Source organism: Schistocerca nitens, chromosome 5, assembly GCF_023898315.1.
Source record: "Schistocerca nitens isolate TAMUIC-IGC-003100 chromosome 5, iqSchNite1.1, whole genome shotgun sequence".
Lineage (NCBI taxonomy): Eukaryota > Metazoa > Arthropoda > Insecta > Orthoptera > Acrididae > Schistocerca > Schistocerca nitens.
In genome coordinates, this window is record NC_064618.1 from 380,853,814 (window position 1) to 380,925,902 (window position 72,089).

At 42.5% G+C, this 72,089-nt stretch overlaps 1 protein-coding gene across 1 annotated transcript; it reads right to left on the bottom strand.

Annotated features, from left to right (window-relative positions):
• Positions 1-20,024: 20,024 nt before the first annotated feature.
• On the bottom strand, positions 20,025-36,428 carry LOC126260474 (protein hook homolog). Its single transcript, XM_049957802.1, has 3 exons — positions 35,603-36,428; positions 34,102-34,421; positions 20,025-20,720 (listed from the first exon to the last, which is right to left on the bottom strand). The coding sequence occupies exons 1-3, from the start codon at positions 36,426-36,428 to the stop codon at positions 20,025-20,027; spliced, it is 1,842 nt and encodes a 613-aa protein (XP_049813759.1).
• Between the last annotated feature and the right edge of the window lie 35,661 nt (positions 36,429-72,089).

Consider the following 72,089-nt stretch of genomic DNA (forward strand, 5'->3'; position numbering starts at 1 on the left):
TTCAGGATACACTTAAAGGACTTTGGAATATTGTAAAGACAGGCACAACAGTTTTGAGAATGGAGATCATAATGACATTCTCACCCATTTGTATCGAAAGGGCGACATTTGCTAATATGAATGCTTCAGAAAATTTGCTCTTAGCTGGAAAATATCTCTAAGAGATCTGAGGAATCATCAGTAGAATGGAATCCCTGTCAGGAATTTATAAACAATAGCAACAAGCACTACTATGCACTACTACAAGTACACATATTTCTAAAGGCGAGATAATGTGAGATCTAGTAGATACAGATATGGAGACGGAAATCTGATAATACTGTTTCAAAGGAATTAGGCTGGGACAAGACTTAAACGATTTAGGAAATGCACAGATTACTTAAATCTGGATAACTAACTGGTAGTTAGAAACTGCGTCCTCTCCAATGCAAACCCATTATCTCAACAAATGCACTTCTCATTAAATTATTATGCGCTGTCTCATGCGCAGATAGTATCTGTATGCAGAATTTTGAGAGGCACGAAGCTTCTATTATAGTACTACTTTCGAGGAAGTGAGTGGCTACTTGCTACACTAATCGTACATCGGTAATAATCATCCAGCAAACTAGGTGCGGTGACAGAATAGGTAAATAATTTTCTGCAAGGTGGTTTTTACAGCTGTCAGTTACTTAAAGAACCGTATTTATAAACATCAGCTGTAGAAATAGACCTTTATCCTCTACTGGTTTCGGTGCCTCAGAACGTCATCGCGGTAAGACTATCAACAGAGAAACGAAAAAAAATGATTGTTCACATAGTGTCTAGCAAATAATGTAGACATAAATCTTGACAAGTAAAAGGTACATACAAAGGCAAAAAACCAAATGTAAATGCATTGCATCTTCCTCCTAGACAATTCGAAACAGTACAGCGTTACAATAAGTAACGTGACGTTAATCAACGTAAATCAAAAGAACTAGATCGTAATTATCTGATATATACCTTTGGAAGCAATAACTTTGAATTATGCATATCGATTAACCAACGCCTCTGTTACTGCCTGACATAGATCGTTAGTACTATACTTCATAAGAAGAGTGATACACAACATCTGTTGTATGTATTGTGACTGCATACACTATGTTCTTATATCCCTACATCCGAGGCACTACCTCAGTAACTGTGGGTTTGGTGTATGGATGACATACAAAGTGGTATCATGTCATCAGTATGCAAAGATGTTGAAATGTCAATGTAACCGTCTTACAGGCAACACAACTTGCATTCTACAAATGGGAAACATCCATATCTCAACAATTATCTAAAAAATAAACCTCAGGGACTTACCCATCTGACTCATTATAGCTCTACATACAGTTGACTTGAATGTATACACAGTAAGTAACATATAATACAAAGAAGATGAAACTGTATACTACGATACAATGAAAAAGTAGTCATCATACAACAACCACAAACTGTATCGTTAAATACCTTATATCTCAAAGGCTCATCAATGGCCATGTAATTTCAGACACAAAATACATTTAACCAAAACTTCGGTATACAAATAATTAAGCATTGGGTAGAATGCCACGTGGATAGTACTATTGCTGAAATGTATATGTGACATCCAGGTACATAGTTGTGCGTAATACTGGTGTATCCACTCACAGTAGTATCAGAAATATCTGAGGGAAATAGTATTCATAAATGGTACCAATGAAGAGAAAATAATGTTGACAAATATTGACACTATTGATGATGCTATATCATGTGACATAGAAGAAGACTAGAAAATATCCAACCTTGGCAACTAACCTAATAGACCACAAGTTTTAATGTAACCTAGATCTTGGGATACAGAAGATTTAAGCACTGAAGAATATCAAACGCAATAAATAACTAAACTACACAACATTACAATAATACAAGTTATACGGTTATAAGGCTGAAGTCTGTCGAACTGCGTCAAAGATGGCGAGTACTGAAATGGCTGTATTCATGCTAGCACAGCCTCAATCGTTTTTCTGCTCTCCTATCTCTTATTGCAGTAACAGACTGTAAATTTCCTTATATCAACCTGTTGTTTTAGAAGTGTTTTTTCACACCTACGGATCATCCTTTAAGTTACAGCTTGTGTGAAGAATGACACTGCACCAAGGCTAGGTACCTGATTGCTGTACTGAAGCCAAGTAGGATCTTACAGCTGGGAAATATTAGATGATGAAAGGTAGTAAGCAGTGTCGAGGAGCAACTTAGCTGCAAAAAGATAGCAGGATTAATAATTAAAGTGGGCAGTGCTAATTAATTAAAGTGGGAAGAACCATTTCGTGAATCCAGCTTACGTAAAGTTAGTTGGATTTAAATGTTTGACAGAATGTATTGTACATCTACCACATAATTGTGAATAAGCCATAAAGAGTGCTGAAATATTCTTATGATAGGCGTAACTAAATCCTTTGTAGAGTTCCGTGACGTCGTTTCCATTTGGGGATGAAAATCATAGCGGTATATGTCCTTCTGTACTAAAAGGTTGACATTTGTAGGTATGAATGCAGGCGACAATGACGGCTTTTTGTGCGCTCAGTAAATTTATTCTTATCCAGGAAACGTCTATAACTAATGTCAGGAGTCATCAATCGAATCGAGTCACCGTCAGAAATAAATACTCTATAGTTATGTCTATTACTATACAGTAAAAGAGGTGAACGTACTACAAAAGTTGAGGTAATTTCAGAATTAATACAAGTATGGATGGCAAACGAAATATGGTGATCTCCTTTTGAAGCAACCATCCTGGGACTGGCTTTAAGTGATTTATTGCAACTACGACTTACCTAAACCCGGAGAGCTCACCAGTAGCCACCACCAATGTAATGCACATAGAGGTTAATAACGACAGACAGTTATTAGTCATGCTGCAGATAACTAACAAATACGGATCATAATAAAACAGTGTTGTCTGGTGCACCTAAGGAAAATATATCTTAAGTGAATGGCATATACAGAAACTCCACTACAAAAAATGTTGAAAGTCAACTATGAGCAATTCTCACCGAGATATACCTCAAATTTCACAGAAAAATTGAATATGTATAAATATTAACATTTTCTGAAGCTTACATGAAATATTCATAAATTCTAATGTGACGTTACCTCACTTACTTTTAAGTATACCTTAAAGTTATACATACTAAAAGGAACGGCATAACTAACATAAACCAGCAAGAGTAATTACATTATTTCATACAAACCTTCCTTCTAGTATGGTGGAGAACGACGATAGTTCACGCAAAGTCTGACTATTAAAATTCACCTTCATCCTTCTTAAAGTATGTACTGATGAGTCAAAACATTGTGACCACCTGCTTAACAGCTTGTGTGTCCGTCTTTGGAACGAAATACGTGACTAACTCTGCGTATCTGGGATCCGACAGTTTCTTGGTAGGTTTGTGGAGTTACGTGGCATTAGATGTCTACGTACAAGTTACTTAATTCGCGTAAACAACGGGCCGCTGATTTGTGTCTTCGGTGATGGCACCCGATAGCGACCCAGATGAGTTTCATGGGATTCACATCAGGTAAATCTGGTGAATTTGGTAGCCGAGTCTTCAATGTCAGTTCGCCATAATGCTCCTCAAGCCACTGTAGCACGTTTTGGCTCCGACATACGGACAGTTATACTGCTGAAAGATGACAGCGCCATAGGGGAAGACATCAAGTATGAAGAGATGCACACGGTTCGTAGCTGTCAGCATGTCTTCGATCACTACCACCTGTCCCGGGCAAGGGCAGGACAATGTTGGATCCCACCAACCTGAGTGCGTGGCGCGCTGCAGGTTTCGAAGCATCGTTCACTTCGATTTCGGCGGTTATGGAGACGACCATAGACCTAGTGTAGTAAAAAAGTGATTCGCCCGAAGCCTGGCACGTTTCCATTGACCTACGGTCGAATTTCGATAGTACCGTGTCCACTGCAGTCGTAAGTGACGTTGTCGTTGGGTAAACATGTGAACACGTACGGGTGACTCAAATGGGTCAAATGGCTCTGAGCACTAGGGGACTTAACTTCTGAGGTCATCAGTCCCCTAGAACTTAGAACTACTTAAACCTAACTAACCTAAGGACATCAAAAACATCCATGCCCGAGGCAGGATTCGAACCTGTGACCGTAGCGGTTCCGCGGTTCCAGACTGTAGCGCCTAGAACCGGTCGGCCACTAAGGCCGGCGTACCGTTGGTCTGCGGCGGAACTCCTTATTGAAGAATGTAAGATGAACCGTGTGCTTCGAAACACTTGTGCGTGTACAGCGTTGTGCTCTTCCAACAGAGATGCCATAGACAAGTTTCCGAACCCCACGTTCTGGAAGAGTTATAAGCGTCCAACCATTTAGCGTCTAGTGCTACCTTCACTGTCCGTCTACCTCTTTCCGTAATACACAGCCCTTTGTCAAAGACGCTCATCTCAATGGATTACCCCATTTGCAATCCATAACTTTGCTAAGGTGATATCGCTTCCGTGTCTCCATCGTTTACATACTTTTGTTGCCGTGTCACGTGCCAACAACGCTACCACGCGGGATGTCACGATGGGCAGTTTGATAATGATTTGGCTTGTGCGTTTAAATGGCAAATAAAGTCAGAGGAATCTGTAGATAATTTTGATAATCAGGGCACATCAATTCATAGAAAATAATACTTAGGAGTGAGCTACTTATTCAAAATTAAATTTCGTTAAGACAAACAGAAATATAATTTTAATACACTCCATGAATGAAACAAGAAGAAATCACTTGAGCACTATGAACTAATTTAGCTAGAAATCTTAGATACAGATACCCTGAATTTAGAGAGGCTCCTAATATTTTGTGGGGCAATTAATATTGTAACATACTACAACTTTCATAGACAAGGTTTAATTCAGTCAAGTTTTGAATGTAAAGTAAATTTACAGCGTTTCAAATGAGCACATTTACAGAAAAAGTGGCCGCGAAGTTTGAGGAGCCATGTCACAGATTACGTGGCCCCTACCACAGGAGGTTCGAGTCCTCCCTCAGGCATGGGTGTGTTGTTCTTAGCGTACGTTAGTTTAAGTAGTGAGAAAGTCTAGGGACCGATGACCTCAGCAGTTTGGTCCCTTGGGAATTAACACACATTTGACCAAAATAATTATAGTAGCAATCACAAAATGAGACAATCCTCTTACGTTACCTGAACTCTGCATAAGAAGCGGTAGAAAGAATCAGAACAATGAAGGAGAGTAACGAAAGTTGTATGTTATTAAGTCTACTAGAACGAAATTCTTCAACTGCCTTTTCCCCATTTTATTTTAGCAGCTACGAAATTAGGAATTTCACTTTGTTTACGAATGTATATATTATAAGATGCTTTATGAAGTCATTAACTTTTTTCATCATGTATTTCTAATTTGTTATTTTGTAATTTTCAGACACTGTGCTGACAAAAATCATGGGCTAGCGATATCCACTTATACAGATGGCGGCAGCATCGCTTGCACAAGGTATGAAAGGGCAGTGCATTGGCGGAGTTGTCATTTGTAATAAGATGATTCATGTGAAAAGGTTTCCGACGTGATTACGGTGTATGGGAATTAACAGACTTTGAAAGCGGAGTGGTAGTTGGAGCTATAAGCATGGGACATTCCATTTTGGAAATTATTAGGGACTCCATTTTTTCGTGATTTTAAGTTTCAAGAGTGTGCCGAGAATACCAAATTTCAGGCATAACCTCACATCAAGAACCACGCAGTGGTCGATGGCGTTCTCTCAGTGGTCAAGAGCAGCGGCTTTTGCATAGAACTGTCTGCGCTAATAGACAAGCGACACCGCGTGAATAACCGCAGAAATCAATGTGGACCATACGTCGTACGTATCCGTTAGGAAAGTGCGGCGAAATTTGGCCTTTGCTAACAGCACGACATCGCCCGCAGTGCCTCCCCTAGCCTCTTCACAACATCGGTTGGACCCTAAGGACTGTAAAACCTTGGCCTGGTCAGATTGTGAGCGTGTCGGTACTATTCTGTCATTCTGCGCAATGGATTAATCTGAGATGTACCCTTTACCCTGTGACTCCTGCAGGATGCAATTTCCACCCCACATTACTACAGAAGTCAGACGGACGATCCTAACGTTATAAAGAGAAATGCCTGAAAAGCTTTCAGCACTAAATATCTTCTGGAGTCGTCCGCTGTAAGGAAATGACACGAAAATTCACAACTTTTTTTGCATAACTAGTGGGGTACTTGGGTATTCGAGCAGAGCTAGTTAGTGTAAGAAAAACATGAAACTAACGAAAATTATTAATTATTTTGCAAAAATTCTGAGAAATCACAATGGCACCTTTAGTTATGAACTGAACAACTTATTTCCAGGTTCTTTTCGGAATGTGAAGTTACCTCTTAAGAATAGGATTTGCTAATGAAATTTCTATACAAAGTTTAAGATTGTTATTAAGTTGGCAGAATGGCTGAGAGCTGCGCCTACTCAACTTGAATTATTATCCGTTAGAATGTTGCTAGGTATGGTCGAGGCTGTCGCGTTTGAAATGCAGTGAAGTGTACTGTTGTGGATGAAATATGGGGCTCGCAAGAGCTGTAGCGCACAATACCGTAAGCTGCAATGACTGCTGTCTGCGCCAATCGCTGCTGACAAATAAGATAACTGTCGTTCTATCTGGATTGACCTTCGCCAATCACACTCTCCCCACGCCTTGATGAAGTCAAGGACTCCTATTCGACCCTAGTCTAACTATTGGCATGGTACACCAGTCAGATATCCAGTCCACCGCGATGCCACTCAAAAATTCGCTCGCAGGCGTTTAACTATAACTCTGTCCGTTCACACCACACAATAAGTGTGATGGCCAACACAGTGAACAACGCTTAATCGCAAGGACTAAATATACAGTCGCACTCCGATTCGCTCTCGACAGAGGTGCTCTCCCAGAGAAGTACTGAGGAGAGACTTGTTCCTCGTTCTTTGAGTACACGTACGAGCGCGCACGCTCTCGTTACGTGTTCTCGCTGCAAGAGCGACAACGGAATGGCCCCTCTCCACGGCAGATGTGAAGGGGTATATCTTACGGTCTCTTCCATTACTCCTTCAGCTGAAGGCGTCAGGAATATCGTCTGCCAATCAGCATTGCTCTCCTAAACTGGGAGAATGACGTTTCTTTTAAGGCGACCAATCTGGAAATCTGTAGCATTGGCGTTTGGCGTTTGCTGTCTCCCTGTGAAAATCTCTGAAACTGCGTGCTATATTTGTATACAATGGGTAGGCTGGGTGGTCCCACACAATGTAGCGGAATTTGCGTTTAAGCCGAACACGGGGTCGTCCTTTCACTCGGGCAAACACTGTCTGCTCTACGGGTGGTCACCGGCCAACGTAGATAGGTTGGGACCGGCCTTCTGGCGTGCGGTTGCTATCCTGAACTAAAAGCTCCTGTGACTGTCGTGTCTGGAATGTGTGTGTGTGTACGCCACCCTCTAGTATTTCAACCACGGTTCGCTTACTTGTTATTTGCATATCGTTTACATGAATTCATACAACATTTACTCTATCTTATCGAGTTTGGGTTCGAACGAAGCGTCTTGATGTGCGGAATATGATTGTGAGGGCGGAATATGTAAGCAATGAAGGTCAGAAGACCACGACGTCTTACAAGATGAGTCCCGATTTCTGTTGGTAAGAGGTGACAGTAGGGTTCGAGTGTGCTCCACATCCCACGAAGCCATAGACCCAAGTTTCAACAAAGCACTGTGCAAGTTGGTAATGGCCCCATAATGATGTGGCTGTACATGTAAATTGAAGGTGGCTGTGTTTACTAGAAATTTACTCGATCCTCTGGTTCAATTGAACCGATCATTGACTGGAAATGGTTGTGTTCAGCTACTTGGAGACCATTTGAGGCCATTCATGGACTTCATGTTTCCATCAACGACGGAATTTTATGGCTGTCAATGCGCCACGTCACTTGTCCACACGTGTTAGCAATTGGTATAGAACATTCTGGTAGGCTGGAAGAAATGAAGCTGCCAGCTAGTTTGCCTGATATAAATCCCACTGAACTTCTTTGCGACATAATCGAAGAGTCGAATCGGGCACGAATTCTTTCACTGGCTACACGTTCACAATTATTGAAGCTTATAGAGGCAGCATGGCTCAAAATTTCTGCAGGGGACTTCCAACGATATGTTGAGTCCGTGCCACGTGTAACTGCAGCACTAGGGCGAGCAAAAGGAGGTGCGACACGATATGAGGAGGTGTGCCGTGATTTTTGTCATTTCCGTGTGAAATCAAATGTTGTTCAGCATATATAAAATACTTGTGCCAGTTATGGTCACACATCCAACAGTATTTCGCCGAGTAACTTAACTGAATTCTTCAGAAAACACCATAGATGTGTTCTTGTATTTTTAAGAACCAAATTGATAAATTGTATAGTTTTTAATTGAATGAAGCGAATTAACATCATTTCGTGCCTCAGAAGAGCCACATCTGAAAGGGTGCAGATATCGATCTTGTATCTGACAAATAGAATCTGCCCTTACTGACAACTTCTCTGTGGAGTACCATCGATGATATCCCATTCTATACAGTAGGGCTCTGTTTCGTCCCCGCCTATAATTTTCGTGCGTTGAGTCCAGCCTGAGCCACCATATTGCACGGGTTGCGGGTGTGCATGACATGTGCACCCGCTTGTAAAATTATAAACTGAAGATCGGGTTTAATGTCGGGTAGGCCGTTCGACGGGTGCAAGTCTTTCGATTTGACGCCACTTCAGCGACTTGCGCGTCGATGGGGATGAAATGATGATGATCAGAACATCACAACACCCACTCCCTGAGCGGCGAAAATCTCCGACCCAGCCAGGAATCGAACCCGGGCCCTTAGGATTAACATTCTGTCGCGCTGACCACTCAGCTGCCGGAGGCGGACAATGTCGTAATTACGTCGTTCATAAAGGACCGTGCCGAAGAGCAGTGTAAATCTCAATCAAAACGGAGGTAAGCGAGTGTGAATAGGCCCATAGGGACATATTTCATGTGCTTAAAGAATAATAAATAGAGTGATCATGAAGACGGTGTTTACATCCGACAACCTGGACCGCTGCTAGACATGCAGGAAGAGAGTCAGTGAAGTTCTGGAAGGTGTCGAAAGGGTTGTGTACCCAGGCCGACTCAAGGGCCATGGCCAGCTGCGCTAGATTATACGATTGATGGTACATGGCGCGAAGAAACCGATCGAGATGGAGCCATAGATACTCCATGGCGCTTACCTCCGAGAACTCTGTTGGCCAGGGGGATAAGTAAACTGAGACTGGTGCTGCTCGAACCATGCACGTACACTTCGAGTTGTTTGGCACTTTGAAATTTTTTGCTGGTAGATGCCATCGCGCAGGGGAAAAACAAATTATATATAGGGGTAGACATGGTCCCCAGTGACCGATGCATACTTCTGTTGATCCATTGTGCTTTCCAGAATGGCGATATCACCCAGGGAATGCCACGAAAACATTCCCCAGACCATTACGCTCCCTCTTCCAGTCTGGACCCTTTACTTTCAGACGTTTCATGCTGTACACGCCAGCGGCCACCTCTCAGATGCAGCATAAAACGTAATTCATCTAAAATGTTCACCTGTCCCCACTCAGTTGCGGTGTTGGAGTGCAAATTCCAGCGTTCGTCGCCGATGAACGGCAGTCAGCATGAGTGGCTCAAAAAATGGTTCAAATGGCTCTGTGCACTACGAGACTTCAGTCCCCTTGATTTAGAACTATTTAAAACACATCCATGCCCGAGACAGTATTCGAACCTGCGACCATAGCAGCAGCGCGGTTCAGGGCTGAAGCGCCACGAACCGCTCGTCCACAGCGGCCGGCTCGTGAGTGTGTCAACCAGGTGCCTGCTGCAGAGGCTCACATGCAACAACGTTCATTGTACCATCGTTCATACATTGTTGATAGCCCCCTGGTTCATATGCGCGGTCAGTTGGTCAACATTTGCACATTTGGTTCGCCCGTACACATCTCCGCCCCGTCTTCTGTCGCCCATAGAGCAACATTGTTGCCTTGACGCTGGGTTTGGATAGCGCCATTTGGCCAAGCACGGTGTACTTTAATCGCGTCAAGCGAACCGTTTACAAACTTTGCCGTTTCGGAAATTTTTCCACCCTTGCCCCAAAAGCCAATGATCAAGTGATTTTGGACGTCAGATAAATTGCTCTGATTCTGCATTACGACAACGATTGCACTGATTGTTTGCATGTCGCCCCCCTATCCCCGCCCCCCGACAGGCTTTATGTAGCCTGCACTGCTAGTGACACCACCTGCCGTCTGTGAGTGGTTATTCCACGTTACATTAATGTGAGTGGACCATGTATTATTTCATCCAACATTAAGATAAACTACATTTTATTACGATTGTACACTTCAGCCTGATTAAACTCACTATTCGTAAGGAACTTGACACACACAATATACGGCCATTGAAATTCTATCCAGTTGTATACATTCGTATTTCACCACAGAACACGCAAGAGTCAATGATTTTTATCCCCCCTAAAGATCCTCGTTTGCTTCATATTTAACGGCGTAAACTACAATTAAACAGTTCCTTACAATATTTTGAGTTAAGGGCCTAGGACATGAATTTTACAACGGATGGTTGAGCGGTGGACAGGGAGAGAGCAGAAAGCCGGTTGAGGGCTATGTAGACTGCATCGGTCAAGTACAATAGAGTGCGACCACCAGCTGACATTATGGAACGAGGTGGCGCAGTGATTAGCACATTGGACTCTCATTTAGGAGAAAGAGGGTTCAAACTTGCGTCTGGCCTTCCGGATTTAGGTTCTTCGTAATTTACCTAAAATCGTTTCACTGAAATGCCGGGATGGCTCCTTCGAAAGGGCACGGCCGACTTTCTTTCCGTTCCTTGGCACAATCCGAGCTTGTGTTCCGTCTTTAACGACCTCTATGTCGAAGGGACGCTAAATGCAATCAACTTCCCTTTTCTTTCCAATTGACTTAACCGAGTGTCAACAGTGGTGTGTTACAATGTAGTGCAACTCCTACAGATTACGTGTGAAAAATGTGGAGCGTTTCGCAGTTATCTGTGTAGCTATTCAATTTGGACAAGGCACTTCTCAAAAGTCCAATGAGCATAATGATTGAGCTTGCCACTGATTGAAGTGCAGGTTGTTATCGAAGAACAATTCCACCGAGGCGGAACGTCACATGCATCTTAACTAACAGCACAGCTGGCCGCATATTAATACTGTACAATAATATTACCTTTAGACGGTGGGAGAACGATGCACTACTTCTTCAGTACTCGTATATGTTCAATGGCAACCATCCGTGCACTTCGATTTTCAATCTCTGTCTGCATGGCAACTGATGAAAATACGTTTGTAATGCGAGGAGCGTGTGAAATATCCTCTCTAGTCCAAATACAATAGAAGAACGATACCATCTTCATGGTCTGGAAGTAACTTTAGTATTTGGACAATACATTAATTAAGTGCTTCATATTTTCTTATCGGTATCTTGTTATAAGCAGTGATTTACAGTACAATCATTATTTTCTACGAAAATGATAGATTAATTGGCAGCCTGAAACCCACACAAAAGTGGCGTATCAAAGCTAGTAAACGTAAAAGTAAGTCATTTTCGTTAGATTCTACAGAAGAAAGTTTTTCGTACTTGTGCATCGGAACACTGAGATGATGTGTATAAGAATTTTGAGAGCTGGACTGCATATTTGTATATAAGTCAACAGGTAGCTAACGTGATTGAGAAGTTCTGGAAAACTACAGTTATCCAGAAGAAAGGCTATATTTGTAGCGAACTACAAACTGTAAGATCTTCTAGGCATTTACTCAAAAATTCTACTGTTTTCATCCAAAGTGATTGAGATGAGAAAATGTACAGTGTGAGGAAACACTAAAATACCACAGAAAATTAATTTCTGTGACTCCTTTGACAGGCGAACTTTTAAATTTACAGCAAATGTAAATATATTGACTGGGAAAATTTCCGCTTTTACAATTATACAATGCATCGATCGCCTTCCGTAACGGGTGTTCCTCGATTTAATTTGAGCCCTGAAGAGGACAAACATTGTGGACGCTTGTTTCGTAGATAGCATTATGCTGAAATATCATCAGTAGTGGTGAAGTATGTACACTCAATCAATTTAATTCCTCTAATTCGCAATGAAATTCAGTGCGTCTGGCGCCTAACAGGAACACACAATACAGGATATGAATTATTTAGTGGAACACTCCCACAAATTGCATTGTAGCTGTTCGAAGCAATTTTTTTCCAGAGCGTTTATTATCACAACAGTTATTTGTACCACATAAAATAGCAGACACTTTGAACCTCTGAGGCACTGCCATGAACTCTGAGTCTGTCAAAGGCAAATGTTTTAAATTTTATGTACACTGTTTACAGATCAGATGATGGTAGGAATGTTTACCGAAACCAGTCATCGCAAATAAAGGTTTTACAAATGGGACCTTTAATGAAAATTGGTTTTTTATCAAGTGGAATGATAAAATTCTACTATAGTTTTCTTTTCTTTATTTTTTTTCTGTTTTGGTTTTGCTGATAGGTTACATCAGACACGTCTTCGCTGATCATTGAGACTCATTCGAAGTTGTACTTATAACTCAAGACAATTTTGCTGCACTGAATGAGGTTGTAGGCCATCAATTTATATGTATGAGTGAGGACAGTTCTGGATAGTTTCAGTACAGATTCACCACGCCTTCTGAACACTTCTGGGGCTTATCAAATGCTATGAGCAGTGAGGCTAATGGATTTGTCAACTACTACCCCCATTGCTCTGGATCCAAGTAGTTTCCGATCTATCGCTGCACCTGTTTGAAAACTCTGACTGTGTGTTGTACAGACGATGCTTCAATGGGAGATACGAAAGCCGTGTTTTCTGACGGCTTGTAGCCTCATATCACATATAGCTTGTACATGTTGGGTGTAGTGGTTGAGCCGTGTGCGGCTCGCGTTGGTGCTGTTGATAGGTTGGCAACGTGAAATAGGGGTAGTGGCGTCTCGTTTTCTTCTTCTGTTTATTGGCGCCACTACATTTGCTAGCACTGTCAGTCTGCGAGTGGCAGCAGAAGCCTTTGTCAATATCTAGTACCCACACCATCTTTGGAAGGACGTAAAGGGTTGTCTGGATCAGGTATGTCTGTAGTTTGGTTGGGACGGAGCAGCAGAGAGGTTCTGCCGCGCAGAGACATGCCGGGGCAGCTGGTGGCACTCAGGCATTGCCGGATCGAGGGGCTGTAGTTGCAAGGGCCACAACCACGTTGTCACCCCACACCCAGCACGTTTAGTTGAGTGAACATTAATCCACTAGTGAAACTTCCATTTTGGTGATTACACCATTTGTTCGTGCATTACTGCTCGAGGGTCGCTGTGAGACAATCAGCAACAAGTGGAGTGTGTCCAGTTGGAGAAATCTATTAGCTGCCTTCTATTGCTTGTTATTAGTTTTTGAATTTTGTGTTATTATTTAGTGAAGTCCAACCAGCGGTATTTTACTGCCTAGTGGACGCTAACGCGTCAGTTACCTACCCTGGAGTTTAGCGTGTTTTTGCGGCAGTGTACTTTTCCTCGTCTTGCCGATGCTGTCCGGCATGACATATAGTTCAACAGACTCCTTGATTGGAGTGTGGATTGTGGTTTCTTTTCTCTACCTTGGTTGTAGTGGTTCCTTCTGCCTTTCAATGTTTTAAACACCGGATTCTGAAGATGCAGTGTTGTCTGTCACTTCGCTCTCGCATGAATTTTTCCATCGTTGTTCTGGTTATCACACATTAGGTGGATTTGGTAAGAGGATTAATCGGCGTTTAAACTGTCCCTAGTTTGAGTTGCCATCCTGTTAGATGAGCATAACTCTCGGCTGCCTGTCTCACCGCTTATGCAGCTGTAGGGACTTCCCTCAGGCCGATCCTTGGAGCACTCTCTGTGGGTCACTCCCCTTTTTTATTTGGTCTGATTGTGTCAATTGTTTAAAAATAATTTTTTCTTTAAGTTACTCCTATTTCCTGTGGCCTTCAGCTGTCAAATAATTTGAATTCATCTTAATAAGGCCTTTAGCCGTCAGTGTAGCTTGCATTACTGTCAGTTTTGTAATCATTGTTTTAAAAATTATTTTGGTATTTTCAATGTGTAGTTGTCTTCCTCACTTGTAATTCAGGCCTTCAGTCACTAATTCGTCTACAATATTGCTTGTCGCCTTCAGCCCACAAATAATTTTGAATTCTCTCTTAATAAGGTCTTCATCTATCAGTGTAGCTTGTGTTCCAGTCATTTTTTTTTTAAAAAAAACATTATTTAAAAAAGTTATTTTGGTATTTTTAACGTGTAATTGTCTTCCTTATTTGTGATTCAGGTCTTCAGCCGTTAATTGGTTCAAATTGCTCTCAGCACTATGAGACTTAACATCTGAGGTCATCAGTCCCCTAGAACTTAGAACTACTTAAACCTAACTAACCTAAGAACAGCACACACATCTATGCCCGAGGCAGGATTCGAACCTGCGACCGTAGCGGCCGCGCGGTTCCAGACTGAAGCGCCTAGAACCGATCGGTCACACCGGCCGGCTTCAGCCATTAATTGTTCTGAAGTATTGCTTATGGTCTTCAGCTGACAAATAATTTTTAATTCTCTCTTAATGAGGCCTTCAGCCGTCAGTGTAGCTTGTGTTGCAGTCATTTTTTTAAATGATTGTTTTTAAAAAACTATTTCCTTAAATAAAGTGTATTTGTTTACTGTGCAACCAATGGTAACTGATTAGGCGCCGTCCACACTTTTTCCTGCTTTCCCTAAGTCCGACATCCCAATGCTGGCAGAGCGTGGTTACGATTTTAATACTGCCATTACAGTTACCGTTGGTTCAAGCTGTAACTCTGTCAGTGTTACACGATATTTATCTTTGCTACTTGGTTGTTTCAGGTGACCAATTCTAATGTCGGTCAGGCAGCGCCCCGGGATCGGCCTGCTGAGGAAGGACCACCCCATTTATGAGCTGGCGATAAGGCGCCAGCCTATTGACGGTACTGTCCCGGACGTAGCCGCCCATTTGCGTGCTACCGTTCTTTAGCCGGTTGACGTCACACCGGATGTTGTGGGTGAGCTATTGAGTTTTTGTGTAAGGCTGTTAGGTGCCTCCAGGACACCATTAGCTTTCTGGAAGGCACTCGACCTAGTGGCAGTCAGTTAGACAGGGTGCGGGCACAATTAGTACATTTAACCAACCGGATAGCGGATTTAAGGACATTAAAGTTTGAGAATCGTTATAATGAATCAACCGCTGAATTGGGGTCCTTTATTAATGAATTTCAGTTTAAGATACATGTTTAGAGCTTCATGGGAAGAGAACTGGAGAGCAGCACTTGCTTTCTTTAGGAGGGCGTGCGAGCCAGCCCGGGAATGGTGCACTTATGTCTCCCGAAAGATTTGATGCAGCGTTTGCTAAATTGCCTAATCCTCTGGTGCATCTCTTTCGGGACATCACAGAAGTAGTGAGAGACCGACTCGAGCAAATTGAAAGGTTATTATGGTTGTTGGTTCGCCTTGAGCACCACGCTGATGCCCTTGGCGTTTCGCATCAAGTAGTTTTGTCGCTATTGTATCCGTTAGCTAGAGGCGAATTGAGGTCCCTCGTATCCAGAGCCATGGCAGAGGGATTTTCCTTGCGGCGGCTGAGGGAGCTTGTAACTAACGAAAGACCATGGGAGTTCGCAAACAGCTCGAGTGTCACTATATTTCTCAGATGCAGCAAGATAAGGAGGAGTTACATCAATATGTGGATACAGTCAAGACGGCCTGCTTTGCCTTGTTAGTCGACTTGCCAAAACGAGACTTAGTTTCTATTGTCCTGAGGGGAATGCAAGACGGCGGATAAGTCGCACTTTGTTTTTCGTGGTCGTCCCTCCACTTGGGAAGGACTTCGTGGCGCCGTTGTGGCGATATCTGCGTTACCGCTCGCGGATGACCCACGCCGTGAAGTTAAGTTTCAGCCAGCGGGCGTTATCAAGGACAACTCCGGATTATCTACACCGGCTGAATTTGTTAAGAGGGAACCACGGCGCTGCTTCAGGTGCGGTCGGACGGGTCATTTAGTTCGTTCTTGCGTTCAACCGCGCGCACCCAGAGACAATAAATGACGCCAGGGTGGGCTGCGATTTCGGTTCGAGCCTTTAAACGTTGGTGTGCTCGTGTCGCTGCTCGATCATCACCTCCCCTGCCTTATATTTGTTCTCGAGTAGGTGACGAACCTATTTGTGCCCTTTTGGATTCTGGTAGCTCCTTTTCCTTGTTGAGCTTGGAATGGTTTCTTGAATTTGGTCCTCTTGTGAGACTTAAGTCGGTCACTTCTTCGGTGCAGAGCTGTCGGGTTGCCATTGGGCAGGTGTTGCCTCTGCGTGGTTGGGTCCGAGGGAGTGTCTCGGTTGGAGATTTCTCCTGGCCCTTGTCTTTGGCCTTGGTTAAGAAGCTGTCGATTTGATTTTGGGATGTGATTTTATCAGTAAAACTGGCCTTGTCTTGGATTATTCCGGGTACACCTTCTTCTTTAAGTTCGCTTCTGCTCATAAGTTTGGGTTCTGTGAATGTGCTAAGCATTAGGTGCATCGATATGCCGGCATGCTGGCTATTGGTGCTAAGGTTAATGGGTTTGATCTTACTCATCTGTTTTCACAGCAGGCCTTTGAACTAGGGGATTTGTTGCAGAGGTTCCCCGAGCTTCTCTGTGATAGCCTGGGGGTTAATAATGTTCTTGAATACCATATTCGTCTGTCTGACAATATTTCCGTCAGGCAGTCCCCATATCGTCTCTCACCGTCCAAGATGAAGATACTAAGAGGAAAGATCTCTAAAATGCTCGAGCAAGGTGTTATTAGGCCTTCTACATCTGTTTCTGCTCCCTCCTAATTCCTTGTCGGATCGAGGGCCACAACCTCGTTGTCCGCCGGACCTAGCACGTTGAGTGAACATTAATCCACTAGTGAGACCTCCATTTTGATGATCACATCGTTTGTTCGTGCGTTGCTGCTTGAGGGTCATCGTGAGACGAACAGCAGCAAGTGGAGTGTGTGGAGTTGGTGGAATCTATGAACAGTCTTCAATTGCCCGTTATTAGTTTTTGAATCTTGTGCTATTATTTGGTGAAGTGCAACCAGCGGTATTTTACTGCCTAGTGGCCGCTAACGCTCCAGTTACCTGCCCTGCAGGTAGAGTACTTTTGCGGCAGTGTACTTTTCCTCGTCTTGCCGAAGCTGTCAGGCATGACGTGTAGTTCGACAGACTCCTTGTTGCGTTGTGGATTGTGGTTTCTTTTGTCTACCTTGGTTGTAGTGGTTCCTTGTGGCTTTCAATAATTCAAATGCCGGATTCTGAAGATGCTGTGCTGTCTGTCACTTCGCCCTCGCTTGCATTATTCCATCGTTGTACTGGTTATCACACGTTAGGTGGATTTGGTAAGAGGATTGATCGGAGTTTAAACTGTTCCTCGTTTGAGTTGTCATCCATAACTCTTTGCTGCCTCTCTCACTGTTTCCGCAGCTGTAGGGACTTTTCTCAGGCAGATCCTTGGAGCACTGTCTGTGGATCACTCCCATTTTTTATTTGGTTTGATTGTGTCAATTGTTTGAAAATAATATTTTGTTTAAATTACTCGTAGTGCTTGTGGCCTTCAGCAGACAAATAATTTGAATTCTTCTTAATAAGACCTTCAACTTTCAGTGTAGCTTGCGTTACAGTCAATTTTTTAATGATTGTTTAAAAAATTATTTTGGTGTTTTCAACGTGTAGTTGTCTTCCTCACTCGTAACTCAGGCCTTCAGCCGCTAATTGTTCTGAAGTATTGCTTGTGGTCTTCAGCCGACTAATAATTTTGGATTCTCTTTTAATGAGGCCTTCACCGTCAGCATTGCAGTCAACTTTTCTTTAAAAAAATATTTAAAAAAATTATTTCCTTAAATAAAGTGTATGTGTTTACTGTGCAACCAACGGTAACTGATTAGGCCCTGTCCACACCTTTTCCTGCTCACCCTTAGTCCCATATCTCAGTGGATTGTGAAACCCCCTGCTAAACTCGCAGGACAGGACAGGTATTTGGAATTGTGCAAAGGGGCCAAAATGAGCGGCTGTCAGTTACACTCCAACACATATAACTTAATTTATATGACCAAACATTACAGTAGAAATTCTTGAACTTAGTTATAGGCTGAATACGCCACACTATCTTATGACTTAAGGGTACAAACACTTAAATTTAAAAAAAGGCTAAAAGCCATTAACTCAAAATTCAGACGCCAAAGAGAATATTTAGAGGTCAGATGGACTGACGTTAAGTAAGTTCTACAATTTGGCTCAAGGCCCAAAATCTAACACTTGAAAAGCAACAACCTTAATTTAAAGGTGGCTGAAGGCCCACGATTTAAGACTCAATGTAAAATTAAATAAAAAACACAAGGGAGAGGGCCTTACCTTCAATTAGGCTGAAGGCGCCGAACAGTCTGATGCTCGATAGACAAAGATGCTTAATTTAAAAACGGCTGAAGGCCCCATGACTTAAAAATCAAGATAAAATAAATTTAAACAACAAAGCATTATCTTAAATTAGGCTGAAAGCCCCAAACAATCTAATACTTGACAAGGAAGGAACTTTAATCTTAAAACAGCTAGAGGCCCATGACTTAAAACACAACGAAAATAATTTTCAGTAGACAGAAGGCCCAAGGCTTTATCTTTAAACAATATATTAATCAGGCTGAAGGCCCAAACAATCTAACACCTGACAAGCGAGAAACTTTTAATTTTAGAATGGCTGATGGCCCATGACTCAGAACATAAGAAAACAATTTTTAGTAGACAGAACGCCCAAGGTTTCATCTTTAAATAATATAATAAACAGGCCTGAAAGCCCAAACATTATAACACTTGACAAGCAATGAATTTTAATTTTAAAGCGGCTGAAGGCCCTTAACTTGAAACACCACTAAAGCAATTCAACTTTAATTCAAAACCATTGGGAATGAGCCATACAAATACACACAACAGAAAATAAGAAAAGCCAGTGCCGCTAACGGCGCTCAGAAGTTTCACTGCCGGCCAGCACTTGAAATACTAACGATCACTTAAGTGAGACAGGTACTCGGCCCAACATTTCTCGATCCGAGAACAACCCAACCAACAGACAGACAACGGACCCACTGACAAGGTAACTTGCGCTCCACTCGACCAGCACACAACCGGAAGTTCAGTGCAAAACGTAAGAGGTATTGACGCCCACAACCAAGCATACATTAAGCTGTCAAACTACACACCTTGCTGGACAGCAACAACACGGTGAGGAAAGGACATTGCTTGAATTTACGTCAATGGCCAGGGGCAGGTAACCGGAACATTAATGGCCACAAGGCAGTGAATTCCGCTGGTGCACTTCAATTGCAAATAACCAAATACAGTTAGGCTCCACCGGACGGTGGCTAAACCTTCGCCAATTCGAACACACACATTGTTGCTCACGGGAATGTCCCAACAGCCAACAACGAGAACCAGACGGCACAATGTGAACAGTCTTGACTTGCTGATAACTGCACTGTTAGTGCCTCCCAACTCACTGGCAGATCCGAACTAACCCAAACACATGAGAACCGGGCAGTAATAGCAGTCAGAAAAGGTAATTCGCCAGGGCTTATATCGATAAGCGCCGCTGCTGCCGCTCACGGGCAGGCAAGGTGGCAACCCAGCGACACCAGTAATTGAAATTAACATAACGAGGTGGTAGTTCAGTAAAGACAGGATGTCAAATGAGATATGTCACGAGCACGAGCCACAAACAGCTCAGAAAGGTGACCACCACCATAAAGGGGACTCAGAAATTTCTCACTGGCAGATGTTGTTTCCTTTGGATGGGCTGGAGGATCAGTGAATTTAGTAATGTATGATTGGATATCCAGATTTTTTGAGAGGGCCTGAGAAATTTTACTTTGGCTTGGTTGAATAATACAGACGTAAGCTTTGCAACCAACCAATCATTGTGTGGAGGAAGAGCAAGTGGTTGTCAAGGCTCTTCTCCACTGCACTTCCACGATGGTAGAGGTAACGAGGTGTGGTATCTCTCCCTGACCTTAGGAAATATGCACTGCGGGGAAGTTTGCAGACCATCATTATGACCAGAAGTTCAAAATCGTCGCCCACAATTGCGACACTTGTGTGAGCAACAGGTACGGCTTCTGGCATTCGCTGTGTCAGTGTGTCTGCATCATCAACTGTCTGCTTGGAGACAATTTCATTTTCATTGCATTTTGTCATCGGTATGGTGATGAAACTGTCCTTGCTTTTCCCATTTGATAGAAAATTTACTTGCAAAACTGTTGGTGTGATGGAGCTGCTAAACTTCACCTCCATGGACTCCCTTTTGGACTGCCTCACAAAGCGCTCGATGGGCTTGGTAGTCTTCTGGACGACTGGGTACCCATCGAACATAATTGTTGCACCTTGACTGTGCTTACTTGGTACATAATAGAGATATGAGTTATAAATTTGGTTGAACATGTGCCCCATCCACCATACGAATCTGTGCAACAGAAAACCCCCATCAACCATGTAAACTCTGCTAATTGGTTCCAGAGCAGTGAGGGTGGGAATGGGAAAAAGAGCTTGGTTCCCATTAACACACTGAAATGTGAGTTCTTCTGCTTAAGTTTAGCAAATGAAAGACAGACTGACAAATATCGGTGTAGGTGTACGCAATCAGGACTGTACTGCACGAAACTGTGCCAACAATGTGAAGTTTCGTGCTCCATCATCGACGGAAATTTTGATACATAAGAGGAAGACAAGCCCTTTCAGTACACCTGACCGAAGGTGAGGCGACAGGAGTTATTAATTCATGTTACTTTTTGCCGCGTTATGTATCTTTAGTAAACAGTTTTTCTTTATATGTTGAAGAACAGCAACAACTCACTGTTAAACCTGGAACTTCCACAATCACTTGCGCTTTGGTTGGATCTTCCATTACACAAAACCCTTCGTCTAAACCTTATAGCGACGGCCGTGGTGGCCGAGCGGTTCTAGGCGCTTCAGTCTGGAACCGCGCGACCGCTACGGTCGCAGGTTCGAATCCTGCCTCGAGCATGGATGTGTGTGATTTCCTTAGGATAGCTAGGTTTAAGTAGTTCTAAGTTCTAGGGGACTGATGACCTCAGATGTTGAGTCCCATAGTGCTCAGAGCCATTTGAACCATTTTTTAACCTTATAGCGCCAAAGATAAATCTCCTGCACCAGACCAGACAACCATTTGCTACGACGTCCCAGAGTCTGAAGCAGTCCTAAAAAGCAGAGGCGATAATACAATAATAGAGTACTGAGCAGCTCTAATACCTTGTTACTGGATCACAACACTTACCTGTATGCCTTCTTACCTTGAAGAGAGACCGTATTGTTGAAGGGGTCATATTCATCTCCCAACAGCAGCGGTTTGTTTACAGTTAATCATACTGTACCGAATGGGTTTAAATGAAGGAAACGAAAGTGAGGAGAAAGAGTTCTGACAGAAAGAACTTCCTAACATTTTCCCTTAATCCTCTCGAATTTTACCTGAATTATACTGGATTAATTGTTAGTGTCAAATCAAACGAAACACATCAATTACCTAACACAGAAAATAACGAAAGTTCATAACCATAACCACCAATTTATGAAATGGAAACTGTCTGTATCTGGATCCGAATGTTTAATAGGGGTGCTTGGGTCTAGTGAATAGCAGGCCTACCTTTTGGTTCTGCCACTTCGAAGACCAACCGCACATTCTCCACCTGTCATACTCACCTATTCTTCCCTGCAGGACAGCTGACAGCACGTGTCACACTAGCACAAAAGATCTGTGAACGAATTTGCTACGGCAGTAACACTCACGGGTGTGAATTGGTACACCCATAAATAATTCACATACAATTCAGGTAAAAGATTACTATATTATCGAGGCCCAGTTTCTCCAGTTTAATAGGCGTATTTTCGGTACAGCAACGACACAAAGTTACTAATGCTTCGATTATAATTCATAGAGCTCATGCGAACGAGACCTCTTACTCGCACATCGACATTACTGATGCTAATACAAAGTTACTTCCACAGGAATGCACGACGCGATCCTACCAACCTCTACAATACTCTGTAGCATATAATTATTAATAATCTTGCCACGCGTGTCATGTCAGCACACTGCGAGGATAGTTTGGTGAATGCTGGCACTTTCTAAACAGCCAAAAATTACAGAATACTGTTCCTATCATAACCAAGTGGTCATCAACGACGATTAAGTCACAACACAGGTACAGTAATCATTAGAATAGTCAAAGCATCCAACTTACTCACATGAACAGCAGTAATGATGTCACGACTGGTATACACCTTGTTGTGCGTTGTCTGACATCGTCTACATCTGGAATCTGTAACAAATCACTACATACTTGTGATCACCAAACAAATTCCCTTGCTACGCGACTTGACTAACAAAGATGTTATTTATTTAGTACGTGCAGGTACAAAATGGATTTGGCCATAACTGTGGAGCTGCCTCGCATATCACGATCGTCCTCTCCAAGCACAACCTACGCTCTTCTGAACAAATGGCACGTCCACCCCATTGTTGCCCGTCCTGGACGACAACGACGTCATGCTCTCAGCCTTGGGAATTATTACAGTTTTTGACAGTAGAATAATTTCTAATTATTGTTCCACGGGACATACTTGCAGAATGACATATGACAGAATATTGTGCCAGCCGATTTTGCAACACTTGTTGAGTTCTGCACCCAGTTGCTACGCTGCTGCATCAATGAGCCCCTAGGACTTTCACGATGCTTTCTCTCCACGGATGAGTGCAAATTTAATGGGGATTGTGTTTTCAGTTCTCGAAACAGTCATGTCTGGGTAGACGAAAACCTGAATGCCACGGGTGTCCAGGGATGCCAACACAGATTTGGTGTCAATGTGTGGCAGGTATCCTGGATTGGCATCTAACTCGACCATACATGCTTCCACCCAGGCTCACAGTTTCCATCTACTTAACTTCCCTATAAGAATTACTGGATGTATTGTTGGATGCAGCGCCATTCAACGTTCATCAGGACACGTGGTTTTAGCACGACGGTGCATTCGCACACTTTTCATGTCATATTATCTTTTTAAATGTTTCTTTACAACAACTAAATGTCACTGAGATTACCTCTCGTGATGAAGTTTACTCGGTATGGTAAACTGGTCATTGAAACGTGAAATGCAGATGCCTGTTTGTGATATAACATGACTGCTTTTTCATCCAGCTTACTGAACATTAAATCTTCCTACTTGTTTAAGCTGCCATTAGTACTTCAGTAATCACTATTGCTACAACTACATCTTCGTCACAGCTGCCTGTTCAAATATGGAGATCCTCAAAAATGTCGGATCTATTTCTTGCTCTTCGTTCTATTATATTTCCATTATGAGTGGGCTTCTGAAATATATCCTCTAGATAGTAAAGTTTACTCACGAGTAAATAATTTCTCTAATGATTTTGGTTACATTCGTGGGAGTGTCTGGCGGTCGAAAAGAGAATCAAATTGCAAGTTAGTGCCCACCATTTACAGTGAGTCTTGCCAAAACACTCACGCAAACAGGCTTCAGTTTCTGTCACGGTAGATAGGAGTTTCATATCTCCAGTGACAAATTTACATCCCTCCATTCCCATTAGCCCATCTGATACGTGGCTTACTGCCAGTGGTTGCTTGGGGCGTGGAAGGATCGGACAATGGGAAATTGAATATCATCCATAAAAAGGACATAGTTCGTTAGGTCTCTTAGTGCTGCACCAATATATAAATAAAGTAACAGTTTGACTATGCAATAAGGAAAACCGGCTGCTTCAGTAGTAGGCCCACTTCCTAGTAACACATCAGGAAACAGGACTCAAGCCATGTCGCCGCCCACTACTCTGGACGCGCGGCAGCGCACACTGGTCGTGTAAAGCAAGTACCGGCTCTTTTGGCAGGAGGCTTGCCGGCGGTAGCTGGCTCGTGCAGACGTTGTGGCCATACTCTGGAGGCCGACGGTTCCCTCCTCCGTAAACTGCTCCCCACCCGACTGCCGCTCCGTGCCTCAGCTGACGGAGTGCTCCTGATCCGATGTACTTCGGAATTTTAGCCATTTTTGCTTATAATACGGTCTCTCTTGAAGGTAAGAAGGCATACAGGTAAGTGTTGTGATCCACTAACAAGGTATTAGAGCTGCTAAGTACTCACAATTGTAGTAATGATAGACTGAGATGACAAAAGGCCATGGGATACCGATAGGAACGTATACAAATGGCGGTAGTAACGCGTACACACAGTATAAAAGGGCAGTGCGTTGGTGGAGCAGTCATTTGTACTTAGATGATCCATGGGAACAAGTTTCCGAGGTGATTAAGGCGGCATGGCGGAAATGAACAAATTTTTTTAAACGCCGAATGGCAGCTGGAACTAGACGCATGGGCATTCCATTTCGGAAATTATTGTGGAGCTCAATATTCCGCGATCCACAATGTCAAGAGTGTATCGAGAATATGAAATACCAGGCATTACCTCTCAGCACAAACAACGCAGTGACAGACGGCCTTCACTAAACGAGCGAGAGCAGCTGCGTTTGCGTAGAGATGTCAGTGCTAATAGGCAAGCAACAATGCTTTAAATAATCGCAGAAATCAATGCGGGACGTGCGAAAAACGTGTCTGTCAGGACAGTGCGGCGAAATCTGGCGTTGTTTGCTATGTCAGTGCAATGCAATGTAAGGTATTGCTCTGTACTTGTTTTGACATTAAAATCAAGGTAATGAATGACTTAGATTAAGGTTAATATAGATGCTGACTTGCGACTTTAGCTCTTAATGGATGTCGTTGTTAATACATCTTTCACCTGTCATTTTTTTGAGATCATATGTTTAATATATGCTCATGATTCTCAAAATATTTCATCCAATTCTTCTTACGGCTGTATTTAGTATCCCTATTATGACTATATACATAACACTAAACATTTATCATAATAAAGTGATTAAATTTTATATTTGGACTGTTGTCTTGATGAAAGGGAAAATATTGTTTTTGTTCTTCGATATTTCAGTTTTTAGGCAAATAACTTTTGAATCTTTACAACTGCTTCAATTTTTATCATTTCAATTCCTCTAAACATACAAGTTCCTTGCAAACTGACCGACTTCATATTCTTTTATAAATGTATTATATATTCAGTATTTTGTATATGTCTTGAAATTCTGTTTTCTTTCCTCCGACAATTAATTCATTACTATCCTGAGTATCAGCTCATCCATTAGAATTCTCATAAATACCTTTGATGCATCCACATTTGTCCCATAGCCAGGTGTCAACCCAGTTCATTTTAGATCAGTTTGATTACTATGGATTTCTTGGACTGTTTCAAATTTTCTCCTTAAGATCTCTCATTTAATGTTGAAATTTATACTTCTTAGTGCAAATAATACAATGTCATCAATGAAATCGAGGTACTTTACGTATTGGTCTCTCGTTTAATGGTGAAGTTTATCTTGAATCTTGCCTGTTTAGTTGAACTTCCATTCTATTTTTCCTCTATAAAACAGCGAATTAACTTTGGAGTGTTTTTTAAGTTCCTACTGTGGTCAGCTTTGATTACTCGAACCAATCTCTTTGAGCTAACTCTTTGTTTCCGCACTGGAGCATGTTTACAAGTTTCGGGTGTGAAACCACGAAACGACGAAGTTTAAATGGGCTCACGCTGCTCGGTTTGATTTAGTTCTATCTATGCTCTGCTTTCTGGTTAATCTGCTGTCTTCTGGAATCGACGGATGCTGATTTGGTGTACTGTAATGTTGGAGATTCTGGGTAAAATGTTCAGAGTTACTTGTTGTGGGGAAACACAGGCAATGTATGGGATATTTCGGTCATGTAAATATTCTCACATTCCACATATAGATCTTCCAGTGATTTATGACATGAAATAGTGTCCATGCGTGAGGTTATATGAAGACGTGTACACTGCTTCCCGTGAAATGGAAGTTTATTGTAGGATCGAATAAAATCTTTTCAATCCTTAGTTTTGTAGGTTCAAATTTTTCATCCTCTCCTGCATTATGAACGTTTTATAGTTTTTCTGTGATCTTGTCTGGATCACAAGTAACTTTGTTAACTTTTTCAATAATCTAGCAGCCTAATATTGTCTACACTGAGGATCCATGTGATCCGTGTGATTTTTCTGCAATGTTTTGATATCAGTACATAAATTATTTGCAACATTACTCTGATTCGTTTCACTCTGACTCAGTCCTTTCTTTATTATCGTACACAAATTTCGTTGGTCCATGTTGCCGTTCTGCCATTTTGCTCACTCTTGCTGCTACAAGTTTCGTCATACTGCTCAACAATCAAGGTAGGAATTCCATCTTTAGTGTAGCCTCTTTTCAGTAATATGTGGGGGTTTCATTGTTAACTTTTAACCTATTGAGGCAATTGGCCAATTATTCTTCGAAGGTTCGAATTCAGTGATTACAAATACGAGGAAACAGCCTCATTGGACCTATTCAGTAAAAAACTGAAAGTGTACATTTTTTTTAAATTTGAACAGATTTCAAAAAAAGTGAAATCTTATGGGACTTAACTGCTAAGGTCATCAGTCCCTAAGCTTACACACCACTTAACCTAAATTATCCTCAGGACAAACACACACATTCATGCCCGAGGGAGGACTCGAATCTCCGCCGGGACCAGGAACAGATTTCGATGTGTGATAATTTAGTATTTGATTTTCCGATACACACATTGTTGAAAAAAAATAGTGCACAGGATAGACGACGTCGATTTTGACCCGATGACGGCAAATGCCATCTGGGGCATAGTATCTGCAATGATAATGATTCCAACGTCGTACGTCAACAGAAAGTGCTGTGGTACAATTACCACAGCACCAATCTGTATCTACCTTTTTTTAGGGAATGCCCACAGTTAGAAGGCTCAATGTTTGCGACGTCCACGCAGCACAGATGCCCGCCAGGTAGTTGTATAGTAAGGGCAGCAGTGGCAGATCGTACAGCTATCACAGCACATGTAACAGGGCTTGTGAGCCGAGATATGTCAAACCAACTCTGATGAACTGGTTATAAGCAGTACGTCTGCGAGCACGTAAACATCTAGCCTATCTTCTATTTACGCTATAGCGTCGACGTGCACGGCTAGACTGGTACCATCATAGCATCCATTTGAAGATAGAATGGCACGAAGTGGTCTTCAGCGAAGACTGCAGATTCTGCTTGCACATAAATGAGGTCTTTTGCCTGTAGGATGTAGACTTGTTGACTGCTATCTCGTAGAGTGCATTTGTCAAAGACATTTAAGCGCAACCCCAGGCTTTATGGTCTGAGGTGAGATAAGCTACAACTCTCATTCACCTTTGTTGTTTCTGGAGGGAACACTAATCAGGGATATGTGCAGAGAATTCTTAGACATGTTATTTTGCCTACTTCAGCTGCAGGTCTCTGGTTCTCCTTCAGGAAATGCAGCAGCTCGTCCATCATTGGCTGTGTGGGGAAACTTCTTGATACCAGTTTCTGCATTGTGCACAATCTGTTGTTCGAGCTTCCTCTTGGGCGCGCGGTCTCCAGCATGGTGAAACAGGATACAAGACGCACCCACAACGGCCATATTGGCACCAGACGTCAAAAACTGTTCGTGGTGTTTAGACGAAGCTTCAATTGGCATGTTGTGTTCGAAGTTTACGTCACGTGGAAGCTTTACATTTCACACAGTATTCGCCTGCAATTCTTGTTCAAAGTATGGGATACAAGCGCTGCGTTCCCTTTTGGCAAGGAAATTATGAATCCGTACAAAGCATGAAAGTACATATGTTTCGATTTCCCAAATGGGAGAAGTTGAGAAACGCTGGATTGCAAATATATCCAGAAAGGAATTGTTGCCTGCACCATATTTGTCAATTGTTTTCAAAAGCAGTACTGAATGAGGTAAGAATATCTTTCTTTTCATAATTCTGTATCGTTGTAGATTGACGTTATTACAAATCTGGCTGTAGAACCTTTGTCGTTAATGAAACTATGTAGACACAGAATAGTTGTACTAATTAGTGCTGAGGTGTTACAGACTTGTGACAAACATTTCCAAGTGAAACGTATTGTATGGACAGCAGGCTGCTTTGACGCGAAAACAGGACGGATTTCATCTATGAATCTCAAACGACCGACGTCTCTCATCAGTGTTTCCTGGTTGTCCATTCGACTTCTCATCGTAATTGGCTTTCCGGGAATCGCCTGATGGAAAGCGAATGCATCTGGAAGCAGCAAAACTTCAGAAAGCGATGAATGAATGTGTTACTTCTTCTTATCAATATGGAAGCTAAAACAAAATTTCAAGTATATCTCAGTTACCAGGGGGAAGGGGGGGAGGGGGTATAAGATCGGCTTTTCTTCGTTCTCGGGTGTCATCAGCAAGTTATTTGATAACATTGAAACAACAGGATCTGTACCTCATTTATGTTATTCTGCAGCTATTAATGACATGTAGGGTGTTTCAGTTTTTTATAAAGGAATATCAGGGAATAACCTCCAGAACAGAGACCGGTTTCATACGAAAATAAATTATTTTCATGATACTGAAAGTGTTGTGAGTTTTCACAGCCTGGTCTAGCGCTGCGTTCTGTACACTCTGTTTCATTTACACTTAGCACAATACGTACCTTCCGCTCGATACAAAAGAACAGAGCGTAACAAATCCACTACTGGCCATTAAAATTGCTACACCAAGAAGAAATGCAGATGATAAACTGGTATTCATTGGACAAATATATTATACTAGAACTGACATGTGATTACATTTCCACGCAATTTGGGTGCATAGATCCTGAGAAATCAATGCCTAGAAAAACCACCTCTGGCCGTAATAACGGCCTTGATACGCCTGGGCACTGAGTCAAACACAGCTTGGATGGCGTGTACAGGTACAGCTGCCCATGCAGCTTCAACACGATACCACAGTTCATCGAGAGTAGTGGCTGGCTTATTGTGACGAGTCAGTTGCTCGGCCACCATTGACCAGACGTTTTCAATTAGTGAGAGATCTGGAGAATGTGCTGGCCAGGGCAGCAGTCGAACATTTTCCGTATCCAGAAAGGCCCTTCCAGGACCTGCAACATGCGATTGTGCATTATCCTGCTGAAATGTAGAGTTTCGCAGGGATCGAATGAAGGGTAGAGCCACGGGTCATGACACATCTGAAATGTAACGTCCAATGTACAAAGTGCCGTCAATGCGAACAAGAGGTGACCGACACGTGTACCCAATGGCACCCCGTACCATCATGCCGGGTGATACGCCAGTTTGGCGATGACGAATACCCGTTACAATGTGCGTTAACGCGATGTCGCCAAACACGGATGCGACCATCATGATGCTGTAAACAGAACCTTGATTCATCCGAAAAAATTACGTTTTGCCATTCGTGCACCCAGGTTCGTCGTTGAGTACACCATCACAGGCGCTCCTGTCTGTGATAGAGCGTCAAGGGTAACCACAGCCATGGTCTCCGAGCTGGTAGTCCATTCTGCTGCAAACGTCGTCGGACTGTTCGTGCAGATGGTTCTTGTCTTGCAAACGACCCCATTTGTTGACTCATGGATCGAGACGTGGCTGCACGATCCGTTACAGCCATGCGAATAAGATGCCTGTCATCTCGACTGCTAGTGATACGAGGCCGTTGGGATCCAGCACCGCGTTCCGTTTTACCCTCCTGGACCCACCGATTCCATATTCTGCTAACAGTCATTGGATCTCGACCAACGCGAGCAGCAATGTCGCGATACGATAAACCGCAATCGCGATAGGTTACAATCCGACCTTTATTAAAGTCGGAAACGTGATGGTACACATTTCTCCTCCTTACACGAGGCATCACAACAACGTTTCACCAGGCAACGCCGGTCAACGGCTGTTTGTATATGAGACATCGGATGGAAACTTTTCTCATGTCAGGACGTTGTAGGTGTCGCCACCGGTGCTATCCTTGTGTGAATTGTAACACGTCCTTTTTATTTTATCCGCTCGTTCGGGATTAAAATAGCAGCCCAAAATTTGATAATTGATTAATGTGACCGTGTACCTAATGGGCTGGCAATCGGATTGGACTGCTCAGGGGATGTTACATTCCGTATTGTCCTTCGCAAATACTGTAATAAGTACTGTTTGGTGGTAAGAAGGACACAACACAGTTTCACAAACAAGATCTATATTCTTAGCAAAAGCACAAAATAAGGAGACAGCCACTGCCTTCGTCAATACACTGTTAATGATGGTTAATCTCAGCACAGGTTTCTTTAATTATTCTTAATCGTCACACGCAACATCCAATCACTGTAATCCAAGTAATGCCGACGCGGTAGACGCGGAAGTTCAATAGCGGCACTTAACACCACTGAAATCACTCTGTAAATAAACTTTCTCACTTTCCCGTATAATACTAACACAAAGGGGTTAAACCGCGGCGATGGCCACTCCCTTTGTCGATAATTTGCATTAATTCAACTGCTGGCTTCTGCACAGCTCTGCCCGCCTCGCGGGAACCTACCACACCCTGACTCCGCACTCTCCACACTAACTAACTGTTCTCCGCCCAGTTCTTCCCGCCTCGCGGGAATCTACCCAAGCAGCACTCGGCACTCCGGTGAATCCCCTCTAGCTCTCGCGACCTGCACACACACTACTCGATAGTTGCCCTGTCGACCTGTGCGAGCGCAAACTTAGTAGTAAGGGCCTGCGGACCCCTTACATCCCCGCCCTCAAAAACTTCTTTTGAACCGCAGGCGAAAAAGAATCGGCAAGGGATTTAAAAACATAGTTACATTTGAACAAAACATGCAATACAAATAAATTAATGAATTTACAATTTTTCAAAATAATCCTGGACTCCGGTAGTGGGCTGCCTCCACAACAATTTCTACAAAAGGTTATTACATCACATAAATGGCATTGTCCAAAATTTACAATTTTTCATCTCAACCAGCAAGAGTCCTCTCTGGTCCAATACCAGATGACAACACACAACAAATACACTCAAATATTATTACCTAAACACAGAATATATGAATTATTACTACCAAATTAGTTATTACCGGTTTTATATTCATCTTTAGATAATCTTTAACATGAAATATGCAACTCTAATTGTAATATATCACAAAACACAATGTAAATAAATCCTTCCCTCTTTCAAATGTCCATTTTACAGCTAATTGTCCTCATCATGTCCGACACACTACTTCTAGGAGCTTAGACACTCTCAGTTCATACATTTGCTCTAATCGAGTTCCTCTTCCTCATCTGGGTTATTTCTGCTCTCGTGCGAGTAGTACCTTTTTATGTTTTCCACATGCTCTTTACCATGCACTCTCTTTGTCCGTGCATATTCCAACTCCACAGTGTTCGGATGACCAATTTTTATAATTCTATATGGTCCTTTATAAACGTGGTTAAACTTATGTATTTCAGAGTTTATTTTCTTTGATCTAGCATGAACCTTTACTAATACCAGGTCTCCCACTCGGTAAGTTATCGGTTTCACTAGTTTGTCGTGTCTTTCCTGTCTTTTCCTAGCCTTCTCCTTCATACTTAATTCCACCAGCTCCAACTTCCTTTCCCAGGTCAATGAACTTCCTGGTGGGTAGACTACCAATTCACGAAAAATACTATCGGGTTCCTGACTGAGCAATACTTCACATGGTGCAAACCCTGTAGAATCATGTGGGAGGTGATTCCTAACCCGCTCAAATTCTTCCAGATATTCTTTCCATGAACCATGCTTCCTATGACAGTAGGTTCGGCATAAACGGTTCAACTCTTTCATTGTTCGTTCCGCTGGGTTAGAAGCTGGCCTATACCTAGAAATGGCAATTTGCTCTATTCCGTGCTCGCTTAGCATTTCTGTCCATTCCTTTGACCTGAACTGTGACCCATTATCACTCAATATTCGCTTAGGTATACACACCTTTTGAAAATAGTCTTTCTCAAATTGGTTAATGATGGCTCTACTAGTAGCTTTCCTCAACGGGTAAAATTTTATGTACTTGGAAACCAATCCTTCTGCTACTAAGATTTGTGTGTAATTCCCTCGTGAGGCAGGAAGTGGCCCAAATAGATCCACTGCAACTATGTCCTTAATTGCTGTTGGTACAATTGGATGCATATATCCTTTGTGCTGTACTGTGGTCGTCTTAGATTGCTGACAGGTGTCACATGTACTCAGTATTTTACGTATACGCCTTCCCATGTTGTTGAAAGCACAATCCAACTTCAACTTTTCCAGACACTTCTTCGGTCCATAATGCGCATTACTATAGTGCGTATACCAAATTAATTTTTCTACCACATGCTCAGGCACACAGAGTTTCCAGTTCTCCTCACTCTCCCTGTTTCTTTTATAAAGTATCCCATTGTGAATATAATAAAATGTGCGAATTCTTTCCTCCCCTGCACACCAGTATTTGTTTTTAATTGTCTTTAATTTTTCATCCTCGTTCTGTTCCCTACGCACATTCCTTAGGAACTTCTTTATGAATTCTTCATACTGTACTCCCCTCATCAGGTTGATTCTAACTCCTTCTCCTTCGGGTCTGTCCACCAACATTCCTCTTGAGTCAGCTGGTAATCTTGACAAGGCATCAGGTATTATATGTGATGCTCCCGGTTCATAAATTATCTCGAAGTCATAGTCTTGCAATGCTAGGGCCCATCGCGTTAGTCTGCTATGCCTCAATTTACTTGTAGTCAGAAACGTAAGGGCCTTGTGATCAGTCACGACTTTCACATGCCTCCCGGCCAAATAATACCGGAAACGCTTAAACCCCCACACAATTGCCAATGCTTCCCTTTCAGTAATCGAATATTTTCTCTCCCAAGCATTTAAACTTCTGCTACCGAATGCTATTGTTCTTATTCTCTCACCTTTTCCGCTCCTCTCTATTTGGTATAAATGTATTCCTAGTCCATAGTCCGAGCTGTCTGCTCCTAAATAAAAATCCTTGGAAAAATCTGGGTGGTACAAGATCTCTGCATTATATAGTGCTTCCTTGATATTCTCAAACTCGGTTTGGCACGCTGCACTCCAATGCCACGGCATCCTCGCCTTGGTCAATTCCCTCATACTCGGGGCGTTAAGCATAGGTCCTTTTACAAACTTTCTATAAAACTCGCAAACCCCAAAGAATGCTCGCAACTGTTTCTTACTATGGGGAGCCGGAAAATTTTTAATAGCCTCCATTTTACTAGGATCAGGATAGATACCCTCCTCGGATATTATATGGCCCAGAAATTTTATCTTTGATTTGCCAAATTCCGACTTGTCCAGATTTACAGTTACCCCTGCGGTTTCAAAAGCTGCCAAGATTGCATCCAGTCTATCCAAATGTTCTTCCCATGATTCGCTTGCTATCAAGAGGTCATCCACGTAGACAGTGACTTTCCCAAGTAACTCCTCGCCTAGTATCTTATCCATCGCTGTTATAAACTCAGACACTGACACATTAAGTCCAAATGGTAACACTCTAAATTGATAGCATCTTCCTCCATAAGTAAATGCTGTATACTCGCGAGACTCTGTGGCCAATGGTATCTGCCAGTACCCAGCAGTCAATTCGATACTACTAAGCACCTTTGCTCCTCGGAATTTTTGAATCAGTTCTTCTATAGTTTCTGGTTTGTCCCTCTCCAGTTCGATGATTTTGTTCACCGTTCGGGCATCCAAAACTATCCTCACCTTTCCATCCTTCTTATCAACAACAAATAGGGGGTTGTTGTATTGACTATTGGCCCATTCTATAACCCCAAGGTCCATCATCCTCTGTATTTCTTCATCTACTGCTCTTCGTTTCGCCTGGGGAATGGGATACTGTTTTATATTGAACGGTTTATGGCTCTTTATCTTTAACTTACACTCCACCCCTTGCATGATACCTGGCCGCTGAGAAAATACTTTACAACGCCTGTATAATACTGTAGCTAATTTCTTCTTAGTCCTCTCATCTAGGTGCGTCATCTCCTCCAATTTTTTTCTGATCTTGTCTTCTTTATGTCTATCCTCTCGTGCTAGTCCCTCAAGGTATATCAACACTTCTGCTCCTGGTTCCTCTTCCCCGTATCCCGCGGTGGGTTCATCTTCGTGACACAAATTTATTCTTCTGAATTCTTCCTCTTCTTCGATCACATTCCCCTCAGCAAATTTCAACCTCTTCTCTTCTCCCTTTCTTCCTTTGACTTTGATAGTACCTTCATCAAAACTCACTACTGCATCAACTTCATTTAACCAATCTATCCCTAAAATAATTGATGTGTTCAATCCAGCCACTACCAAAAACGTTGCTTCGTATTCTTCCCCCTCTATTTCGAATGTAATTAACACTTGTTCTTTAATAGGTTTACTCTTTGCACCCAACGCGTTCACAATTCTCACTCCACTCACTGGGAAACTAGGCAAGTTAACATTCGCTTTTAATATCTGTTCATATAGCCTTTTGGATATTGCACACGCTTCACTTCCTGAATCCACTAATGCCTCGATATTCAGTCCACATAATTTGATCCCTATCATGGGTAACCTGGGTTCTTTGGGAATCCCACTTCTTTCCTCCAGTAGATCTTCTCTGAGGTCTCCACCATTGTCGTGTCTTAGTAGGTTTATTCTGGTCCTCGTAGTTCTCACTCCCAATCGGACCTCATCTGGAGTGTCATTCAGTTTTCCGGTCTCTCCTCCTCTTCTATATGCACCGTGTCATTCATTCGCCTATCCCATCTTCTCTCATGATCTCTTGGTTCTTCATTCCTTCTCCAATCATTTCTCCATTGACGTTCACCACCCTGGTTCCTGTATCTATGACTGCCACCTCTTCCTCTATAATTAGACGAATTACCGAAATGATTCCTTGGGTCATTACCTCCCCCTCGGTTTTGATCATTAGGTTGATTGTGTCCCTGTGATCGAACAGATTCCAACTGTTCCAGTATCTCCATTAAGGCCTCACTATTTTTAATTAGGCTCCCAGATACAGTTTCTTGCATTCTCTGATTCAATCTTCTTTTTATCGCAGATATCATTACGTTATCACTCAGGGGTTGTTCCAAGGTCTCGTTCAATTCCCACAAGTGTTCGGCAAACTCTCTCAACGTTCCCCTCCATGTACTAAGTGATTTGCGATGGAGTAGATCCTCAATTGCTGCACATTGATGACTTGTGGACCAGTATTTCTTCATGAATTCCTCTTCAAACTGGTCATAACTAGTAGTCCCTTCCTTCTTCCTGACTCCCCAAGTGAAGGCCTCACCTTCCATTCTATCTATTGCAAATTGAATCTTGTCTGAGTCCTTAAGATGTGCTGGGAAAACTCCTTTTAGCCATTTCATAAATATCATTGGGTGCAATCCTCCTTTCGGACTAAATTTCTGCCCTGTATTACTTTGGATGCACCGATTATCACTGCTCGTCAATGTAACGACCTTACCTTCCCCAACGGCTAAGGTGGCATTGCTAATTCGACTATCAATTTCTTCTGTTTTGCTTTCCAATTGCTGCACTCCCTGTTGTAACTGCTTGACCTCCATTTCAACCCTTTTTTTATCCTCTTCTCGTTGTACGGCTATAGCATTTCTCAGATTGACAGCTAGTTGGTTTTGCCTATCTCCTATCCCCTTAACCGCCTCGTTGCATTGTTTCTGCATCTGCGTCACCTCGGCGATTCGATGATTGCAATTTGTTTCCACTTCGTTGATTCTTTCCCCCAACTCGGCCTTCGTTTCTTCAATATCGTCTTCTATCTTTTTTGTTAACATTCCTTCCACCTTCTCCACGTCTCCCTGGACTTGGTCTATGCTCTTCTGCAGCTTATTCTCTCTCTCGTTGATATCCATTTTCCACTGTTCTTGTAGCTCCTGTATTTCCTTCTTTAGATTACATTCCATCATCATCTGTGATGTTTTGATCTCTTGTGCTATAGTTTCTTGTAACTCTTCCTTTAATGATGTGTTATTTTCTTGTAAAACCTTTAGTGATTCTCTTGTTTCTCGTAAACCCTGCTCCAACGATGCTTTAGTTTCTTGTAAACGCTTCTCTAACGATTCTCTTGTTTCTTGTGAACTCTTCTCTAATGATTCTCTTGTTTCTTGTGAATTCTTCTCTAATGATTCTCTTGTTTCTTGTGAATTCTTCTCTAATGATTCTTGTAAATCTTCCTTTAGTGATTTTCTGAGATTTTTCTCTAATGATTCTCGGGATATTTCTTCCCTTTCTCTAGCTTCTTGTGAACTCTTCTTTATCAAGTCTATCAACATCGACCACCTATCAGCATCCTCTGAAACTGGCCTAACTCTCATCGCTTGTCCCGGTATTTCGGGATAATTAGTTGAATTTGCTAATGGGCTACCTAATGACAATCCACAATCACTGAATCCCGAATCATCTCTATCTTTCTGTCCTATTCCTTTTCTTTCAACTACTGCCTCACAGACCTGCTTATCTTCAGAAGACATTTTTGGTTTATATTTAATGCCCAGGCAAGTAATACAAAATAACCTCCAATAACCCAAAACACTCCTAATTATCATGAAACTAATCAAACAGTACCTGCAATCCTTTCAGTTAATCCCCAAAATGATACAACATACATGAGTACGGAACATAACAGCTCTCAAAAACCTAATACTTTCCAATAACAATTTCCACATACACAGTTTATGTAAAAAATGTTTCAAACAAGATAATCATAACACTCACAGAATCTATAAATGCAAAATTACCAAAACAATTACCATTTATACAGTGCAGTGTGCATAAGTAAGCATGCTATACTTCAGAGTATGTTTCACAAACTTTTTTTGAAATTACTGCAATTGAGCACTTTTCCTAATGTAAATATCAGTTAAAAACTGTTTATTTATCGCAAATATTGCACACTGCAATTTACTGTTATGTTAACCCGTCGTCTTCACTCACCAACCAACGTTACCGCGAGCCGCGATGTTTTGACGTTTGAGATGGGCGTGGCTGTGCCGCCGCTGGAGCTCGTGTGAAGTTGAAGATCAGCTGCAAGGCGACGTAGTTCCCTGTCGGCCGCTCCGTGGCGCTGCAGGCGGGCGTAGTTCGTAGTTCGGCCGCTAGATGCCGGAACTGCACTCGTTGTCTCGAAGTTGCGTCGCTCGCCGTGGTGTCGTGTGAAATCACCTCGCGGATCGAAGCTCTTTGGTGCAACTGCTACGCGGCTGCGTGACGTCATTCACTAATTGCGTCGCCACAATACATTACCGTCAGCATAACAGTTTGTGGGTCCACGCGAAATCGTCCGATTTTCACCGTGCAAAAAACAATTTCAGTCAACTTGTTATCATTAAGCACCTTTCTAACAACTTTTGTGACGAAATCTTGGCTCGTCTCACTATTTTACTGTTCACACGTGCCTTTCTTTAGTGTCCACTTTTCACAGTTTTTCGCGCGGATTCTCGCATTTTCACTTTACAACACAGTTTAATGTTGCTATTGTTCTATTTAATATAGCAAGAAAAACAGTTTAGTCACAATCGTGAGATATTATTACTTCGTATTGTTCAAAAAATGCACTGTTCCTTATCGCGATTTTATCGTTCATGCACTGTCCCGATTCCACATTGAAAAATTAGTTTTCTGGCGTTAAGCACGGTAAATTACCTATTGTTCATTGTGACTCGTCCAAAAATTGCACTTGTCCTTTCACGGTAAGCCAAGGGTGTAACACGTCCTTTTTATTTTATCCGCTCGTTCGGGATCAAAATAGCAGCCCAAAATTAGATAATTGATTAATGTGACCGTGTACCTAATGGGCTGGCAATCGGATTGGACTGCTCAGGGGATGTTACATTCCGTATTGTCCTTCGCAAATACTGTAATAAGTACTGTTTGGTGGTCAGAAGGACACAACACAGTTTCACAAACAAGATCTATATTCTTAGCAAAAGCACAAAATAAGGAGACAGCCACTGCCTTCGTCAATACACTGTTAATGATGGTTAATCTCAGCACAGGTTTCTTTAATTATTCTTAATCGTCACACGCAACATCCAATCACTGTAATCCAAGTAATGCCGACGCGGTAGACGCGGAAGTTCAATAGCGGCACTTAATATCACTGAAATCACTCTGTAAATAAACTTTCTCACTTTCCCGTATAATACTAACTCAAAGGGGTTAAACCGCGGCGATGGCCACTCCCATTGTCGATAATTTGCATTAATTCAACTGCTGGCTTCTGCACAGCTCTGCCCGCCTCGCGGGAACCTACCACACCCTGACTCCGCACTCTCCACACTAACTAACTGTTCTCCGCCCAGTTCTTCCCGCCTCGCGGGAATCTACCCAAGCAGCACTCAGCACTCCGGTGAATCCCCTCTAGCTCTCGCGACCTGCACACACACTACTCGATAGTTGCCCTGTCGACCTGTGCAAGCGCAAACTTAGTAGTAAGGGCCTGCGGACCCCTTACAGAATGCTCTGAAAAAGCTAATCATTTGCATATCACAGCATCGTCTTCATGGTGTATCAATTTTAATGGCCAGTAGTGTATATCTCCTGAAGAGCTCATATACATCGTCCGTCGGCGATATTATTGTTCAGAGTCATCACAGACCCCTCCCACATCGATTGCGGAGTACGGGCGGTGGCGCTATCACTGCGATGAATGACTGCCACCGCCTATGTGAGTTGGTAATCTCTGAATATCTTGGTCGGCCGATGACCTAGGTGGGAGGTGGCGCTTCGTCGTCCACTCTCGTCGGCTGTTGCTTGGGTGACGCCGTTCGTCCACGTCTGCCAACGTGGGCGGCGACGACGAAAGTGGTTTGCTGTCGGTGGATAGATCTTCCAGAGTTCATGTCTGCTTCAAACGGTTGATGGCCACCGTTGTAGGTTTTGCCGCTGTCCTCGATTCGGAAGGTGCTGTCGCTGCGGCTGATGGTATGGGCCCTTGTAGGACGGTGTGAGTGCAGCTCGGATAGTGTCGTCACGCAGCATGACGAACCGCGTCGTGGCCAGCGCCTTGTACACGAAGATAGGCGGTGCTGTGCGGGGCCATGGCGATGGGACGGCGATGCGCTCAATTCTTCTTCGTACCGCTTGTAGTAGTTCCGGTAATGGTTTTGGGTCATCGTGCGTCGGTGGCGTGAAAATTTCCGCCAGTAGTCGCAGTGTGTCTCCGTACAGCTATTCGGCAAGTGACGCCTGTAGATCCCCTTTTGCAGCAGTGTGCACCCTAGCAAGACCCTAGGTATCGCTTCTTCCCACTCACTGCCGTCACACATTAATGCCACTATCATTGTTCTGTGCCACCTCTCGGTTAGACCATTACTCTGCAGGTGGTAAGCGTTCGTAAGCCAGCAGTCGGAGCCACACATGTGAAACGTCCCCTTAGAAAAATTGTAAAGGACTGTGCTTAAACTGACACACAATATTTTTTAGCGCAACGCAATCTGACTTTCAAAAATCCCTACAAAAGAATGGCCCTGACTAACAATAACCTATACCTTTCACGAATCACTTACTTCACAAAAATCTTCGTTACTCAAACTGCTGCAATACAGCGTGCGCCAATACCGCCAGCTGAATAAAAGATTCTAACTACTGAAGGCACTAACTACTGATAGGCATAGTTAGCAAATGAAAGATTTTGATAGAGAACAAACAATCTATTTACCTTAATAGTGTTCAAAAGTAATAATATATGTATCAGTTCATGACATCCAGTCTTACAAATTTACTGCCTCTGATGGACACACGTCCAGATCATCCGCTCTCAAAACTCCGCCATCTCTCTCCCCACATCCACCACTGCTGGCGGCTCACCTCCAACTGCGCAGCGCTACGCGCTGTTCATATCTAACTGCCCAACACTAGAATATTCCAACAATGCTAACCAGCCACAGACTGCACACAGCACAGTCAGTGATTTTCGTACAGAGCGCTTCGTGGCGTTACCAACATAAAAACCTAAACAGCCTGCTTACACATGTTGCATCATGCTTCAAACAGCGAGTTCTCAAAGTGTCGTTATCGTGAGTGGGCAGCCGATCAGGACGATCAATGTATGCACGAAGTCTGTAGCTGTGGCTTCCACTGTCATGTCAGTCATTGGTGTCGCCTAAACCCATCATGTCACATGATCAATCAAGGAGAGGAAGTATTTTTGTCCTGCCGATTGTGGGTGGGCTAAAGCCACAGCCGAAACCAAATTGTCGACTGAACATGCGAAAGCCATTTGTGGGCCTTTTAATGTGTCAGTGATGCAAGGCTGGATATCTGCTGCATGTGGGATGTTTCTCCGGTAAAAATTTAAGATGCCAAGATACCACCAGAGGTCTTGGAATGTTTGTGCTCATGGAAGATTTTGTACGAGCTCCAACCCGTCGTCCATTGGACGTATTCCTGAAGCGGGGTCGGTATATCCTGCAGATGTGACTTGTTTCTGGCAAAGCTGTAGTTTGTCTTTGTTGATTTCCACCTCCGCTTCGTCTAAGGCGCCGAGAGATTCTTTGTGGTGTCATGACCTTATTTGTATTTGGAGAACCCTAATACATCGTCTGTGTAGGCATAGCAACCGGGGACATTAAAAAGCCCACCGTGTCTGCGTGGCTTTTTTGAGTCCATATTTCATTAATAAGAAGTCCAACAATCCGAAAGGCGTGATGATGGGACTTTTTTGAATATCGTCTGGGTGCATGAGAATCTGGTAGTATGCTTTCTTGCAATCAATGAGAGAAAACATCTACATCTACGTCTACATACATACTCCTCAATCCACCATACGGTGCGTGGTGGAGGGTACCTAGTACGACAACTAGCATTTTCTCTCCCTGTTCCACTTCCAAACAAAACGAGGGAAAAACGACTGCCTATATGCCTCTGTACGAGCCCTAATCTCTCTAATCTTATCTTTGTGGTCTTTCCGCGAAATATAAGTTGGCGGCAGTAAAATTGTACAGAAGTCAGCCTCAAATGCTGGTTCTCTAAATTTCCTCAGTAGCGATTCACGAAAAGAACGTCTCCTTTCCTCCAGAGACTCCCACCGGAGCTCCTGAAGCATTTCCGTAACACTCGCGTGATGATCAAACCTACCAGTAACAAATCTAGCAGCCCGCTTCTGAATTGCTTCTATGTCCTCCCTCAATCCGACCTGACAGGGATCCCAAACGCTCGAGCAGCACTCAAGAATAGGTCGTATTAGTGTTTTATAAGCGGTCTCCTTTACAAATGAACCACATCTTCCCAAAATTCTACCAATAAACCGAAGACGACTATCCGCCTTCCCCACAACTGCCATTACATGCTTGTCCCACTTCATATCGCTCTGCAATGTTACGCCCAAATATTTAATCGACGTGACTGTGTCAAGCGCTACACTACTAATGGAGTATTCAAACATTACGGGATACTTTTTCCTATTCTTTTCCCTAGTCATCTGCATTAATTTACATTTATCTATATTTAGAGTTAGCTGCCATTCTTTACACCAATCACAAATCCTGTCCATGTCATCTTGTATCCTCCTACAGTCACTCAACGACGACACCTTCCCGTACACCACAGCATCATTAGCAAACAGCCGCACATTGCTCTCCACCCTATCCAAAGGATAATTTATGTAGATAGAAAACAACAGCGGACCTACCACACTTTCCCGAGGCACTCCAGATAATACCCTCACCTCCGATTAACACTCATCATCGAGGACAACGTACTGGGTTCTATTACTTAAGAAGTCTTCGAGCCACTCACATATTTGGGAACCAATCCCATATGCTCGTACCTTAGTTAGGAGTCTGCTGTGGGGCACCGAGTCATACGCTTTCCGGAAGTCAAGGAATATGGCATCCGTCTGACACCCTTCCTCCATTGTTAGCAAGATATCATGTGAAAAAAGGGCGAGTTGCGTTTCGCAGGAGCGATGCTTTCTAAAGCCGTACTGATGCATGGACAGCAACTTCTCTGTCTCAAGGAAATCCATTATATTCGAACTGAGAATATGTTCGAGAATCCTGCAACAAACAGATGTTAAGGATTTTGGTCTCTTAATTTTGAGGATCCGTCCTTCTACCCTTCTTATATACAGGCGTCACCTGCGCTTTTTTCCAGTCACTCGGGACTTTACGTTGGGCAAGAGATTCGCTATAAATGCAAGCTAAGTAAGGAGCCAATGCAGTAGAGTACTCTCTGTAAAACCGAATTGGAATTCCATCAGGACCTGGCGATTTATTTATTTTCAACCCATTTAGCTGCTTCACAACCCCAGGGATGTCTATCACTATGTCCTCCATATGGGAATCTGTACGAGACTCAAACGGCGGTATGTTTGTACGATCCTCCTGCGTGAAAGATTTCTCAAATGCTAAATTTAAAATTTCAGCTTTCGTTTTGCTGTCTTCCGTTGCCAGGCCAGACTGATCGGTGAGTGACTGGATGGTAGCCTTCGACCCGCTTACCGATTTTACGTAAGATACAGAGTGTAGACTTCCTTTGAATGATTCTAGAACTGTCACGGTGGAACCTGGTGGCCGGTAACAACACCCAACAATTAACTTTATTTCTCCTAGCCCTGTTAAACGTGTCCAGATAACTTGACAATCACACTCTACTTCGACCTCAGTAGACACAATATTTTTGTCAACTGCAATGAAGACACCACCTCCTACGGTGTCTAAGCTGTCTTTCCGATACACGTTCCAACCCTCACTAAATATTTCAGAACTTCCTATCTCAGGGTTCAGCCAGGTCTCAGTCCCGAGAATAATTTGCGCGCCACACGCTTCCTGGTGGGCAGTAAATTCAGGAACTTTATTCCGAACACTCTGAAAATTTACTGCTAAAATCTTGATAGCTGAAGTGTCTTTACACTGAGCGCGTCGTGATTTCCCTGCCTGCACGTCGACTGGTGAGGGTTCATCAGGACACCTCGCACTACTGCCTAGCCTAAAAAACCACCATGTGCACGCCACAAGTAGTGTGCTACCCGAGTAGCCGCTTCCTTTGTGTAGTGCACCCCTGACCTATCTAGAGGCGCCCTACAATTCCCCACCCAATAGCGCAAGTCTAGAAATCTGCAGCCAAGACCGTCACAGAGTCAACGAAGCCTCTGGTTGAGACCCTCCCCTCAGCTCCAAACCAAAGGACACCGATCGACCCTGGGAACGATGCTGCAAATAGAGAGCTCTGCTTGCACCCCGCGTGCGAGGCCAGCGGTCTTCACCAAATCCGCCAGCCGCCTGTACAAACTGAGGATCGCCTCAGAACCCAAGCGACAGGCATCATTTGTGCCGACGTGAGCAGGTACTTGCAGATGGCTGCACCCCGTACTCTCGATAGCCACAGGCAAGGCCGCCTCCACATCTTGGATGAGGGCCCCCGGCAGACAAACCGAGTGCACGTTGGAATTCTTTCCAACCCTGTACGCTATTTCCCTAAGGGGCTCCATCACCCGCCTAACGTTGGAGCTCCCAATAACCAGCAAGCCTTTGCCCCCGTGTGGCTGCTCGGGCCCTGCTGAAGGAGCGGCCACCTACCCACTGACAGGATGAACGGGCGAGGACAGCCGGACAGCCTCCACATTGACCCTCCGCCTCGAGCGACGCGAACGGGATGCAGTCCGCCACTCACCCTGAGGTGAGGGCGGCCCCAACACGCCGGGAACATTAGAAGATGCCTCGGCGGCTGAGTCAGCGCACGCAGCAAGCGACAAAATACGCAAAGATCCGAAAAATTTCACCAGGCAAGCACACAAACACACAAAGTAATTTGTAATTAAACCTGCGGAACTAATACGAAAAACTGAATATACGACTAGTTTCTGCTACTGCTGCTCGCACACGTCACTCTGCAAGCACAGATGAGACTGCACTGGCCTCTGTCTGCTGCTAACTGACTCTACGAAATAAACAGAAAGCACTGGCTGTCCAAAACAAGCAACTAACTAACGACTACGCGAATTTATACTTTACAGCTATCAATAAGCAATATAACTCCTCTCAAATACGAGAATGCGGAAGGATTTTATGTAATTAAATAAGCAAGCGCACAAACACTCGGAAAGAAATTAAGAATCAAACTACAAAACAAATATGAAAGCTAAATGTGCGACTCGCTACTGCACTGCTGCTGCACTACTGCTGCACTGACACTTCACCAGCGGCTGCTCAAGGCTCACTGAACTTGTGCTAATTTGAGGGTGAAGTCTTGAATGTCTGGCACTGGGTACGAATCATGCACGGTTCGAGCGTTCAGTGTATGATAATTACAGCACATGAGACCAATCCATCTTTCTTCAGAACCACTTTTATTTGCAAGGTCCACAGGCTGATTGTCGAAGCACACCAAACAACATCACTTAATTGACTGCTTCTTTTCCAGCATTCAGGTTTTGAGGATATAGTCTATGCGCCTTGTGTCGTACCGCAGGTCCCAGTGGTGTAGTGATAATTCAATGGACCGTTCTGTTCTATATGTACCCAAATACTACATCATTGAGGGGACATGACACGGGCTGGGGAGGTAGGTGATACAGAGCGCAAAGAACGTACCTGCGTCGACATGTCCACCCAGGTTGGCTGTGGTCTCGGTTCTGGCGCGGTCGACAATAAGGCTGTGGGTCCCATAGATTGGCGTGTACGTTGAGGTTTTAAGGCATCGACTGTAGCGTAGGCCGTGTTGATCTCCTGTGAAAGTGACTGAAGTCATAGTTGCAATGAGTGGTATCCTTCGCAGGCATCCAGGAATTGTAAATGGTTTGCAGTCAGCTTGTCCACTGCAGCGAATTTGCCTTGCATTCGGTGGCACTGACATGAGGGATGGGCCGGTGGACCGACGGAGGTACATCCTGATGGTGTAGTATCAGTTGGTGCGGCGCCAGTGATGGTGTGTATGTCGTGGTGGTACAATGAAGACCTTGCAAGTCATGGCAAAGCTTGAAGTGTCGCAATTAGTGCACCGCAACAATGGTTGTGTGACATCAGCTATGCCAGAAGTCCATATGCGTTGTACCCCATCGACGAAGTCACTGTTCTGGTAGCGGTGCCCCATACCCGTATAGATACGTCGTTAGCAGCCAGGAGGTGCAGAGCTTCCAAAACAATCGATGGGAGCTTAGATTCACTTTTGGAAGCTTCATTCTCGGAAGTACAAAAAATGTACAACTTGTAATCTGACAAATTGTTGAAATATGGCTATGAGTTTTCGCTGGAAGCACTCTACCCTTCTTCCCTTGAAAATAAAAACGTGAGATTAGTAGTCGAAATTTTCAATGACGGCATTATGGAAGTACTGAAGACATTGTGTCCACGTAATAACTTGAACACCTGTGCAGGTACAGCAGAGTTAATCAGGATTATTTCTTTGTGGTGGAAAATTTTAAATGTAATGACTCCTCACAAAAGCTTATATATTCGTAGAAGAGGGATGAAATGCAGGAACCTTTGACTAACTCAGACACGAACTAGCTGTTCATCTTCTTTAATATTTTGGCTAGGCAAGTGGGAAGAGTTCGCAGAAGGTTAGGAAATTTCAAAAAATTAATATTATCTTCTCTGAAGTTGTCTACACAATCACCACACGTAAAAAAAGTTTTGCATCATCCCGGTTCCCAGAACTCCTGAAGATAGACGTTGTCTGTGGCTATTGAATCACAGACATAGTCCCTTTGTTCAGAGATGTCACTAAACCGCCCAATGATGTGAACAACCATGCATGAGCAGTGTCTATTAGACGAAGGGCGTCCGACATCCGATTAGTTCCACCCATTCCACCAGGAAGGAGGTACACAGCTCGTGTTGTCTGTATTTCAATCATGCCTAGACGGTCAATACCGCGGTTCGATCGCGTCCGCATTGTTACTTTGTGCCAGGAAGGGCTCTCAACAAGAGAGGTGCCCAGGCGTCTCGGTGTGAACCAAAGCGATGTTGTTCGGACATGGAGGAGATACAGAGACACAAGAAGTGTCGATGGCATGTCTCGCTCAGGCCGCCCAAGGGCTGCTACTGCAGTGGATTTTGCTACTTAGGAAATGTGGCTGGGAGATACCCTGACAGCAACGCCACCATGTTGAATAATACTTTTCGTGCAGCCACAGGACGTCGTTCTACAACTCAAACTGTGCTTAATAGGCCGCATGATGCGCAACTTCACTCCTGATGTCCATGGCGAGGTTCATCTTTGCAACCACGACACCATGCAGCGCGGTACAGACGGGACCAACAACATGTCCAATGTACGGCTCAGGATTGGCATCACGTTCACTTCACTGATGAATATCGTGTATGCTTTCAACCAGACAATCGTTGGAGACGTGTTTGGAGGCACCCCGGTCAGTCTGAACGCTTTAGACACACTGTCCAGCGAGAGCAGCAAGGTGGAAGCTCCCTGTTGTCTTGGGGTGGCATTATGTGAGGGAGACGTACGCCGCTGGTGGTCATGGAAGGCGCCGTAACGGCTGTACGATACATGAATTCCACCCTCCGACCGATAGTGCAACCATATCGACAGCATATTGGGGAGGCATTCATCTTCATGGACGACAATTCGCACCCCGATCGTGGACATCTTGTGAATGACTTCCTTCAGGGTAACATCACTCGACTAGAGTGGCCATCATATTCTCCCAACATGAACCCTATCGAAAATACCTGGGATAGATTGAAAAGGGCTGTTTATGACCTACCACTCTGAGGTATCCACGCCGAATCGCCGTTGAGGGGTGGGACAATCTGGACCAACAGTGGCTTGATGAACTTTTGGATAGTATGTCACGACGAATACAGGCATGTATCAGTTCAAGAGGACGTGCTGTTGGGTATTAGAGGTACCGGTTTGTACAGCAATGTGGACCACCACCTCTGTATGGTGGTACAACATGCAATGTGTAATTTTCCTAAGCAATAAAAAGGGTGGAAATAATGTTTATGTTGATTTCTACCCCAATTTTCTGTAAAGGTTCCAGAACTCTCTGAATCGAGGTGATGAAAAACTCTTTTTGATGTGTGTATTATTGCGATTACAATTTACTGTGTGGATGAACTCTCTCTGAAACACATTTAGCCTGGACGATTTCAAACCGACCTTCCTGAGGACTGGTTTGTAAAGTACAGACAACTGGCAGGGTAGAATACCATGTATCAATCAAGCAAACATTTGTGGGCAGAAATATTACATCACTATTTCTAAGCCTGTTAGTCCTAAATATGAAAAGAACTTATGTCACTCTTTCTAAGTTTGTTAGCCCTGAATGTGAAAAGAACTTCCTGCAGGAGCAAAACTAAAGACAACAGGCTACCAGTCTGATACTACATAATTTGCCTTCAAATTGGGAGCTACGTGATTTATGTGGTTGTCATATAACTGAGAACATTCGCAAAATAATTCTCTGAGTAGCAACAAATTCATTTTTGGAAAACTATAGCAATAAAAAATAAGCACAGCAGACCCACATTGAGAAGGTTATAAGAAGAGGAATCTGGAAACATCGTTAAGAAAGGTGATAGTTCTTTTTAATCTGTCTCTTCCACTAATGCTGCAACAGAAATGGCAGTCTTGCGTAAGTTGTGCGCTGCCTCGATAAACCTATTGTCGCTTTCTTCTTGGCTTCTTCTGCTTTCTTCTTGTTTCTAAATATCTGCTCTAAAATATTTTACTTGAGCTGGGATGTGTTGCTGCTTTGGAGTGACCATGTAAAGGCAGTACAATACATTTTAATTTCTTCGTTTCACTAGTATACCATGGTTTTTCTTCACTGTATTCTGCCTACTTTGTCGCATGCTTCCAGGACTTTTTGTTCTTCTGTCAAAAGATAAGGTTAGGTTTGGTTTTGATGGTCAGGAAGAACACTTTAAATGCATAAGTTACTTACATTTCATGTAATCCAGGCTGCCAACCCACTGCAGATAGCGCTGTTAGAAAAGAACTTAACATTTCCCTTTTATGACCCTTTTTGTTAATACAAACAATGTCAGGAAACAGCAGGCTGATTAACTATTTTGAATAAAGTTCCATAACCAGTGCTCTGTTGTCAGAGATCACAGTAAGCTACAGCTGCTGTAAATATTGCTGTGATGATTTTCTGGTATTTCTATGTGATATGAGTAATTTGCTATATGTTTTTTATTGTGTTTATTCATTCATTGGCACATCATGTTTCCTAAAGCTTATTCTGCCAAACAAATCAAGGTATACATTATTAGGAAGATGGAGCTACTGTAGGCTATTCCTGTAAAGTATACAAATAATAAATCACGGCAAGATATATAGTTACTGTGTTATATCTTTAAGTTCTTGCCAGTCATTTATGTAACTTTTCACGTTGAGATAACATTTTCTGACTCCAAATACTCGGATAAAATATGGGACAGCTAGTAGCGTAGTTCGTCGGGAATATCTAAGGATTTCTGATTTTCTGCCTCATGTCTGCCAGTAACATGTTAGGCTTTTATGAAAATATGCTAGAAACCTTTTCTCTATTTCCATTTCAAATATTTCTGAACTGTGTTAAATTTAAACTGGATTCATAGCATTTCTGGAGATAAATTTCTCATCTCCTTTGTACGATTAGCAAATTTCTTCCCACTGTCCATGTAAGAAATTCTGTCTGAATTATGTAACTGAGTCAGCATTTGTGGTTCTGAGGAACTGCACGTTCTCTCTTCTTCAACAAAACGTGACTGATGGAGATGCTTTATCGTTGTCATGTGACTGTCATGGCCAGACAATCCATTTGCTATGGAGATCATGCCTGTTTCAGCAAATTCAAATAGATATAGAAATAAATTATCAATCAGGGTGTTGCACTATGTCCTCATTTTTAGTTGTGAGTACTGCAACGGGTAATAAACAAAAGTTAGCAGTGATTTCAGTCACTACTTGCAGTACAGTTAACATTACCCCAGATCAAATTAATATTGTATTATCCAAAATGAAATTAATATTGAATATGCACTTACAATGACTTCCGAGTTAGTTCTGCAAAGTGTTATTTGTACTCTAATTGAGTGATGAGGTTTAAAAAATTATGATGTGGGCCTGTGGATTGTCAGATCTAAAGTAACTTAATAACAGTACTTGTTTATGGCAGTTGCCTGCAGTTTGGTTCCATTATTTATGTAGGTTGTATAGCCACTCTCCTTTCCCTATATTATGAGTATGGTAATATGATATTATTATCCGTTTTGGAGCGTTTGTTCAGTTTCTGTGACTTTCAAATGATGTTTCTTTACACATAATACACATCAGTTACCTATAGTTTAACGAGACGTCCTTTTTCCGTATGTAACATGTGTGTTATATTTTGATGAAAATTCTAAGTGTGTTTCTGTAAGATGTTCCACAAAGTCAGAGGAGCATAGTTTTACTGCAGTGAACTGTGCATTGTAATTTGTGCACAACTTCCTCCCGTTAGCAGCTTGCCTTACAATGAAATATGTGTCAAGTGTTCTGGATAACTTGCCTGTCAGTATATACAGTGTGTGCTCAAAGCTGAATGTGACATTGATTTATATGTAGTGTACCTCCATTACTTCAATCCCTTTATAGTACCACTGTGTATTTTGGGGGAGATACAAGAAATTATGTAGTTGTTTCCTGATCCTGATCGATTGAGTAAATGGTGACAAACTAAACTTCTCAGATTATGTTGAGTGTATGCAGAGTGATTTTTAACCAAATTTGTGTTCCTAGCATTCAAGAAATAAAATATTTTGTATTCATTTTAATTATGTTCTATTGAGTGAATCAGCTTTGTTTCGAAAGTCGACAAACATCTGAGTATCTTGTACTATATTGCTACTCTTATGTATCTGTCTGAATTTTATAATCGTTTAGTGATTCGTACTGTCATACTACTATTCTGTGCTGAAGAATAAATTTCCGTTAACTCTGTGGCTCGAAAACGTTTAGTATTTCTTATCATTCCAACCAGACTACTGATTTTCCATGATTATCTTAGAAAGTTGCTTTAATGAATTCAGTGTTCCACAGATTAAGCAGTGTAGGAAGCAGAATTTCGAAGTATGAGCCTTATGATGAAATTAACGGCACTCTGTGACAGGATTTTCAGTCAAAGATATAGAAGAAACTATCTGCTCATGTTTAAGATTCCTACAGTTCTGGAGAAACAGGGAAGTAGAACATCTTTTTCTCATTTTTTGAGTTATTAAACATTGTCTCAGGAGTTGCCCTAGTCCATCGAATGATTTGGGTATCGTGTGACGTCAACAAATTTTTCTAGTGGATATGAAATTTTACGAAAATAACCAGGGATACGTATTCTTATATTCTATATGAGCAGTGCTACATGATTCCAAACGGAAAAAATCCGTTTGTTGTTGCATATGATGATTTTGTACTGCAAGAAAACGCAAATCCCTGAGGCGAGAGATAGAAAGGATCTAAAATTACACTTTGCCTTCAGGCCTACAAATGCATGTTCTAAGTAAATCTTGGAACAAAAACACATAGAGCGGTTTTGTTCAGTTACTTTACGCAATGTTACAAAATTCCTTACTGTCATTACAAAGTGATGTAGAATAAGGAATCACGGGAATACTCATGTCGTTTCAGCACCTAAATTCTTAAGGTTCATATAGCTGTAGGGTGCGTCACAGCAGAGTTCCGACACAGACCCGACCATTAGTGTGTGACGTCAGAAGGGTGAGCGCACGCCTTTTGTCCAGGTGGTACTGGCCACTCGCCTAGGGTTTTTAGCGGCTTCTTGTCGGCGTGGTCGATGGTGTATTCCTGTGGTGCTGGCTCAGTGGCCTTGAACTGCCACTGACGTCACCACCTCGCCGCCTGTCAGTGGCTGCACGTCACGTGCTGACCACGGCACCTTCTTCGATTGGGCGTGCACTGTTTACGTCCCTTGGGCGTTGGCATCCCGTGGCAACGACACTATGCATGTACCTCGCGTAAAAAGTTAACGGTTCTCCAAAGCTTTTCTCCGATGTCTCATCGGGCGTCTTACAGGCAGCCAGTCACCAGTCTGCAGCAGCCTTCGCCTTAGGTTTAAGTATTCCGGCATCCTAACCTCGAAGTACCCACTTCCAGTATCAACTGTAGCGGCCAAACAATCCGGCCGCTGTAATTCATATAATACAGGATATCTTAATATTTTAGGACTTGTTATCACAGAGCACGCAACTTACAATTTGTTTTACTGGAAAGCAGAGCAACGCCATCAGCTCAGTGATGGTGGTTCTGGTATAATGACATTAACTTCATTATAGCCCACAGCCATATATAATTGCTGAAAGAAATTTCCGCCACTCAGCTATCAATTGTTTAGTTATTTTAAATAATCATGCTTTCGTCTTTACGATCATTCTTAAGTACATGTTGGAATGTTAAAATACGTCTGACGCCTCTGCGAGATATCGTCGTCGATAAAACATTGTTGTATAAGATAATTTGAGTCCTTATCGAGGATGCATAATATGGCTGACATTGTACACAGTGAAAAATCATTAACACACAGTATGGCGTATTTTATGAGCAGAACTGACGAATGTAGATCTCAGGAGTATGTTGGCTGTTATTGTACGTTAATGGTTTTTCACTGTGCACAGTGTCAGCCATACTGTGTGTCTTCGAAATGTACTCATATCTTGTACCACAGCAACTGGTCTATAAGACCATAGATATGATTTTTCGACGGTGACATGTCAAAGACAGGTCAGATATATTTTAAAATTTCAACATGCACTTGAGAATGACTATACAACACAAATTATGAGCGTGTAAAGTAAATGAACAATTAACAGACAAATAGGGCAAATGTCTTTACAAAAAGTGGTTCTGGCTTGTTAAAGGAACATTTATTACAATTTATTTTTCCCAGCTTAGGAACATGGAAAATTCTCCTAGGGTACTGCGGACATAGTTCTATCAAATGTCCTTGCCTGTTTCTTCTTTCAATCTTAAATTTCACAATATCCTGAATGACTTACGAAACCTTGACCATTGATTTCAGTACTCCTTACGATACCAAGATAGAACCAAACATCACCTAGTTTCTTGAAGGCTGTTAGTAACATGTAGAATCAGAGCCTTGCTCAGAATTTATGAAACATAGGTAATTCACAGGTATTGCTCCATTCTACAATTTCGTACACCTTACATATGTGCACTGATTTCACTGAATATGTTTAGGGGTCGTCACAGAGTCTGACAGTGACGTAAATGCAGCTTACATAAATTACTAAGTCAGTGACAGTATAACGGTCAGTTAGGTTGTAAGTATTTTCTATGAAGAAAGCACTCGTTTCATATAAATATTTTTTCTGTGTGTTTGAAAATGTGAAGGAGAAGTTGAACTTATATTCGACAGTCATGTACGAGAGAGACGTCTGGGACTCGCACAAAGCATATAAGAGGCAAAGTGCTAAATTATTCCTAATAATTAATAATGAATTAACACTGTAACGTATTTGACCTTTTACGATCCTGTGTATACAATTTTCGTATCGATCCTGTGAGATAGACCTTTTGCTGTGGGGCGTAATTTGACAGGCGTCACTGGGTAGACAATATTTTGCTACCGACAACAGCTGAAATATTTCCTGAGTGAAGACGGAAATTAACTAGCAACCAGAGACTCTCAATTACGATATCATATTGATTTCATCACACTATTTCATTACACATATATAATTGCTTTCACCCAATAGGTAACAATGAACTTTAAGTAAATTAGAAATTGACATTTTATTCGCCGAAGGGACACGGCTAATCGATATGATTCCATTTACCCAAGCACTGGCAGCGCATTAGCAGTCACCCGTATACGTGGAGTGACAGACTAGGACGTGTGGTGAAGTACACACTTGCCGAGAAATGCATGTGGCGACGAAGGTGTTGTTCTGTCTTTTCAAAGTAGTAGGTACTGCGCCATTGTTCTTCGACTGCAACACTGAGAAGCTTTATGTGTCTAATACAAGAAAACTGTACAGCGCTGGTGTCGCCACAATGCTAGTGACATTTTATTCCGTTGTGGTTATGAAACTGGTTCGAGAATCTCAGTATGAAGACAAAGTAGGGAAATATTCAGATGTTTTTACCGTAATTCTTAGTGCAGCCGCTGCTTTCACGGCTATGGTCTGTAGCTTAACATTACAGCAGCGACTCGTCGATATTTTGCATTTGCAGATTGTTACAGTAAACAAGATACTATTCGAGAGCCGATTGACAAACTGTTTATTTTCAACACCATTTCTGAAGTGGACACTTACAGGAATTTTAAGTTTCTCAATTTATTTATACACCTCTTCAATGTATTGCTATTCGGATGGGGTTTTCATGATGACACCGCTCTTAGTCCAAGACTTCATCAGGAATTTAGCTGTTCTACAGTTCTTCATGTTCAATGTAATGCTTCTGAGAAGCTTTCACCGACTGAACGAAAAACTACTGCTCGCCTTTGGAGTATCTACTGAGGAAGAACTTGAGAGAGCAATTTCAGTATCCACAACTGACAAGAACAGCGATACGCGAAAATTAGAAACCCCAGCAGCAAAATATTTTCCCGTAGTTAACGAAACAATTGTCTGGTCTCGGAGATCAGTGAAAGAGTTTTGTAACAGCGAGCTATGTGACGGCCCGAAAGAAATGTGTGGTAACAAACGCATTAGTCTGGAAAAGTTAAGGAGAATCCACTGCCTCCTCTGTCAAATTAGTAAGACTATCAACGCAGCGTACAGCGTACAAAACTTAGTTGAATTGACGAGTTGTTATATGACTACTGTGTTTCTCACGTACTATGTTATTGTTATTTTCTTGGATGCGAACACACAGTGGGGATCGCATGATCTGTACGTAGATGTGCAGATGACTGTGGCGTGGATCATACCTAATGCGTGGCGCGTGTGTAGCTTAGCCTACAGCAGCGAAATGGTCGTACGTGAAGCGAGCCGTACTGAACAAATGGTCGACAAACTCATGTTGTTACCAGTGCTGGGAGACTACAGGCGCTGCAAGGAGCTTCAGCTGTTTTCCAAACAGTTGGCTCTTGGCAATGTCAGCTATAGTGCCACGGGATTGGTGACGATGAACTTGGGAATGCTCAAGTCCTTTATAGCGACAGTAGGTACATATATGATCATCCTTATTCAGTTCGCACTGCCTAATGCAAGTGGGCAATAGAAGCTGCAGTGACTAGGCAATGCCACGTGACTCTTATAAATCTGAAACCTTTACTTAGCTTTCACAGTGTGATGTTGTTATTGAAAAATTATATTTTACGTCTTAAGACAGAAATAAAGCATCTTGTAAACTTTCTTTTTATAACTGCTATCACTTTAAAACGCTCATGTATTACCGTTAATTCTTATTTCTCAAGATCGCAGCCACAATCGTATTTCATTAACATTAGAGACACACACTGTTTCAGTTGGTTATAGAATACACCTTCTAAATAAAGACAATATATAACATAAGCAAGCGACAATGTTGAATATGAAGTATTTAAAAATGTATTTGATGCGGTATGGTTACGGCTCTCTCAAAATTAAGACGATATGTCTGTGGCAATTCTCAAAGAATACAATTCAGTCTTGAATACCTCATGCACACAGTAACATCCGTAAATTTGCTGAGCCTTAATACAGTTCAGAGTGTCCCTTACTCATCAATTCATTAAATATTAAACATCAATGTGGTGTATCAGGAAATGATCTCGTTAAGCAAAACAGCAGTATGTGACACTGAATGTTCACTCGTTTGAATATAGAATCCTTCATGAGTATTATCGAAGTGTTAAACATTCATTTTAGAGTACCAAATCACGTCTTGGGCAAATCTTAGCAGACCTACTCTTAGACGTACTCAGAAGATAATGTATCTGAAGATGCACAGGTAAACTATCTTTTTGCATTTCGTACAAAGGTAACAATATATTCATGAACGTCGTATATCGATAAAGGATATCGTTAAGCTGAATATTATAATGTGACATGAAATAGTAACTTTTCTGAATTTTTTATCTTTCATCTGTTTCACCAGTGAAACATCTGAGGAATTAAGGTAACTAATTGATTTGCGGTGTCTCATTGAAATCTGGGGCCTATGTTGTCTAACTTACCTATCAACTACAGTTAGATGCTTATGTACCTGGACAGGAAGAAGCAAACTACCATTCGTTTTCCTTTTAAACTTAGAAACAAAAACTTGACAATCTAACCTTGATCGTTAAGTAATGGACAATAAGTAAGCCTCAATTGCAAGTAAATTATATGTAGTAAGTAGATCTGATTATTGAGAAGTTAGACTGGATAACGAAGAATTCCGCCGTCGATGTGTCTCGGAAGTTAATTATTCATATTTAGGTCTTTAAAAGTTTATTCTTGCTTTAGGTCCAAAGGTTTTGTCGCTACCACTTATCCTATGAATAAGTACTTTAACGTACTACAGTTTTTGTTGCTGTCCTTTGTGGTCTTCAGTCGGGAGACGATTTGATGCAGCTCTCCACGCTACTCTATCCTGTGCATGCCTCTTCATCTGTGAATATCCTGCAACCTACTTTCTTCTGAATCTGCTTACTGTATTCACCTCTTGGTCTCCATCAACGGTTTTTGCCCCCACCGCAATTCCACCAGTACTATGTTGGTGATCCTTTTTTTCAGAATGTGTCCTAGCAGATGATCCCCTCTTTTGGTCAAATTGTGCCACAGATTTCTCGTCTCCTCAGTTATGTGCATTACCTTTTCATTACTTGCATGATCTACCCATCTAATCTTCAACACTCTTTTGTAGCAGCTCATTTCAAAGCTTCTTTTCTCTTCTTCACAAAATTGTTTATCGTTCCATGTTTCACTACAGTACATGGTTATACTGCAGACAAATACTTTCAGAAGACACTTCCTGTCACGTAAATGTATATTCGGTGTTAATAAATTTCTCTTCTTCAGACATATTTTTCTTGCCATTGCCAGTCTACATTTTATATATTCTCTATTTTAGCCATCATCAGTCATTTTGCTGCCCAAATAGTAAAACTCATCGACTGCTTTAAGTGTCTCGTTTCCTAATCTAATTTCTCCAGCATCATCTGTTTTAATTCTACTATATTACATTATTCTTGTTTTGCTTTTTTTCATGTCCATCTGATATCCTCCTTTCAAGACACTGGCAATTCCGTTCAACTGCTCTTCTGAGTACTTTGCTGTCTCTGACAGAATTGCAAACCTCAAAGATTTTATTTCCTTTCCCTGAACTTTAATTCCTACTCCAAATTTTCCTTTGGTTTCCCTTAGTGATTGTTCAATGTCCAGATTAAATAACATCTGGAACAGACTACAGCCCAGTCCCACTCCCTTCTCAACCACTGCTCCCCTATCAGGCCCCTCGACTCTTATAACTGTCGCCTGGTTTCTGTACAAGTTGTAAATAGCATTTCTCTTTCTGTATTTTATCCCTGCTGCCTTCAGAATTTCAAAGAGAGTATTCCAGTCAGCATTGTCAAAAGCCTTCTTCAAGTCTACAAATGCCTTTCCTTAACCTATTTTCGAAGATAAGTCGTAGGATCATTATTACATCGCGTGTTCCTACACTTTTCCGGAATCCAAACTGATTTTCCATCTTCTGTAAGGAATTCGTGTCAGTATTTTGCAACCATGACTCATTAAACTGATCGCAGGGTAATTTTCATATTTGTCAGGACCCGCTCTCTTCGAAATTGAAATTATTATATTCTAATTGAAATTATTATGTTCTTCTTGAAGTCTGAGGGTTTCTCGCCTGTCTTACACATCTTGCTCACCAGATGGAAGAGTTGTGTCATGGCTGGCTTTATCAAGGCTATCAGTAGTTTTGACGGAGCAACGTCTACTCCCAGTGATTTGTTTCGACTTTGATCTTTAAGAGTTCAGTATGGTGAGCATATATACACTACCGACAGAATACTTTGCTGTATGTGAATAGTAATTACAGATTTATGATCACTAAATTCGCCGTTCAGCTTTATATGCTATCGAAGAACATTCAGGTTTTAAGAGTGTGTCTGCAGTCAGGTCGTTTTCTTTTTTGGTAGCCAAATTTCAGTTGTTAATTGGATGCAAGTTAAGTTTCAGGAGACCATACCAAGCCTAAGTATTCCCAGTACACAGGAGTAACGTCACATATACTCTTTTAACGTCTAGAGATATTACATATGCTTTTCTGTTTCAGAATATGTAGCTGTGTCTAAGCATATATCGGCTAAAGTGCTCATTGTCGTGTGCTGTATATAATAAGCCAACGATGAGGATTGGTCGACTGACCAGCGTGGATGCGGTTTTCAGGCGATTTCGCACATCCAAGTCGGTAAATACCCAACTAGTACCCACAACGCGTCTCAGATACATGATACGCAAGCTCTTAGAACACGTTCTCACCCTTGAAACATGAGATTACTCTAGAATCAGACGATGAGGTACACAGATTCTGTACTGGGGGTAGCAGTGACGTCTGGCCACCATCTATCACTAACATTGCTTCTGCCAAGAACAAAATGACGACCCCGCATAGAATGGGAACTGCCAGAGAAGAAGAGGGAGAATAAGCAGCCGTAATCTGAAATATGTAGTTCCTTAATATCACTGTTCTCCATAGAGCCTACGTTTACTGTAAGTAGTTGTTACCAAGTATAATGTTTGTAAAATTTGGTCACACAATTCTATAAAGGAACATTTATGCCTGATATCTTATTTCAAACGTGACGTAAATTCATCGAAGTTCTATAACTATTTCGTTACGAAATTTGAGCTTTGTGGATTTCTTTATACTGGGACACATGCCTCTACGAGGAAATATACATTACAAGTCAATCTTATCCTTGGTTTAAATGTCACTGACAATTCAATCGTGGCGCAGCACCAGAGTCAAACTGAAATCTCATAATACCATTGTACATTACGTAATAGTTGGTTATCAGCGACGAGAAAGGTGTAAGCAGCGAACGTAACGTGAGTCGTCATCTGTTAATTGGTATGTGGTGATATTATTTTGCAAGTCGAGTTGTTTTGTCTCTGACACGTAAAAAATAAGTTTCTTTCATGTTCATCAGCAAAACGTCTCAATGTTCGCATAACCATAACAGCCTCTGAGAGAAACAAATGAGGCAGCCAGGGTATGTCATAAATCATTTTCTGCGGCAGTTATTTGAGAAAACGGTTGGAGACAGAATTTACTATGTTCCTACCTAATTCTTTTCACAAGGTCTCAAAGGAAAGTTCTACTTCAAGCCGGTCACTTCACGCTCTGGATGAATTTTCGTTCCAACTGTGCAGAAGCTGATGCTAACGATTCGAGGACCTCTGGTCAGTTCGAAAGGCTGGATCTTAAACCAGATATCCTGGCTGATTTTTGCATGTTTTCTGTGTCGCAACTCACTCTCTACATGAGGAAAACGTCTGGCCGTCAACCTAAAGGAATTAAGGCAGAGTGAGCCACACATTTGATTCAAAAGATTGCCAGTGGTTCACTGAACATAATTCACATATTCTGACATGTGAAAATTCATTATGCAGTGGTACTGTCATACCCAAAACTATCCAGATGACCTGATTCGCCCACATAACGTAGCTGTTTTACAGGTCCTTTAACTTCTTTACAGCGCAACCGTTTGACTATACAAAACGGATACCACAAAAGATCACTAGAGACTACTGTTCTGTAAAGTAACCAGATGTAAATAAACAGCACGATCTTGTAAAGAATAGGAAAAACATCATCAGAGGTGAGACAGTCCTTAACACTTGCAAACTCAATTGTATGACGTTTCCAAATCCCCACCACACTCTTTAGAATTTGATTTAACTAACTCCATCACATAAGTAATTCCAGTGATCTTTAGGCAAAATTAAATATTTTTATGAACTAGAGACTTTTTGACAAAATCTGGACGCGTGAAAACCTATAAAAAATCGATGCATTTCTATTCTTTAAAAGGTTTTCCCGCACCTGTGAAACCTCCTTCCTGATACGAGCGTTTTGTCAAAAACTGTATTTTGAACGAAACATTAAAAGCAACTTGATAAACAGCGGCACTCTATGGAACCTCAAAATTAACATCGTATGAGCAGTAACTTCTCTGTACTCATGATTGATTGGTTGGTTGGTTGATTTGGGGTAAGGGATCAAACAGCTACTTTATCCGTCCCATCGGTTTAGGGAAAGATGTGGAAGGAAGTCGGCCGTGCCCTTTCGAAGGAACCATCCCGCCATTTGCCTGAAGCGATTTAGTGAAATCACAGAAAACCTAAATCGGGATGGCCGGATACGAGTTTGAACTCCTGTCCTTCCGAATGCGGGTCTAGTGTGCTAACCATTGCTACTAATGACTGAACAATTACTTGTGCACATGTCTCAGCTTTAAAAGACAAGACGAACTTTTTTGTTCTGAATCTACACTGAAACCAAAAACCTGTAGCCATTGTAACTAAGCAGTGCTTTTGTGCTTGACCAAGTCTCGATCATAGCAACATTTGACATTGGTGACTAGGCATAAAGAGTTGAGAAATAACGAAGTTTTATACCACTATCTGTTAGCAAATGTGAAGACAATTTTTGTGCTCTGCCCGAAATTCTATCAAGACCCTTATCTACCTGTTACCTACACAAAAAACGTTGGCAAATGTTTCAAATGAGGTACCATGATATAAAATTTTGTGATGGGGACTCGAACCCTGCACATAATCAGATTGTTAACAAAGTAAAATCAGTTGTTGGTTATCAGATCCTTTCACAAGCAGCGAGATGTTTGAATCTGAAATGAAAATACAATTCCTTCGCCGGACCGGGAATCGAACCCGGCACTTGACACCGTTGCTTTCTGTCCTCGAGTTGTTTCTTCACCAGTAGTGAGATGCCTGCATGTTTGGTTAGAAATAAGGCATCTATCGTTATTCTTTACAACACATAAAGATACACTACAAATGGAAATTATTTGTGCAGATGGAAGGGCTTGAAATGAAACCATGTGGGACCAGGAATCGAACCCACATATGTGCCTTCCGTGGAGACCTAGAGGCGTTTTTCATTCTCGGAAAATAACGAAATGGTCGAACTATATCTTTCCGCATTGGTCAGATACCACGAAAGAGGAGATCCGAATTCCAATCTCAGTCCAGCAAAAAAATTTTCAGCGTCACACGTTCAGATGAAATACGAGCCCTGTGACCTTAACGACCATTGGGTCATTAAATATCGTAATGTGTCTAGTGTAAGGAAGATGGATCACTGGCCACAAAGTTTCTGTTTACCGCGACTTCCGCCTCTGATATGGCCCAACCTAAAACTGCTTTGCCCCATTTGACAGCGAAGCATATGACGTTTATTATGTGGATTCTAAACTACGGTTCAGCCTGATGTTCTTCAATAGGCATTGTTAGATGTGAAGGATATCTGTTCGTGTGTGTTTAAAATAAATGCTAGAAGCGGGAATCGAACCCATATCCAGTGGCGGCTCGTAGGTATACACCCTCAGTGTTCAAAAATTTTTAAATTCAAATAAATATGAGAGTGCGAAATCAATAGCATGTGCTGTATAACAGTTATGCTTATCGTCATATTTACACTCCTGGAAATGAAAAAAAGAACACATTGACACCGGTGTGTCAGACCCACCATACTTGCTCCGGACACTGCGAGAGGGCTGTACAAGCAATGATCACACGCACGGCACAGCGGACACACCAGGAACCGCGGTGTTGGCCGTCGAATGGCGCTAGCTGCGCAGCATTTGTGCACCGCCGCCGTCAGTGTCAGCCAGTTTGCCGTGGCATACGGAGCTCCATCGCAGTCTTGAACACTGGTAGCATGCCGCGACAGCGTGGACGTGAACCGTATGTGCAGTTGACGGACTTTGAGCGAGGGCGTATAGTGGGCATGCGGGAGGCCGGGTGGACGTTCCGCCGAATTGCTCAACACGTGGGGCGTGAGGTCTCCACAGTACATCGATGTTGTCGCCAGTGGTCGGCGGAAGGTGCACGTGCCCGTCGACCTGGGACCGGACCGCAGCGACGCACGGATGCACGCCAAGACCGTAGGATCCTACGCAGTGCCGTAGGGGACCGCACCGCCACTTCCCAGCAAATTAGGGACACTGTTGCTCCTGGGGTATCGGCGAGGACCATTCGCAACCGTCTCCATGAAGCTGGGCTACGGTCCCGCACACCGTTAGGCCGTCTTCCGCTCACGCCCCAACATCGTGCAGCCCGCCTCCAGTGGTGTCGCGACAGGCGTGAATGGAGGGACGAATGGAGACGTGTCGTCTTCAGCGATGAGAGTCGCTTCTGCCTTGGTGCCAATGATGGTCGTATGCGTGTTTGGCGCCGTGCAGGTGAGCGCCACAATCAGGACTGCATACGACCGAGGCACACAGGGCCAACACCCGGCATCATGGTGTGGGGAGCGATCTCCTACACTGGCCGTACACCACTGGTGATCGTCGAGGGGACACTGAATAGTGCACGGTACATCCAAACCGTCATCGAACCCATCGTTCTACCATTCCTAGACCGGCAAGGGAACTTGCTGTTCCAACAGGACAATGCACGTCCGCATGTATCCCGTGCCACCCAACGTGCTCTAGAAGGTGTAAGTCAACTACCCTGGCCAGCAAGATCTCCGGATCTGTCCCCCATTGAGCATGTTTGGGACTGGATGAAGCGTCGTCTCACGCGGTCTGCACGTCCAGCACGAACGCTGATCCAACTGAGGCGCCAGGTGGAAATGGCATGGCAAGCCGTTCCACAGGACCACATCCAGCATCTCTACGATCGTCTCCATGTGAGAATAGCAGCCTGCATTGCTGCGAAAGGTGGATATACACTGTACTAGTGCCGACATTGTGCATGCTCTGTTGCCTGTGTCTATGTGCCTGTGGTTCTGTCAGTGTGATCATGTGATGTATCTGACCCCAGGAATGTGTCAATAAAGTTTCCCCTTCCTGGGACAATGAATTCACGGTGTTCTTATTTCAATTTCCAGGAGTGTATATCACTTCAGACGCTGACTATAATAATAATAATGTGATTAACATGTCTGAATAAAAGGAAGTATTATTTTGAGGAATTTTGTTTTGTACATAATCAAGTACAGTTTATGGCAAGAACGAAATAATGTTTAAGCTTTCCTACTCTCCGTTTAGCATTTTTGTGTAAGTGGGGGTTTTCGTACTGCTTTATTTTTTCGGACAAATGTACAGGATTCCTAAATCATATATTAGTTAACACGTTCACTGCCATCGGCGCACCAGCGCGTCCGGCCGATACTAGTGCATATGCCGTCGACGCGCCTGCGCGGCGAGACACTCAGCTGTTTCTCAGCGCCACAGTTTAGTCGGGCACAGCCATTCGGTGTGGTTCATTGCGCAGGCACTCTAAGAACGTATTGTTTTCAATTTTTGCGGGTGCGGTTCGTGTGTTTTCCCTACAGTTTTTCTCTGTTGTGGGACTGAAAATGGAAGACAATCGTGACACGGCGGGCCCTTCAGAACCTAAGAAACGTAAAACACAGGACACAAGAAACGTACAAAAACTAACGGATGCGGAATTATTACGAATATTAGAAGAAAGCGATTCGGAAACGGAACTGGCCAGTGAGGAGGACGGCGTGGAATCCAGTGAAGAGTCTGACGGAGCCGAGTTTGTTTTAGATGAGACTGTAGAAATGGCTGTGAATCCTAGCGACAGGGAAATGGCAGAAGGAGTGGTAACAAGAGATAACGCAGCTGATACAACTGTTGCGTGGGAAAGAGAGCCAGTTGGAATGATAAATTGCCCATTTATAAAAAAAGAGGGACTGCTTATTCAACCGACGGAAAACACTCCCTTAGATTATTTTCGTCTTTTGCTGACGGACGAATTTCTATTGACAGTTGTAGAAGAAACAAATCGAAACGCGATTGAATTATTCCTTTCTGCGGGAACCAAAGGACAATCACGAATAAACTGTTGGAAAGATGTGACTGTTGGCGAATTGTTAGTGTTCTTGGGAGTTTTCCTGCACATGGGAAATGTAAAGATGAGGAATTTGCAGGACTATTGGAAAAAGGACGCTTTATTCAACGTGAAAGGAATTGCCGATAGTATTTCACGAAATCGTTTTCTGCTAATACTACGTGCATTACACTTTTCTGAAAATCCAAAACAGGGCAAACCAACACCATCCGACAGGTTGTATAAAATACGTCCCGTTATCAATTTTTTCAATGAAAGGATGTGCCAAGTTTACTACCCTGGACGGGAACTGTCTCTGGACGAATCAATGATCCTTTGGCGTGGACGATTACTTTTCCGCCAATACATCAAAAACAAAAAGCACAAATATGGCATAAAGCTATATATTTTGACAACTCCCACTGGAATGGTCCTAAAATTCGCGGTATACACTGGCATGCTGGACGATTTAGGAGGAAGAGGCCATGCGCAAAAAATTGTTCTTCATTTACTAGATGAAAAGTTGAATGCTGGTCACCATGTGTACATGGACAATTACTATAACAGCTTCGCATTGGCAAAGCTGCTCCTGGATAAGAAGACCCACTGCACGGGAACTCTGAGGGCGAATAGGAAGGATACACCCAAGGAAATACAGGAAGCAAAACTACGAAAAGGTGAAGCCGTTGCCAGATTTGCGGAAGGAGTTATGATAGGTAAGTGGCGTGATAAGAGGGAGGTTTGCTACATTTCTAATGCATGTACAAATGAAATGGTTGAGGTTGAAACCAAAAGAAAGGAGAAGAAATCTAAGCCCTTGGCCATTGTAAACTACAATAAATTTATGGCGGGAGTTGATCGGCACGATCAGATGTTATCATATTACCTCTCGGAACGCAAAACCATACGCTGGTACAAGAAACTTTTTATCCACGTTGTGGAAATGATACTGACAAACGCACATGCCCTACACAATAAATATTGTGGCACAAAAATGCCCCTCCAAGAATTTAGACTCAGTATTATAAGAGCACTATTGCCACGAAAGCAGGTAGAACGGCCAGTCAGAAATCCCCAACATGTTGTGGTAAAACGAGAATCAAATGGAAAATCAAAAACACCGCGAAAAAAGTGCAGATCATGCGCCAGCCGTGGACAACGAACAGACACGATTTACGAGTGCCTAGATTGCCCAAATAAAGCAGGATATTGTTTGAATTGTTGTGTTATTCACCACCTCTAAAGGCAGATAGCACTTTCGTTGCTCATTTATTTTTCGACAGTTATGTGTCGGTACTATTCTTAAACTTTGTATTTATTTTATTTGTTTGAGAGTAATGGATAAAGCTCTAGATTGTATTTTTCTTAGATTTGACATACATTTTATTTCAGAAGTTTCTTCGAGATCTTGTGTTTGTATTTGAATGTTTCTACTATATTTTTTGTCCAATAAATATGTCGTTTGTCAGTAGGATGTTTCGTTTCATTTATGAATATAAAATGAAATTGTAGTAACCTAAACTGTCACACTAACCAGGAACAATACACTAGACGCATTGGCGCGTCCACGGCCACCCGCTACAGAATATGGCCTGATATGCCACTGACGCCTTAGTGCGCCCCAAAACAACTTTGATTCACGAGAGTAAATTTGATTGTGTACTTATAAAATAAATACATGTTATATTACTTTTAGCAATATATTTTCAGATTCTATTAAGAAAAATATTGGTTACGTGGCAAAGCAAGGCCAATTACAGTGGCAGTGAACGTGTTAATGAATTAACTTCTGGGCTAGATATCAGGAATTCTTACGTTGCACCCACACAAAAACTTATGCTTATTACACACATCCTTATTAAATGTTTGCTTGTAGTCACGCCGATTTCGTCACTTTCCTAGGCAACGGATCTGCTCTGGGATGCCCTAGTTTCTTTGCGACTATATTTTCCTGGTAATTTACATTTCTATTGGCTATTAATACAGATTCAACATCTTTCATGTTGACACTTCACAGGAAAGCCGATTCCTGCATAAGAGACAACCAACTCCAAACACAAACTGCCATTTGCGGAAATGATTAAATTCAAGTTGTACTATCCATCAACAAGGTCACTTTACCAGAGTTCAAATTGTGCTCTGAGATCCATAAGGGCCAAAATCACGCTGCCTTCGATCACTGATATTGAAGTAAATGTCAGAGAAACCATTGAGACAGCTTTCCGTGAATACTCAGATATAAGTAGAATGTGGGCTACGGTACAGATAAACCTGACTCACCATAAAATTAAAAGATGTCAGAAGCATGAATAAATGCTACAGTCTCAGAACCGACGATGTGCTTTACGGTTCTCAACGAATCAAATGGATTATTCTGTGGTAAAATCCGTAACTTAATGTGGTATATAATGGAATGTAGTAGAATTAATTCGGGTGATGCTGAGGGAATTAGATTAGGAAATGAGACACTTAAAGTAGTAAAGGAGTTTTGCTATTTGAGGAGCAAAATAACTGATGATGGTCGAAGTAGACAGGATATAAAATGTAGACTGGCAATGGCAAGGAAAGCGTTTCTGAACAAGAGAAATTTGTTAACATCGAGTGTAGATTTAAGTGTCAGGAAGTCGTTTCTGAAAGTATGTGTATGGAGTGTAGCCATGTATGGAAGTGAAATATGGACGATAAAAAATTATGGACATGAAGATAATAGAAGCTTTCGAAATGTGGTGCTACAGAAGAATGCTGAAGATTAGATGGGTAGATCACATAACTAATGAGGAGGTATTGAATAGAACTGGGGAGAAGAGGAGTTTGTGGCACAACTTGACAAGAAGAAGGGACCGGTTGGTAGGACACGTTCTGAGGCATGAAGGGATCACAAATTTAGCATTGGAGGGCAGCGTGGAGGGTAAAAATCGTAGAGGGAGACCAAGAGATGAATACACTAAGCAGATTCACAAGGATGTAGGTTGCAGTAAGTACTGGGAGATGAAGAAGCTTGCACAGGATAGATTAGCATGGAGAGCTGCATCAAACCAGTCTCAGGACTGAAGACAACAACAACAACAACAACATATCATTCAGAATCCCAAAAACTTCATTTTTCTGTCAGTATAACTATAACACACACTGTTGTCCGATCTAATTTTACTATATAGTGAGTGAATTCGCATATCTGTGGAATGTACTACTGTCTGGCGGGATTTATGCCAAGCGAAAGTAGGTAAAAGTCTGCTGCAGTGTGCTGCCACCTGGTGGCATTGATGTAAACTTGTACGAGTAGTTGCGTAATGCCGGGCTAGCAGTGCAGCTTTCAGCTATGCACATTGATTATCACATCCGTATGTACAGTATTTGGCCCGTAAGACAATTACGTCACTCCATTTGCGTAAGCTCCTTAAAACATGCACAAGTGCAGGTGTGCCCGCGACCCTGACGCCAGGTTTCACCGAGTCTAGAGGAGTAACATGTGGTACAGCGCTGTAAATCTAGTGACGTGTATTTCGGCTAACCGCATCTACATTACGTTTAACAGCATTCAAAGAAAAATAAAACAATAAAAGTTATGGTGTTCACATGCTCTTGTGCTCTTACACAGCAGCCGCCACTGTCTGTACCTTACTCTAAGCAACTAGGATAACATGCTGAATTCATTATTGTGTCGTAACATATGACACGCTTATCTTACAAATTAGACACGGTGAAAAAAATTCAGCTCTCTGTTATCTGCCAAGTTATCATGAGGTTACAACTGGGCAGTAGTTTTTCTGGTCATCACTATTCCGAAATACTGGAGAACGTAATGATAGTTTCTGTTTGTCAAAGATTTTTGAGAAACAATAATCTTCCAACATGGCCATACTCCTGTCCATACAGGGAACTGTGTAAAACACTGGTTTCAAATGAACGGACACGTCAGGTTGTCGGATTGAACTCCCAGATGTGCAGACCTCAGTCCCATGGACAGAGATGGAGAAAATTATTAGGTAAAGAAGACCAGCGTCGACAACCAAGACAGCCGCCGTGCTGTGCGAAGCAGTTCACTGTGCATGGAAAACGTTGTAACGTAATAACAGTTTCATCTGGAAACTTGGTACCTCTATTCCCTGACGGCTAAATGCAGTGGTAGAGGAGGACGGAAACTGGAAATGGTTCTTAGTTATTGTGTAATTATGGAGAAATTATTTATAAAAATGAACGTTTTGTCCTCCTTCGAAAAATAGGAGAATTCGTATGTTTTATCTCTTTTCTTTATACATAAAAAAACTAGGCTGTCTATTTCACTCCTTTCAGTCGTGCAATAGGCTCTGGATTTTAAATTATTTTAAGATATTTGATCAAAAACACTGACACAGACGTGAAATTAATTTTTTGTCACATGGCCCCTGACGTCAGTGCTGATTTAGGCCTGATGAAAAATTATTTAGCTTTTTGCGTCAAGAAAAAGCATACTGACGAAAGCACACTAGAGAGATTATTTTGTTTTAATGCCAAGCAGAAATCGCAGTACGTAAAGAAAAAAAGTGTTGCAAGAGCGATGGTGTTGATGGAATACTTTAAAATTATGCACTCTTAATAATTTTCGTTGTTCTCCTAAACTAATAACACTTACCACCTATTAAAATTCATATAAGTGACAAGATTCGAAACTCTTACCTGCAGATTAGAAACTAACAGCCTTAACTATTAAGCCATTGAGCAACTGCGTACGAGATGCATACGAAATGGTATATTGTGTGTATTTTCACATTTTTCTTGAGCCGCGAGGGGTAGGCGAGCGGTCTGAGACGTCTTGTCATGGTCCGCGCGGCTTCTCCCGTCAGAGGTACGAGTCCTTCCTCGGGCATGAGTGTGTGTATCGGCATTAGCGTACGTTAGTCTAACTTAGATTAAGTAGTGTGTAAGCTTAGGGACCGATGGCCTCAGCAGTTTGGTCCCATAATATCTTATCACAAATTTCCAAACTTACCAATAATTTTTCTTGAAAGAGAAATGATATACCGAGTGAAAACGGCGCAGTGCGTCTTCGACGGAAATGAAGACAATCCATCAGGCTTTAAATTCCATGAATGGAGTTATGAAGAAGTTAAGCTAATTGAATGTGACAAAGGAAGTATTCTGCTAGGTTTTATCAGATCTGCTTGCTTTGAAGATGGCGTGGGTGGGAGAGTGTGAGAACGTAATAGCTGCTAAGGCAAATGTCATAAAATCTCGACACAGAGGTGGCAAAGTTACTCACGTGGCTATTACTCGTGCAGAAAATAGCTTGAGAACATTTAAAGCACATTTTCTATCACCATGATTGAAATGTCTCAGAAAATGCTGTTGAACTGTATGTTTAACGTGTCAACTGACTCAAGTGCGAGTATATCACACGTGTATATTAACAAGGAAAATGTATGTGTTCTGATGCAGAAATAAAAAGAAAACTATGGAAAAGGCTACAGATCAGCGATTCAATACGTTCTTCACCTACCGATTTTCCTCAGTATCATCGTTGCTCCGTGACGTTTGTCTCGGATGATGATTCCCCCATCCGAACTGACTTGTATATCAACCAGCACAGTAAAAAGCTATCACTTTTCCACTAAGCCAACATGACACTGCTGTGGTGAACCTTTTTTCTTTACAACTATATTTCCTAATGTAGATTACTCGGAATGTAACATTCGAGAGTAATTTTGGCTTAGGTGACAAACGTCAGATCTAGGTTTAAACAATGAATTTCACTTAGTGTAACATCTTAATGCAAGCCATTTAGCATATTTCATCGAGATGAGAAGAAATCAGAGTGAAACGTTTGTTCTTTTGTCTACTGAAATAACTGAGTGGGTGAAACTTCATAGTTTATACTGAAACTGCTGAATGCAACTGAACCTACTGTCTCATTACTTATTTTTATCATTAAAACACTGACCTACAGAATTTCCTCTGACAAGGACGACACAAACGTAACGATTAATCACCCACAATATGCAAGAGCAACGAAATCTGACTGCTCTAAAATGACAACCTAACCTCAAATAAATAGCAGGAAAGAATGGCCCTAAATTAGAAGAAATTATAACAATAACCCATACTTTTTCATAAGTCATTACCTCACAGAAAATCTTCATAGTACGAACTACAGCAATTGCAGCAAGCAGCAACTACAGCGAGCGGAATAAAAAGATTGTAACTACTACAGGCTCCAGCTACTAGTAGGCATATGGTTAGCAAAAGAAAGATTTTCTTGAAGTGCAAACAATGTTTTTACCAGAATTTGACATCCAGTTCCTAAAATTATGTATAATCGTCAATAATTCCACTACCCAAGCATTAGCAAACACATCAGTGATCATTTTACAATGCATGTCCTATCAACAGTTAATCTCCATGAAAGACTCACGTATAAACCGTCCGCTCGCTAACTGCTAACTGCTAGTTCGTCCAACCACAGAGTCTCTTACTGAGGACGCAGAGCGGTCTCAGTGTTATTAATACAGTCTATAGCGCTGCCAACATATGAACAGGCTACTTGCAAGAGTAACAGACGTAAAAGTTGGTCGCTGGCCGGCCACCTCAGAGACGAAGTCTGAGTTGTTCACTAAACGCAGCCAATATTCACGCCCGCCCCTCAAAATTCTGTGTCCGGCCACATCCAGTCAGGGTGCAACTCTCAGCTGATATACTACGGAGGGGCAAGTTAAGTGGTTATCTTTTTCTGTGTTTTCGTCGTAGCATATTTATTTAGTTTCGTGCGTATTTTCCTGTCTAAGAGGTTAATCTCGCGTTTTTGTAAGTATAAATGTTTCGTCCAATCTCGTCGTCAATGTTGTAGTGTCTAGGAAGCATGCCTACACGGTTCGCTACACAAACAATCAAATAAATCGTATTAATGAGTTTTATTACAATAAGAAAATTTACAACTTGCTCAGTTACATAGATGTGTCGCAAGCAAAGGGCGACAAACGAAGTAATCAATCTTTCCAGTTAATCTCGCGTTTTTGTAAGTATAAATGTTTCGTCCAATCTCGTCGTCAATGTTGTAGAGTCTAGGAAGCATGCCTACACGGTTCGCTACACAAACAATCAAATAAATCGTATTAATGAGTTTTATTACAATAAGAAAATTTACAACTTGCTCAGTTACATAGATGTGTCGCAAACAAAGGGCGACAAACGAAGTAATCAATCTTTCCAGTGACTAACTGAAAATAGTCTTTCTTGAAATGCTACCGAGGTACCTACTGTCCAAGTCGCTAATCTTGAAGCTGCTATGGAACTGGGGCATCACCAGTCGATCGCGGCGCTTATGTCCTCTTCGCATAGGGGCCGCTGCTGTCGCGTTGTCCTCCTGGTCGGAGGTCCGGTCAGCGCCCGATTGTCTGACTTCTTCTCACAGCCATCTCTTTCCTGTCGTTCCCGACTGGCGTGCCGGCGCTGACTTAACGCCGTAACAGTAAATTCCCTCATTCTGTAGGGCAGTAGTTGCTCATTTGTTTTGTTGTGAAAGCACCCGTCCATTCGTTTAGTAAGCCAGACAGTCAGGCTCCAGCTCTCAGCTGAGACACAACTACAGCGAGGCAGCTTTAGTGTACCTCTTTTTCTGTGTTTCGTTGTAGGATATTTACTTAATTTCGTGCGTGTGTTACTGTTTAAGAGGTTCAATCTCGCGTTTTTGTAACTATAAATTTATTCCGTCTGTAGCGCTATAGTTGCTCACTGAACAGCTACCAGCTATATAGCTCATTAACGCTTCAGTGTCCATTGATGCCACATCAGGAGGGAAGCAAATTGGATGGCTAGAATTCTGACTGCGTTTACAGTTTACATCTTCAGTTACTCTTGCTAAGATGGCTAGGATGTGTGCATGCTGTGTGCAGACGCAGGAGGCGCTGGCTTCAGTTCGCAAACAGATAAATTCGCTTTTGGCTTCGGCCAGTCATCTTCAGGCTGCTGCCTCGGGTTGTAGCGGTGGCGGAGAATGTGGCGCGTCGCATGGGATACGTTACGTATCGCTTCTTTTTCCCGCGGGCTCTGCTTCCGAGTCACCTCCTAGTGCACCTGACACGGTGGATCCGCCCTCACAACAGGGTGAGAGCCAGGTGGTAAAGCTTTCGCTTTGCTCGAGGCGGAGGACCAATGTGGACACTGACCGCCTGGCCTCGCCCATTCATCCTGTGAGTGGACAGGTGGCCTCTCCTTCAGCAGGGTCCGAGCAGGCTCATGGGGCGAGCGGTTTGCTAGTCATTGGGAACTCGAATGTTGGGTGCGTTAAGCAGATATCGTTCAGTGCTGGAAAGAAAGCCATTGTGCTCTCGCTAAGTCCGCTGGGGGGCCTCATCCGAGATGTGGAGACGGCCTTGCCTGCGGCTGTTGAGCGTGAAGGGTTCAGTCTGCTGCAAGTTGCGGCTTATGTCGGCACGAACGATGCCTGCCGCATGGGTTCCGAGGCGATCCTCAGTTCGTACAGGCGGCTGGCGGAGGTGGTGGAAACTGCTGGCCTCGTGCGCAGGGTGCAATCAGAGCTCGCAGTTTGTAGCATTGTTCCCAGAGTTGACCATGGTGTTTTGGTCCGAATCCGAATGGAGGGTCTCACCCAAAGGCTTCGTCGACTCTGTGATGGTCTTGACTGCAGATTTCTAGACTTGCGTTGTCGTGTGGAGGTATATAGGACTCCCCTTGATTGATCAGGAGTGAGCTACACAAAGGAAGCAGCTACTCCGGTAGCGGAGTACTTGTGGAGTGCACACGAGAGTCTTTCCTGGTAGGCAGTAGTTTGAGGTGCTCTGATGAACACTCACCAGCCGATAAGCGGCAAGGTAAGTAAAACAGCGTCATAATAAAGACACTTCTACTGTCATAATTTTATCAGTAAACTTTCGAAGTATTCGTAATAAAGTTCCCGAATGTACTGTCCCCCAGGAAAGTCTTCGAACTCAAATTATTCTTGGTACCGAGACTTTGTTGAAACCCGAAGTAGGAAACTCTGAGATATTTAGCGAGCCGTGGAACGTATATCGGAAGCACAGGTTAGAGACCATAGGAGTG

Bases quoted from the DNA above. Each gene is read 5' to 3' on its own strand.
- LOC126260474 (XM_049957802.1), bottom strand. From the start codon at position 36,428: ATGTTGATAGACTTGATAAAGAAGAGTTCACAAGAAGCTAGAGAAAGG. The intron at 34,422-35,602 runs GTAAGGTCGTTA...CAATTATTTTAG, and splicing joins CACCTTAGCCGTTGGGGAAG to GGATAGATTGGTTAAATGAA. The intron at 20,721-34,101 runs GTATTATACAGG...CTCACATTTCAG, and splicing joins CTAAGAAGAAATTAGCTACA to TGTGTTAATGGGAACCAAGC.